Raw genomic sequence first — 72,089 nt, forward strand, 5'->3', positions numbered from 1 at the left:
GGAAATTTATTGCTACCAGGTAACGCCCTTTGCTCTAAAAAATGCAGGAGCCACATACCAGAGACTAGTCAACAACATGTTCCAACATCAAATAGTGCGAACGGTAGAAGTATATGTATATGACATGATCATTAAAAGTACTCAAGCTGTGAACCATCCCAAGGACATAGAAGAAGCATTTGAAATCCTAAACAAATTCAATATGAAGCTTAACCCAAGTGCACATTTAGGGTAAAAATAGGCAAGTTTTTAGGTTTTATGATATCACAATGGGGAATAAAGGCGAACCTTGAGAAGATCAAGGTAATCTTGGATATGCAAGCCCCAACCAGTATCCATAAGGTACAATAGTTAAACATCTAGATCACAGCTTTGGGACGCTTCATCTTATGCTCGGCTAAGAGGTGCATGCCCTTCTATCAAGCCATGAAACGATTGAAGAACTTTCACTAGGACGACAAGTTCCAGCTCGCCTTTGACAAAATAAAGGAGTTCTTATCCTCAGCTCCTGTTAGTTTGAAGGTGCATCATGATTCGGAAGATCGCTAGGTAGCTACAGGGGTTAGTAGATCTATCATAAGATTGAAAGGTCAAAATTATAAACTTTAAGTGGAAAGCTACACCTAGGATATTGGCTGACAAAGTTGAATCCTGCCGAAGACCGTAGTCTCCTACCTCTCATGTTTCTTTTTGCACTCTCTAACCAGTTCTTTAACAACGTTTCAGAGATTGACATTATCTATAACTAGCTGTGTATAACCCGGTTCCTAGGTATAAGGTTCGACCATACTGAGGTTAGCCTCTGACTCAGCTTCATGCAGTTGTTCAGATGCTGGGTGACTTTGCCGCTTAAGTGATGGCGGGGGTGCACCCAACTCTTTGTGACATTGGCTCATTGGTTCACTTGTAGGCGCCAGCTCGCTAATGAGGGGTTTCGAGAAAGCATTTTAGCACAATGATAAATTACGATTGCACTTGGGCTAGGTTAGCGCCACTTGAGGATCGATGGTCGGTGGAGGGGGTATAACGGCTCGTCTAACCACCTCACCATGACTATTGTCTTGACCCTCCATGTTAGGGTGTTCAATCGATTCATTAGTCATAGAGTTGATGATGAGTGAGGTTGAGATTATTAGATATTGAAGGTGTGTTCTATGCTCACCACACCAATTGTTAAACTCTTAGAAATTGAAGACTTCTTAGAATTGTGAATTAGCCCCCTTTGAGCTTAATTTGGGATATATATATTGAAGTAAAGATAGTTGTACTCAGATAAGGATTAAAAGAATCCTACATTATCTGTTAGTTAGAGTTTATTTAGGAGTCTAATTGAAATAACCCGAATTTTTATTTTCAAAGATTTTTTCTTTAAATTTAATAAACTGACAGCGTGGAAAATGTATTTAATTATTTAAATGCAAATTAATAATTTGTACAATGATAAACCGAATCGAAAACCAATTAAAAATCTGCAAATCAAAAGAAAACCAAGATTTGGGCTGAATCGAACCAGAATCAAACTGAATCAGCCCAAACCATCTAGAAACATCTCCTTTCTTTTTTTTTTTATTCTTCCTCAACGCTCATCTCCCTCACCATTTTTACGCTACCAATCCACCACCGACACTACCATCAGCACACTGCCAGCGCCACCTCCTCCTCTTCTTCTCTTCTTCTCTCTTCTCTTCTTTCTTTCCTCTTCTTTGCTCTTCACCGCGTTTGCGTTCTTGGCGAGACAGAGCAGCAGCAGCGTCGCGACACCTTCAGCTCGATCGGACTCCTCCGCGCGCCACATCCAGCCGCTCCACGTCGCAGCGACTCCACTAGCTCCTTGGATCAGATCGCGTGGCACGAACAGACCCTCTCTCCTGCCTTCGATCGAGCAAGCGCGCCACCACCGACACCTTGCAGCCACGTCGCGCCACCACCGACGCTCTGCAGTTGCACCGCTAGCCATTCCTTCGCCAAATCGTGCCACCACTGCAAGTCAGGCCCTCCTGCGTCGATCTCAGGAGGTCCAGTCGCTTTCAACACGCGTAGTTTTGATCTGGCATGCGTAAAATTCCGATCTAACACTCTGAGGCGGAAACTAATAAACTTTGGGGTATAAATTAATTTTAGTAATTTTAGTTAATTTATTGTTCGTAATCTTGATTAATTAATTTAATTTAGCAATTTTTATTAGTTAAATAAATTTAATTTGGCTAGATCTATTGAATAGTTTAATTATTTGATTAATTAATTTAGTGATCTATTGATTAATAAAGATTGCTTGATTAATTAAAATTAAAATTCTGGTAATAAATAAAATTGTTAGGAAATTATGATTTATGGAATTAAAAGAAATATTTATGAATTAATGTTGATATGGAGAATATGGAGGATGGGAATAATTGACTGGATTGATTGCCCGATGGATGGGCTGTGAGAATCTGAAAAATAATTGAATGAGTTAATTGATGGATGGTTAAATTTTTAGAAGAAGTGCTGTCGAAATTTCGGTAGAAAATAAAATTAATTATAGCAATTAAATTACTTATAGAGATTAAATTATTTATAGAAATTAAAAATATAGAATAAGATTATTAGAGTGATAAATAAATAAGGAAACCCAATATATATATATATATATATATATATATATATATATATATATATATATATATATATATATATATATATATAGTTTAAATTAATAAGTGAATTAAATGACTGGTAACCAAAACTAGTAAACGAATATGAAATAGAATCTTCAAATTTAAAATTCTTACATAGACGTTTATTGTTTATTTTAGAGGTTTATAAAATTCCGAAATGCGAGGACAAAGGTTGGAAGCATGTGGCTAGAAAGGCAGTCTCCTTAGAGGACAATAAAGAATTGTGAGTAGTGTTAGATAATTCGCCTCATCCTCCTGCATTCATGAATTCACGGCTAAATGTTATCATGCATTATTGCCATATTGTGATGCACTATTTGTTGCTATTAAATATTGCTTGATTACTTGTGATGTGACATTGTTGTGCCTTGTTTGTGTGGAATTGGGATGAAGTGGGTCACCATGGGTTTGTGAGACCGTTACCGTTATATGGATCCTGATTAACCGGGTAAATGAGAGATCGGCGCCCCCGTGTGCACCTACCGTTACCGTTACCGAAAACCACAGAATGGCTTCTTGTTGTTGGCACCTGATAATCTAGATTTGATTGAAGCCCACAGGGTGGCCTCCTGTTGTGAGCACTTGATGATCTAGATTGGATGGAGACCACCGGGTTGCCTCCTATTGGCATTTTTAAAAAAGAGAGAGAGACTGGAAAAATAATCAGAGGACCGGCAGTGTGAGGCTTATATCGGTCAGCCAGAATAGGGGATTGGCTCCCTGGTGCACATGTGAGTGGATGGGCCATGTGGGAGGACGGCTCATCGGGTTTAGGTGACTCCACTGACTAATTTCCACGTGATATGATTATATGAAGGTGATAATAATTGTGATTGCTATTGTATTGCCATTTGTGTGACCAACTGCATGTTCATAAAATTAATCGGCGACCAGGTAAAAATATTTTTAGCATCTGTGTGATTGCGTGGGGTGAGAGGGTTATCTAACCCTACTCATTGAGTTTGGCGCTCACCCCTGCCTACCTATTTTTTTCAGGTAATAGAAGAAAGAGGAGTCCTATGGAATTGAAACAATAATTATCAAGAGCTGTTAGTGAATGAAATAATGAAGTAAATGTAAAGGTAGAGTTCCGCAATTGTATTCCAACTGGGTTGTAAATGAATAAATAGAGTATAGACATTTATTATTTGGATTGTACTTTGGATATAAATATGAAATAAATTAATGGGCCTGAATCCACAATTGTGAATAGAATGCGAGTTTTTAAGTAATACAGGCTTACTACGGGCTTCGGGGGCCTTAAGCCCACCCAGGTCCTAGTGCCGGTCCGGTCCATGGAAATGGGTCGTGACACTAATGCTCTTTAATATATTTTATATATTATTCTTTTATATATTTTATTATAGTATATTATCACTTAATAATAATTATTTATTTTCTTTTTCATTACTGAATTAATTTGTAATTACTATCAGTTTAATTTAGTAAGATTTATATTTCCCTTGCAATAAATGGATTTTCTCTTGATAATTAAGCATTTTTAATTTCCTTAATATTTTTTCTCTTATATCCTAAATCTGTTTGACTTGAAAGAAAATTGTGTTTATAAAACTAAAAAGAAACTCAACTATATATTTCTGTTTTGAGTCACTTTTTGGGTTTCAAGAATTTGTGTGTATGTACATATATTTCTTTCTCTAATGCACTTGGCAAGTAATACTGTCATTGCAGTCAAAGTGATTACCATTATCAATTCAGATCATCTTTTTTTTTTTTACCTAACAGTAAATATAATTTATTATTATTTTTCATTATAATTGTATATAGATATTGATTTTGGAACTGAGGACAGGGGTTGTAGATTAAGTGATGACTACATTTATAAATTAGAAACTAAATGATTGAGTCTAGAAATTGGATTGAACTTTATTTTGAGACTACTTCATTATATAAAAATAGAATTAACTATATAAGAAGTAACATTACAAGTAGCTCATAGGGAAAAGTGTAATACAAATTAACCAATTGTATTTATTTTAATCTAAACAAAAACGTATCCTTTAATATATTATAGATAAAAAAATTGAAAAAGCACAAAAATGAGTATAGTCAAAGTGTAACGCATGTCATAAAAAACTAGTACTATATATAAATGTGGGAATACGGGGGAAATAATAAGATTTTTAATAGCGCCCTTGATAAAATTTAAAATATTCTAAAATAACCATAGTCATAGCCAATTAAAAAAATTATATTTTTTGGTTAATTGGATATAATTTATAAAAATTATTTTTTAAGTCAATCATGTGTGGTCTGATTGTCTTATTACTTATGCGAAGAGTGAAAGATCTCGTGTTCGAATTCTCTCAACCATAAGTGTTTTACCAATTTGGTGAGTCGAGGAAAGAGTTATTACTTGTTGTGTAAGTGTTATTCCAGCCCATCAGACCTCCTAATGAATCAAAAATATATATATTTTTTTAATAAATGCATATAGATAATTAAGCATTTCAAAATTTTAAATTTTATCTTTACTAAATTTATTTTTCAATAAATATATATGACAATGAAACCTTTGAAATTTTTTTATATATTTTATTTATTAAATATTTAATTCTATTTTGATTATAATTTAAAATATTTTATTTAGGAGATAGATAAAAAAGAAAAAAAATATATTCTTTTTTATTTCTGTTTGTATGATTCGATTAGATATATATTTTTTAAAAAATAAATTTTTAAATAGAATATATAATATTTTATTTAGGAGAAAGATAAAAGAAGAAGAAAAAAAATACTCTCTCCGTCCCATTTTGTTTACTTGTTATTCTTTTTTTAGATGTCTCAAAATATTTGCAAAGTTTCTAAATTTATACATGTAAACAATTATTTTTTATAATAACCCTTATGATCTTTCGTTAAATGAATGACTTTCATTAATATCTTAATGAGTTAAGGGTAAAAAAAAGATAAAATAAATTTTATTGACTAAATTCTTAATATGTGTGTTTTGTCAAACCATGCAAATAAAATGTGATGAGAGAGTATATTATTTTTGTCTTTATGTTTGTAAGATTTTGAATGGATATATTTTTTTAAAAAGTAAATTTTCAAATAGAATTTACATAATTAAATCTGAAATGATAAACAGTTTAAAATTTTTAATTTGAAAAATATATATAATATTTTATTGAAATATTATATATATCTATGTACATTGAAATGTTTTCTTGTTAGGTGGATTTTGAAAGAGTCTTATTTTTAATAATAATTTTTTATTTTCTTTTTGTTACTGAATAATTTGTAACTACTATCATTTTAATATAATAAGAGATTTATATCTCCTTTGCAATAAATAGATGGCATATTAATGATTAAGAATTTTTAATTTTCTTGATATTTTTTTTCTTTTATATCCTAAATCTGTTTAACTTAAAAAAAAATAGTATTTAGGAAATTGAAAAAAAAAATAGAACCATATATTTCTGTTTGGGCACTTTTTGAAATTTAAGAATTTGTGAGTATGTGCATATATTCCTTTCTCTAATGCATTGGATAAATAATACTATTACTATAGCCAAAGTGATTTTTATTATCAATTTATATCATCTTCTCATTTCTTTTTTTTTACCTAACAGTAAAACATAATTTTTTATTATTTTTTATTATAGTTGCATATAGATATTGATTTGGGGTTGATGACAGAGGTTGGAGATTAAGTGATAACTTTATTTTCTTTTTGGGCACCTATTAGGATTTTAAACATCTGCATTTATCAATTAGGGATTAAAGGATTAAGTTTAGGGATTTGGTTGAATATTATTCTAAGACCACTTCATTATATAAAAATAGAATTAAGCACATATATCATTATAAGTAGTTTGTACGACAAAATGCAATACAAATTAACCACTTGTATTTATTTTAATCTAAACAAAACTTATGCTTTAATATTATATAGATAAAAAGAGTATATAACGAGCATAGTCAACATGCGATGCACGTTATACAAAAGATTAGTATATATAAAGTACGAACGGGGAACATTGGGTTCTTAAACGCCTCTACAGACTTGTAATTTTATTGGTTGAGTTGAAGGATAATTTTGTCTTATTCTAATTTAGTCCTATTTATTATATTAATATTATAAATTTAATCCTATTATGATTAGAAATTTAACTTTAATCCTATTCTAATATGATATTAATTTATTATTTTTATTAGATTAATATTATGAATTTAATTTCATTCTAATTAGAAATTTGTCCTCTCATACTACTATATATATGTTTGGTTTTAATTATTTTTTACTATAAAAATTTGATGTGTTTGACTATCAAAAATTTGTTACCTTTAACTATCAAGAATTATTATATCAAGCTTTTGCTAATTTAAAATTATTGAGTTTGCAATCATGTCTTCTTCTTACGGTAAGTATAATCTTAATTTTCTCCATTTACAAATTAATAGAATAATTTTTATTATATATATATATATATATATATATATATATATATATATATTTCAATTGTATATATAATCATGTGAATATGAATATACGTAGAAAATTTTTTTCAATCACTTAACATTGTTATTATATCCTTAGGTTTCCATTAATATAAAATTATATTATATAAAAAATAATGGGAATATATATATATATATATATATATATATATATATAAAAGATATATTATTATTATTATTATTATTATTATTATTATTATTATTATTAAACATTATAAAGTATATATTGGAACCTAACATGATTTCTATTTAAAAATATTCAATTTAAATTTTTAGTTTTAATATATATTTATTTTTATATATTGAATTATAATATTTTATTTAGTAATTTCCATTGTATTAGAAATTCAAATATATATTTTAATAATTTTTCACTAAGATATTTTTCTTATAATAATTAAAGAATTTCTCTTTGTATTTAAATTAGAAATTTTAACTTATTATAATAGTGATATATATAAACGTAGGAATAGGTAAAAAGAAATATTAGGATTAACCAAGATACTCTTATTAAATTTAGAGATGACAAAATATTTTTAAAGATTTTAATTTTATTATTTAAAAAATTAAAGAATAAATAATAAAAATAATTAATTGGTGAAAATAATTGAAAAATGTATTGTTAGCTATATAAGAAATAAACCCTAAAGAAAAAAGATAAGGGAAAAATTAAAAACCCTCATTGCTGCTTCTACAATGAGTCTATTTCTTTAGACTAATATAAATAATTTGTTTAATGAACTTAGACTAATTTTTTTAGATTTTTTTGAGCTTAAAGAAAAAAAGATTTCTTCTAATGCAACAATGGAATGCATAGGCTCTCAAGTCAAAGCATATTACATTCTTAGGCGATAATAAAGATTATATAAAATACATGTAAGCATATAATTTTTATTAATTATTGTAATTGAATTCCTTTCTCTCCCTTTCTTGACTATTATATATAATGATTTTCTACAATTTGTTAATAGGGTTCAATTAATAAAAACTCTGTGTTTTCTCATGCTCCTTTGTTTTTAGAGATATTAATTAATTATTTTACTTTTAATCTCTTAACTAAATTTTTATATTTTTTTAGAAGAAATTAATTTTATCTATTAATTCTGATTTAGAAATTCATTATATAATTAAACATTATATTTTAATACATTTATTTCTCCATACTATATAAAAAGTGGGAATGAGGGGAGCATGATGGAATTTTCAATAATGCCCTTAATGACATTTAAAATGTTCTAAAATAATCTTATTGATGACCAATTAAATTTTATTTTAAATATTATGCTTAATAGATAATTAATGTTAACTACATACCAATTAAATTTTATTTAAAATATTATACTTAATAGATAATTAATGTTAACTACATACCAATTAAATTTTATTTAAAATATTATGCTTAATAGACAATTTACATTAACTATATATTAATAAATATATTTTGTTTTTTACTTATTTTAATATTATATAATAAGGCTATACATGAAAATTAAATATTCTTTTATGTACTATATATGTTTTTAATTTTATTCAATATAGGATTTAAATTAAATGTTAGTGCTAAATACATGTTATATTCTTTTATTTACTATATATGTTTTTAATTTTATTCAATTTAGGATTTAAATTAAATGTTAGAGCTAAATACATATTACATACTTCTGAATTTATTATATATATTATTTTGCTCTCTTTAATTTAATAGATAATAAAATAAATTATAACCTATAATTGCGTACGTGTGGGAATAGAGGAGGGAATTATGAGACTTCCTAAAGTAGCCTTAGTTTAATTTGAAATTTCTAATATATCATTTGAATTAATTTTTTTATGTATTTTAATCGGAGAAACTAAATCTACTTATCCTTTTGAAGATCCTTTTTAGTTGTATTTTTACTGCCTTTTTAATCGAAAAAATAGATTCCATTTATACTTTTGAATATCCTTTTAATTAGATTTTTTATACATTTTAATTCGAAAAATATATATATATGTATATATATATTCTCTATTTGATCTTGTAATATTATTATCTAATGATTTTTGTGATTAATAGTTTTTGATATTCTTGATCATATGTTCTCATGTTATATTACTTTTTAGTACGTATATCAAAAACCTTAATTCAATATCAAAAACCTTAATTCAACTATTGAGAATGAAACTTAAATTCTATTAATTTATTATGTTCTAAGTTTTTCAAAATATAATTAAACACTTTATTATTACACTATATTAGTTAATACAATGAAAATTAAAATAAAATTTTTTTAAATATATTACTCACAAAATATTTGTTATGTTGACTTTTGCACAAAGTTTAAAAAACACATTAATTATAGTATCACATTATACAAAATATCCATACTTTTTCAAAATTGTACTTCTCTCAAACAAAAAAAAAAGGTTATTCTTAGAATTTAAAGCCATTTATAATAAGGGTATAAAGGAAAAGTAAATATCTCTTGAGTTAAGTGGGCAAATATTTTGGGGCATTCAAAAATGAAAACATGGACAAATATTTTGGGACGAAGGGAGTATTTCTCTTTGATTTTTTTGGAGAGGGTGGTGTACCCTTATTTGGATCATTTACATATTATTGTATTTTAAAATTTTTTAAATTTAACAAAAGCAATGAAAATATGAAATTATAGTATTTGACTAATATTAAAAAGGAGAGTTTTTCTTTTTTAGTTAATTAAATCTTTTTTAAAAAAATAGAATATAAATGTTTTGAATTTGCTATCATTTTTATTTTCAACTTTTCTGTATTAAAAATGAAATAAAGAGAAAATTTAAGAGCTCTATTTTTATTCTATATTTTATTCTTTTATTTTGAAATTTATAGAATTTTATTTAATTTTCTATGATTTCATTGGATATGTTTTTTTGAATTTTTTTGAAATAGATATAAAGATAACTAGACCTTTAAAATTTTAATGTTCTTTTAAATATTTTTTATATATGACTTTGTAATTTTTGAATTTAATCTCATTTATATATTCTTTAAACTTGATAGAGTACATTCCATTACCAATATTATTGTTTACAACTTTACACATTGATTCCCATGTGAAGATGAGAACTTTAAACAATTTATTTTTGGATTATGTGCAAAGATATAGTCTAAAATATTACATGCTATAGATAAAATTTTAACTTAACTTCATTCGACGAAAATAATTGATGTGGAGGTCAAAACCATATTTTATATTGTGAATATGCAGAGTAAGTTTGGATTTATTAGATTAATGTTATAGCATCACCAAATTATAGAATATTTTGCAGTATGGTAAATGCAAATTTGTAGTGATTTTATTTAATTAATTAACAATAACATTATATTTTGTTTATTAAACGGAGAAACAGAAACATCATTTTATTTTTAATTAGATATTACAATACAATACATGTTACAAAATTTCATTGTATATATAAAGTGCAACATTCATTAATCATTGTACTTATTTTAATCTAAATAAGAATTACTTTAATATTATATAAATATCAAAATTAAACGAATATATAACGAGTAAAATCAATGTGCAACAGTGCAACTCACGTCATAAAAGAACTAATATGTTCTAAAATAGTAAATGTAACGAATAAGTATAACGAGTATAAATAATGTGCAATGTATAGAAAAAAAATACTAATTTTATTAAATGGGACATGTATTTTGTATATAATTAAATAAATTAAAAAATAAAATATTGATTTCAAAAAATTCGTTTGAGGTGGGAATCAGCATTGCACTATGTGTCATAGATAAATTATAGGTAAATGATCAGAGTAACATGCGGAAAGTGCGGAGGCTGACCTCTAGATATAGCACCACCCATGTCTCCGACCAGACGTAGCTTTGAAAATACTAGGGAGTTAATTATTGGGTCCCACAAGATATCATATGCCAACAGCATGCCCAACCGATTTAGTTTTGGCAAACGCGTCTACAAGCCGACAGCGAATATATTTAAAATTTACATAAAAATGAATATTGATATTTCAAACAACTAGATTTTTTTAATTTATATAATTACATTTACTTATAATTTACAGTTTTTTTAAATAGCCTGATAAGTAAATAAGTGTGTTGTTTTTTTTTTTTTTTTTGAGGAAAATAAGTGTACTGTTAGTACTTCTAATACAAATTATTGAACAACAGATTTTCTCGCATCAATAAATAATCTATATATTCTAAAGTTATCAGAATATATTCTATAAATAAATAATTGATTTTAAATAATAGAATAATTATTTTGCAAAATGGACATACCAAATTAAATTATAATTTACAAGAAAATTTTGAAATGTTTATTTATAATTTTTTATCTTGTATTTTATTTATGATAAATTTTTAAAGTTTAAAAAAGCAAAACTAATGACGTGATGTCACATGGCAAGAAAAAAAAAAATCATCTTGGATTTCTCTGAAAAAGAATCATTTTGGATGAAATCTAGTTAATGGAAGCCACAATTGTATCACTAAAATAAGTCTAACGCACATTGATAAAATTCAAAAAATTGGTTACTATTTTAAAATTGTTATGAAATAAGTGGATGTTTAGAAGTCTGTATTATTAATTATTGCAAATTTTAACTTTCTAATTTCTATAAGACTTTATTAGGGTTTCACTTATGTAATTATATATATATATATATATTGAGGGAAATTATTTATATCTTATATATGGTGAATCTAAAATGTTAGAATGAACAATGCCTTTTAGTAATTGGGCAAAGAAGCAAAAGTGGTAAAAATACAATTAACTGAGAACAATCTGTTGAAACGAGCCAAGAAATTAGCTGCTTGATTCCCCTCACGATAGATATGGCAGAAAGAGACATTGAATCCTGGGACTAATTTCTTAACCTGTATGGCAAACCGAGGCATACTGGCTGAATCTGAGGAAGTGATGAAGTCAATGATAGTTTTTGAGTCACTCTGTACAACAAGGGGAAAGGCGTTTAAGCTTTGACAACAACTGAGACTGAAAAATAAGGACTGTAGCTCAACATCTTCAGAGTCTTTGGCATGAATTGGGAAGCAGTATGCAGCAATGAGGCTATCCAAATGATCTCGAATTATGGCTCCTCCCGCAGAAGAAGAAGAAGAGTAGGAAGCATCTACGTTGAGCTTGTAAAAGCCAGCTTGTGGTTTGACCCAAGATACTAGCATAATTTTCAACTTATTGCTGAAGAATTCAGGAAGGTAATCCTGAAATAAAGGAATGGACTTTGCAAATTTTGATTCAGAGTGAGCAACCCCCCACTTGTAGATCAGTGTGCGAATCTATTCCAGCAAGTGAGGAACATGAAAACCTCCTTCGCCCCAAGTGAGACAGCAGTAGGCTGACCAAATTGAGTAGAGAATTAGTTGGGAAATTATGTTGGATTTAATTTTCTATTGTGGGCTTAATATGTAAAATTAAATATGTACAGCAGTCCAATTGTAAAGTCAATTTTAAATGTGGTCTTGATTGTGAATAATTGACTATTGAGGTATCAACTAATTATAGATATTAAGTGTAGAGACCATTATATAATTCCTATTTCGTTAAAGGACCGAAATAGGAATTGTACTAACCCTACAGGTATATAAAGGTCGTGGTCCCCAGAGGAGTTGAATACGATTCAGTTTTACGTTCCTTTCGTACTGCTTCCGCAAAATCGATTCTTCAATTCTCTGGAAGGCTACAAACCTAATTCTACACATCAAGATCGACGAACAACGATGTCAGGTACACAACCTTTTCTTATTCAATCTATTTTGTTGAATCTAGTGGTTTGCACGATCTAGGTTATTATTGAATCATTTTGAGATTAATTCTTTACAAGTGGTATCAGAGCCTTGTGCATAATTGCTAGATTTTAGATTGATTTTCGTATGTTTTTTTTTTATTTGTTTACCCTACTATTTACGAATTGAGGGTTTTGTTTAATAAAAAAAAAAAAAAAATTTTGTTCTCACTGTTCTTCGGATTCTCCAAGAACAGGTAAGAGGTTTTGAACTAACGCCATTGACGATTAATTGTTCGTTTGGTATTTTGTTGTTTTTTTGGTGGCCGGATCTTGTTTAAAAAAAAAAAAAAAAAAAAAAAAAACAAAACAAAACAGTATAGGTTTGTGAATTTTGATCGAAATTTTGGCTTGAGTATAATGAAATCTCCATTATTGAACAAAGATTTGTTTTGGCCTATTTTTCTGGTTTCTTTGGAGAGAGTCGGCGGCTGTGTTTTTTTTTTCCGTCTCTGATAGTTTTGGTTTTAAGGTTAGGGATGGAAAATTACGGTTAGGTCCCTGGAAAATTTCATATTAGTCCCTTAATTTTCTATAATTTCATATTGGTCCCTTAATTTTCTGTAACTTCAGATTAGGTCCCTAAATTTTCTGTAACTTCAGATTAGGTCCCTAAATTTCCTGTAACTTCAGATTAGGCCCCTAATCTTCTGTTTTTCGTATTAGGCCCTTAAATTTCTGTTTTCTTTCGTTTAGACCCCAAACTTTATTTATTCAAATTTATTTAGTCCAATTTTATAACTTAGTCTCTAATTTAGTGACTTAAAGACTAGATTATAATTTTTTTTTTTTGGACTAAATAATTTTAGATTATTAAATATTTAGACAATCAATTCATTTAATTGCAATTGTTTTGTTTTAATTACAATTAAATGATTTAATTTGTCGACTTGAGATTAAATTTTGGAGTGATTAAGTCCCTATTGTGTTTGATATTTGTTAAAATAAATTGATTTGATCAATAAGTCACCAAAGTGACCTCTATTGCTTGAATTGATTTATTTTAGAATATTAGACAGGTGTATTAGAATTCGTTGCGGATAGTTAATCGGCCCAAAGGAAGGTTGCTATCTGGCTGAGTTTTGAATACATGTTTGGCAATAAGTATGTGATAATTGTTTGATTATTTTCCATGACAATGATATATCGGCCCAAAGGAAGATTTATTATTTGTCAGGACTATGTTATCAATATTTGATTGTTGCATTGAGATACTAATTGCAAGTTAATGTTTTACATCCAAAGATGAGAATATTAATGTTGTGTCTGTATCTTATTTCCATTTTTTGATCTTTACTTATGTGAATTGTTTCATTTGTGGATTGTGAGCTTATACTTGTCTATTTGTTTATTTTCTCTGATGTCAGCTAACATGTCATTTAATCCTGATTGTGTCCCTAAACTTGAGGGATCAAATTTTGAGTCTTGGAAATCAGACATTATGATCTTTCTAGGCTGTATGGATTTGGATCTTGCATTCAGGATGGACGAACCTGCTCCTCTTACTGATACGAGCACTGATGTTCAAAGGGTTCAGTATGAGAAGTGGGAGCGTTCTAATCGTTTAGGTCTGATGATCATGCAGAAAGGAGTCCCAGAACATGTTCGAGACTCTGTCTCAGCTGAAAAGAACAATGCTCAAAACTATCTTGCCGAGCTGGAGAGGGCTTATGTCAAGAATGACAAAGCCGAAGTGGGAACACTTTTAGGAAAATTAACCTCCATGAAGTTTGCTGGCAATGGTGGTGTTCGGGAGCATATTCTTAGCATGTCTCAGATTTCAAAGAGACTGAAGGCGCTGGGTATGGCTTTACCAGATGACCTTTTAGTCCATATGGTTATGAATTCTCTTCCTTCTCAGTATGGACAAATTAGGACTTCCTATAATTGTCAGCCGAATAAATGGACTCTTAATGAGCTCATTTCTCATTGTGTTGATGAGGAGGAAAAGATGAATTCTAACAAAAGAGAGAGTGCTCATTTTGTTTCTTCAGCTGGGAAGGGCAAGAACAAGAAAAGAAAGAGGCCTTTTGCAAAGACTATTGAAAAGGCTATTGAGAAACCTGCTGCTGCTACTGTTGTAGATCCAGTACAAAAGAAGCCTTATGTGCCAAAATGCTTCTTTTGTGGAAAGACGGATCACTTGAGAAAGGACTGTCCTAAATTTGCTATTTGGCTTGCAAAGAAGGGGCTGCCTCAACTACAGAAAGCCAATTGACGGTGAAAGATACGTCTATGTAGGAAATGGCGATCCGGTTGAAGTAGAGGCAATTGGACATTTTAGATTATGTTTAAGTACTGGTTATTTTTTGGATCTTCTAGATACTTTTGTTATTCCCTCTTTTAGAAGGAATTTGATTTCTGTTTCCTTTTTGGACAAATCTGGTTTTCATTGTTCTTTTAGAGACAGTGTATTCACTTTATCTATGAGTTCAAAAGTTTTGGGTACTGGTTGCTTGAATGAATGTGATAATCTATATATGTTAGACATTGATACTAGTTATCATGAATCCCTGCATGTTACTACAAGAGGTACCAAAAGAAAGTTGAATATTGATAACTCAGCTGTACTTTGGCATAGACGTTTGGGTCATGTATCCAAATCAAGAATTGAGCGTCTTGTTTCTGATGGTATCTTAGATACACTTGATTACACAGGTTTGGATTCTTGTATTGAGTGTATTAAAGGAAAACAGACTAAACAAAAGAGACTAGGTGCCATTCGGTCATCCAATGTTTTAGAACTGATTCATACAGATATTTGCGGTCCATTCCATATTGCAACTAGAAATGGCCAAAGATATTTTATATCATTCATTGATGACTATTCTCGTTATGGTTACTTATATCTCATTCATGAAAAATCTGAGTCTTTGGACGTGTTTAAATCTTATAAAGCCGAAGTTGAAAATCAACTAGGAAAGAAGATTAAATCTGTTCGATCTGACCGTGGTGGTGAATATTATGGTAAATATGACGGTTCAGGCGAACAACGTCCAGGACCTTTTGCGCTTTTCCTACAGGAATGTGGAATTGTCCCTCAATATACAATGCCTGGTACTCCCAGCATGAATGGTGTATCTGAGAGACGTAATAGGACTCTTATGGATATGGTAAGGAGTATGATTAGTCATTCTACTTTACCAGAGTCTCTGTGGGGTGAAGCGTTAAAGACAGTAGCTTATCTTCTCAATAGGATTCCATCTAAAGCAGTTGCTAAAACACCTTATGAACTTTGGACTGGACGTAAGCCTAGTCTAAAGCATCTTCATGTTTGGGGATGTCCAGCTGAAGCAAGGCCTTACAAGCCGAATGAAACAAAACTGGACTCCAAAACTATCAGCAGCTACTTTGTTGGATATTCTGAGCGGTCTAGGGGTTACAAGTTTTATAATACTACTTCCAGAACTTTTTTTGAAACGAGAATTGCAACATTTTTTGAGGATGTTGATTTTGGAGGGAGAAATAAAGAAAGAAACATTGTCTTTGAAGAGGAACCAAGTAAGGATGATTCGGTTCTCATTCCTTTTGTTGTTTCTGATAGCGTACAGACTCCAGTTGCTCCTGTCCCTATTCAAGATCCAATTCAAGACAATGCTATTCTTCCTCAAGAACAAATTCAACAACCTCAAGAATTAGAGTCTGTTCAAATGCCTTTGAGGAGATCTACTAGGGAGAGAAGAAGTGCTATTCCAGATGATTATATAGTGTTTCTTCAGGAACATGAGGATACTGTAGACATGATAGATGATGATCTAGTTAGTTTCTATCATGCCATGCAGAGTTCTGACTCTCATAAGTGGATTGAGGCAATGAACGAAGAGTATAAGTCTATGCAAGACAATCAAGTTTGGGATCTTGTTCAATTACCTGAAGGAAAGAAACCCATTGGTTGCAAATGGATATTTAAAACCAAAAGGGATTCTCAAGGTAATGTGGAGAGATATAAAGCACGTCTTGTAGCAAAAGGCTTTACTCAAAAGGAAGGGAATGACTATAAAGAAACCTTCTCTCCAGTTTCTTCGAAGGATTCTTTTAGGACAATCATGGCCTTAGTTGCAAATCTTGATCTTGAGCTTCATCAAATGGATGTTAAGACTGCGTTTCTCAATGGCGACATTGATGAAACAATATATATGGTGCAACCAGAAAGTTTTATAATTGGAGATCCAAAACATCTGGTATGCAAATTAAAGAAATCCATTTATGGACTCAAGCAAGCTTCTCGTCAATGGTACTTTAAATTCAACCAAGTAATTGTCTCGTTTGGCTTTGAGGCAAATACTGTTGAAAATTGTGTGTACCATAAGTTCAGTGGGAGTAGGTTTATCTTTTTGGTCTTATATGTGGATGACATACTTCTTGCTACTAATTGTAAAGTCTTGCTACATGAAACCAAAGTTTTTCTTTCAAAGCATTTTGAGATGAAAGATTTAGGTGAAGCTTCTTTTGTTTTAGGGATTCAGATACATCGAGACCGTTCTCGAGGTATTCTTGGATTATCACAAAAGAGCTATATTGATAAAGTGCTCAAGAGATTTAGTATGCAGAATTCTAGACCATTGGATACCCCTATTGCAAAAGGTGATAAATTTAGTAATCAACAATGTCCAAAGAGTGAACTTGAAATTCAGGAAATGCAAAAGGTTCCTTATGCGTCAGCTGTAGGAAGTCTTATGTATGTTCAAGTTTGTACTCGTCCAGACATTTCTTTTATAGTTGGCATGTTAGGTAGATATCTCAGCAATCCAGGAATGGATCATTGGAAAGCAGCCAAAAGAGTCATGAGATATCTTCAGAGGACTAAGGGACATATGCTCACATATAGGAGATCAGATCAGCTTGAGATCATTGGGTATACTGATTCTGATTTCGCTGGATGCCAAGATAGTAGAAAATCCACATCTGGCTACGTTTTTCTATTGGCTGGCGGTGCTATTTCTTGGAAGAGTGTGAAACAAACTCTAGTGGCAACCTCCACCATGGAAGCTGAATTTGTAGCATCTTATGAGGCATCCAATCAAGCTATTTGGCTGAGAAACCTTGTCACTGGGCTGCGTGTAGTAGGTGGAATAGAAAGACCACTGAAGTTGTATTGTGACAGCAAGTCAGCCGTTTTATTCTCCAACAACAACAGGAGCTCTTCTCGATCAAAACACATTGAGATTAAGTTCTTGGCTGTGAAGGAGAGGGTACAGAGTGGACAGATATCCTTAGAGCATATTGGAACAAACTCTATGATTGCGGATCCGCTTACAAAGGCAGTGATACCGAAAGTTTTCCATGAGCACACCGCTCATATGGGTATCGTTTTGTTTGAGACTGTCTAGTTTTAGTGGGAGTTTGCTCTTTATGCATACATTATGTTTTTGAATGCTCTATTTTATTTTGGATATGTTTTATTATGAAATTTTGTTGAGTACTCATTTTGGTTGATGGTTACACTCTGTATTATTATTATTGTTTTGCTTGATCTCACTTTTGTTGGTGACCAGTTGGAAACAGACATGATGATCACATTACATGTAGTTTTCATGCTACACTTCTATAATGAATCTATGTCATTTAGGGGTATTGGTAATGTAGTTGATGATGAACTTAGTCATGAGATCTATGGCGAATGTTTCTTCAGCTCTTTATCAATATAACTAATGGACGAGATTGTTTTTGGATACCTTGTATGACTGCGTTTGTTGAGCTCATTTTGGTGTATATATTTTATTTAACATATGTTCGCCCAAGTGGGAGATTGTTGGATTTAATTTTCTATTGTGGGCTTAATATGTAAAATTAAATATGTACAGCAGTCCAATTGTAAAGTCAATTTTAAATGTGGTCTTGATTGTGAATAATTGACTATTGAGGTATCAACTAATTATAGATATTAAGTGTAGAGACCATTATATAATTCCTATTTCGTTAAAGGACCGAAATAGGAATTGTACTAACCCTACAGGTATATAAAGGTCGTGGTCCCCAGAGGAGTTGAATACGATTCAGTTTTACGTTCCTTTCGTACTGCTTCCGCAAAATCGATTCTTCAATTCTCTGGAAGGCTGCAAACCTAATTCTATACATCAAGATCGACGAACAACGATGTCAAGTACGCAACCTTTTCTTATTCAATCTATTTTGTTGAATCTAGTGGTTTGCACGATCTAGGTTATTATTGAATTATTTGAGATTAATTCTTACAAATTAAACTCATAATTGTGCTAGCTGATGATTTAGGAGCATAAAGAAGCCACCATGAAACAAGCTCCCGTCGAAGGGAAGAAGCTGCTAACGATTTAGTAAAGAAAGAGTCTCGAAAGAATTTCCAAACCAGCTGAATTTTCGAACAACTAAAGAAAATATGATTAGTTGAACCCTCAGCTGAACAGCAAAAGGGATAGCAAGAAGCAAGCAAGATTCCCATCTTTTGCAAACGAGATGGAAGAGGCACAGCCCCTTGCAAGACTTTCCATGTGAAGATTGAGATTTTAGCAGGAATATATGGATCCCAAATCGAATGGTAAGAGAGAGTGGCCGACTTCCTTTGTCTCACCAAATCATATGCTAATTTTAAACAGAAGCTCTCCCTATTGTTCTTAGCCAACAAGGACCATCTTTCTCGATAGAAATTAAAGCTCTAGCTGTTGAATGAACCAGACAAACACTCTTCCAGGTACAAGAATCAGTAATCTTAAAATGCATTAGACCCTTCCTATGATATTTTTGCTCCCTTGATTAAACCACATATCGCTTAAAGATCTCTTGATCAAATCGCTTAAAAAACGGATAACTTATGGTTTACAATGATCAAAATTAAGGTTGGTGTCTTCAAATTTGTTTACATCCAAAAAGGTAATTTATTTCTATATATTTTTAATTATTTCAATATTATTCGTGATACCAATTATTTAAAATTGGAGTATGATGAAATTGGATATTTTATGTTTTTGTGTTTTTATCTAATGGTTGGCAAATAATTATTATACTGCAATTACGTTGAATAATCACGATATTTAATAGGCCATTGACATGAGTGTGACTATTCATTGTTTAGTCAACTAATTTCATCTGTTTATGGATAAGTTAATAATTTGCTAGTACTGTATATGTAAACTTGAAAGCAAAATCATTAGAAAAAATAGCAATTTATTTCCTTTTTCTCTATACTGTATTTGTTACAACGTCAAACGTTTTAATAAGGTAATAATTGAATAATGTGATTTTTATGAAGTTTGATCTTATATAAACAATTTGCCAATGTTAAGTAATAATTTTTTTTTAGAATGAAAAACTACATATATTAAGAAGATAAATCCTTCAATACAAGACGGGAAATAGAGGTAGGAACCTCTTCAATCCAAACAACCAAATCTATGGAAGAAAAAGCTAAGCGAGATAGAGCATGAGCAACTTCATATCTTGCTCTACGGGTGTGCGTACATTTCCATGAATTAGCATTAGAAAGCACAAGCTTTAAGAAGAGACACGAGTTCCATACTCAATATCTGGGAGACTGTCTTACTGAACGTGGTTGAACCATGCTTAAAGCGTCTGATTCCAGAATAAAAGAAGTAAAACCAAGCTCAAAGGCTATTTGAGCCTCAAAACACCTGCTTCCACTTTTGCTTGTTCTGCGCTCAACAGAAACAGCAAATGCTTATAACCAGTAGCCAAAACAGAACCTTGAGAGTCTCTGATCACAAAACCAAGCCCACAGCCCTGTGCAGTTGCCACAGAAGCATCCACATTAACTTTAGAGAAGTTCCCTGGAGGCGAGCTCCACAGAGTCACTGCAGGAACATCATTGGTACAGGAATAACCAAAATTAGCCGCCTGAAAATCAAAAAGGCACTGTAAACCTTGCTGCAACACTTCCTCAATACTCAGCGTCTTTCCTTGAAAATGCAAAAGGTTTCAAGAACGCCAAAGCGACCAAGCAATCATAGCAAATAGTTGGACCTGCTCATGGTAGAAATTGAGCAACAAGACTTGAAACCACTCAAGAAAAGATAAATGCAGATGTTCCTCTACACGAATTCTTAACAGGCAAAGCATCTAGACTAGCCGCGCCTTGGGACAATCTTTTAAAACATAAGTGATATCCTCAAGACCCTCCCCACAACCCAAGTAGACAGGATCTAAACTGAGTTCATTACCGGAAGCTGGTTTTTGTAGGCACGAAACAAAAAATGCTTAGCCTTTGCTGGAATATCCTGTTTCCAAATTGTACCCCATACTGCTTAACTTGATCCTGAGGAAGAAGATCCACGTCTGTTCGACTGCCTGTCCAAAAATGCTAGGTGGTATCCACTTCTCACCGAGTACCGGCCATCTTTCATCTCATTCCAAATAATAGTATTAGTCAGACGATACAAAGTCAAAGGAATTGATAAAAGTCTCCGCTTCACATGGAATTAAAATGGATCGTACTATATCTGCATTCCATGTTAAAGACGCAAAATCAATAAGGTTATATACTGTGGCAGGATGGTGCAAATCTGATACAGGAGATGCAATATGAGAAGATCCTTCGGGTAGCCATTTATCATGCCAAATGCAAATGGTTGTACCGTTGCCCAAAACGCCATCGGCATCCCCTTTCCAGAATCCATTTGGCATTAAACAAGCTGGACCATGTGAAACTAGGCTGAAAACCCTCCCTTGCTTCCAAAAAACTAGAATTTGGAAAATATCTAGCTTTTAAAATTCTTGCCAACATTGAATTTGGAAACTTAATTAATCTCCAGCCTTGCTTTTCCAATAAAGCTAAGTTGAAAATATGAACATCTCGGAAACCAATACCTCCTCTAGCTTTAGAATAACAAAGCTTGTCCCATGAATTCCAGTGAATCTTCCTCTCATCCTCTTTTGGCCCCACCAAAACTTAGCGATAAGCGACTCAATCTTCCGGCAAATCTCCAATGGGAAGAGAAAAAAACTCATCATATAGTTCGGAATGGCCTGAGCTACTGCTTTAATAAGAATTTCTTTGCTTGCTCTTAATAAGGTCTTCTTTTTCCACCCCTTCAACTTTTGATTCTACCCTATTAGAAATGAATTGGAAAATATGTTTTTTATTCCTACCAACCACCGTTGGCAAGCAAAGATATTTGGAATATTGGGCCACGTCCTTCACTCCCAAATAAGTCCTGCACATGTCCCGAATATCTTGGCCTACACTGGGACTGAAGGAGATCTCTGACTTATTGTCACGCTCGACTCTAATCACTAGAGGAATTGTCCGCTTTGGATTCGCATGGTTTTTTCTTGTAGGTGAAATGGAAAACTTCCCAGGAGGTCACCCATCCTAAGATTTCTGTTAAGCGACCACGCTTAACCCTGAAGTTCTTCCAACTTTCTAGCCATTCCACCAAAAGGCGTCTCTAATGATTAGTTTCCCCCTTTTCGATATACGATTTGATTCATTCCTGTGTCCCACATTCCCCTACCCATAGCTAGCCTGCCATCGTAGAAGCTCGCCAAGACCTTAACTCTACCCGCCCTCTAAGGATCGCTTTGCCGGGTCGGGATTTCACAGACCACCACGCTTCCGCTGCGCCCAGTCCCGAGAGACCATACAATGGATGCCACATTCGGTGCTGGAGGCACCTTTTAACTAACATATAAATCATATTATCAAGTTATGAATTAGAAGTGATTTAGTATTCACATGTTTAGCAAGTAATAACAATAATTTTATTTTTTGAAAAGATTTGGGAGAATCCTACAGAAAAACTGAAAGAGTTTCTCCTAAAAAATTGAACTCGCCAAACATGTGAATACAAAACACTCCCAAAGTCAAACTCCAAATCCCCATCACACTCCAATAACCAACACAACACAACAACACTTCTATAACTTCATTACCATGTAATCTCATTAGCATCATAATAATCATCAACTAAATGCATTCATTTTTATATATATATATCAAATTCTAATAATCCAACCATTAAATAAGTCCCAAGCTTAACTCCAAATATATATACAACAAAATAATTTAGCATCATGCTTAAGTTATATTACTCGAATAACATAATCTCCAAATAGATAATAATTATACATGCCATAATTTTTAATTACATAAAACTAAATCTACTACTACCAAAATAGTCTCTTCTGCTCTGATGCTACTCTTCTGGTCTTTGAGCAACAACCACAGTCTTCAACCTGCGCGTGATAAAAATCAACGCGCTGAGTATAAAACTCAGTGGTGCTCATAAACACATACTTACCAACTTTGCGTTGGCAACATACTTAAAACATAAATTTATAGAAAAGTTCACAATCATAAAATCATTTGAACATTCAACATGCATATACTTTCATAGCAAAAGAAATATCAAATTAAACTTACAATTTGATAACGTAAATAACTTAATCCTTTCATATCATATGTTCATTACTTTGACAATTTATCTTACCAATAAGCATGCTATTTATTTTAAAACCATGTATCAAATTATCATGCTTTAAAGATTCATTTGATGATATTATCATTTATTCCTAAACTAAGATTAATTAAAATAATATAATCTCATTAATTTAATTTTCTTAAAAATATTTTCTAAAGGGGCTCGCATATACTTAGAAGAAAATGAAGCAGATAAGATTTTATAAACTTATTTATAATGGCCTTATATGCCAACATAATCATAGGGCTTCAAGAGCCTATCATAACATATGGAGCGCGTCCGCTCTAACATAAGGCACCCACGTACCTAGCATATGATCATAGCTTCATATCATAATGGCATCGAATGCCGAGCATACTCATCTTACATAATAAATTAAATCACGCATCAAATTCACACCAAGTATATTAGAGCCCAAAAACATATCTTTATTCTTTTTAATTTGTAATATTTTTCATAAAATTTATTTTCTTTAATCTTCTTGAAATCATATTATATGCTCAGTTTAAAACTCAAGTAATTCAATAAAGTTTCATGCTTAAGCATAATATCTTATCATAAAGAACACTTTACAAACCTATATCTTATATTCATCAAATAATCTTAAAACATACAAATAATCAAGAGAACCTCATCACACATGACTCATACATACTTTTATCCAAATAAACCTATGATTCAAGTCATAGGAAATTTCCTCATTTCTTAAGGTATAGCATAACATTTCATCCAAACTTCTCACACATATATTATTTACCATCAAACAAAAGATGACTTTTCCTATGTTATGGCATAAGTAGGAAAAAGCCTCATATTTGATTACTTAGGCAATTCAACTCTCTAATCATTCTAACATCATGCATTTAATCTTAGTAGCTCATTCATAACATCATTTCACCTCATTAGCCCTTAACATGTCAAATCCCCAAATTTTAGCTTACTAAAGTCATGGAAAAATTATGAAAGACAAAAGATACAAAGTAGAAATTTCTACCACATGCTAAATACTCATCAAGCATCATTTTAAGAGCATAAACAAGCAAAGAAAACCAGAAAAACTTCAAGACCCTTTTTCCTTAGTAGGTTTAGCCTCTTTTGGAAGAAGAAGAAGAGGAAAATGTTTTCCTCTTTAATCAAACATGTAGTCATGCTTAGAAATCACCCAAGAGCATATTTATTCAATGAAAACTCAATAATTCAAACATTTCATACAAAATTCTCAATTTTCACATAATAGCATAAATTCTCAAAATTCAAAAGTGGAAAGAGGCAAAGTGTATCTCTAAAACAAGCTTAGATTAAAGCCCTCTAAGCTTTAAACCTTAGCTTTCCCCTTATCTTTGGTGGAGGATTCTCCAACCTCTACATAAATAGAAAATCAAAAATCAAAATCAAGAACATAAATAAAAAGAAGAATCAGAGCATGAATGGCCATGGAAATGCTAAAATAGAAATAAAAAACCCAAAACTAAGAAAGAAAATCATTAAATCACCTACTTGACTAAGTAGAGAAATCTCTAAATTTCCTGGGAAATAATCACCAAATATCACTATCCAATCTTAATTCTCCAAAATTAATCACTTATTTAAGGTTTAATGGAGTGAAAATAGTGTGTTTAGTAAGTAGGAAACGAAGAAAAATGGAGAGAAGGAGAGGAAGAAGTGGACATTCAAAGAGAGGAAGAAGAAGGAGAAGAAATAAAAATGTTGCTTAAGTGATAAGAGTTGACTTTTATAAGCCAAAAACTGATACTTGGAGGGTTAAGATTAAGTCAATGGTACTCTAATATAATGGCTAGAAATATTCTCTAATTAAATTCCTTCAAAATATTATTTATCTCTACAAAATTATTTAATTTACTCCATAAAAATAATTTCTCAAATTTCCTTAATTAATAAAACACCATAATTCACTATTCACTAATTATCTAAATTCTCCAAATAAATTCATTACTTACTTTCTACCCATAAAAAATATGTATGCATGCTCCAAAAATAATAAATAAAATATAAAATATAAATAGTAATTTTTTTCGGGCTGAAATAATACCGATTTCCGGATCTGTGGTACTATTCACAGATCAGTAAACTATTATTTCAAACACAAAAAAAATAGGGCATTATACTTATCAAAATTAATTTTTTGTCTAGACGCTCTTTCATAATATGCTAAAATTTTGACCACTACATCTGTCTCCCGAACATTAGTCCGTTTGAAAATAAGACTATGAGTGGCAAAAAAAAAGGTGAGAAACAGGAGGGGCTCCCCTACACACTTTGACACCATGAAGTTGCTTCTCCCTTTCAACTTTACAAAGTAGACATGAAAACACCTCATCTCACAATAAGAAAAGATAAGGGGAAAGAGGGTCCCCCTGTCTAAGCCTCGCTGAGGGTAAAACATCTCCTTAGGTTCCCTATTAATTAGAAAAGAGTAAGAGACCAAGAAGACACATTTCATAATAAGATCTACCCATTTTCGTTAAGCCCTAGTTCTGAAAGAACATTTCTAAGAAAATGTCATTCAACACGATCATAGGCTTTACTCATATCCAACTTAAGAGCCAAAAAACCCCTACCATTTCTTTTATTTTTCAAGAAGTGAAAAGTTTCAAAAGCAATAAAGGCATTATCTGTAATAAGCCTACTGGGAACAAAAGCGGATTGGGTATCACTGATAATGAAAGGAAGGAGTTTTTTAAACCTATTAGCCAAGACTTTTGTAACTAATTTAAATACCACATTGCAAAGACTAATAGGCCTAAATTCCTTGGTGAATTTAGGGTGTTTTATTTTTGGAATTATAAAGCTATAAAAGTATGATTTATTGAAGCAGGAGAAACATTATCATTAAGAATAGAGAGCACTTTGTCCTCCACATCGCTACCAACTATATGCCAAAAGAATTGATAAAAGATAGGGGACATACCATCCGGACTAAGAGATTTGGAAGGATGTATTTGCTTGCGTGCAGTATGAACATCTTCTCTAGAGAAAGGAGAGAGAAGCGAGGAATTCATCTCATCAGTAATCTTCCTCTCTACTGTTGCCAAAACGTCAGAATAGTCATGTGGTTCAGAAGTGGAAAAAAGATTCACAAAATAAATATTCATTATTGAAGCTATATCAATCTCCTCTTTATACAATCTCCCTCCCTCATCCTTAATGGAAATAATGGATTTCTTTGTATGGCGAAAGTTAGCCTTGGAGTGGAAAAGGTTGTATTTTTATCTCCCTCTTTCAACCACTGAATCCTAGACCTTTGTGCCCACATAATTTCCTCCCGTGCCAGTAGCTCCTTAATTTTATTTTATATATCCCTCTGCTTTTGAACACATTCTGCAATCTAAGGAGCCGATTGGAGACCTGCCAAATCTTTTCTCAACAAATTTAATGATTTTTTCACATGCCCAAAAGTAATAGCCTCCAAGCGCTTAAGCCTTTTCCCACACTCCATTAATTTGCTTTCAAGAGAAACTCTAAATGGAATACCTAACTCTTCCTAAGCGGCACTCACAACCTCTTGGCATGATCTCTCTCACAACCACATTTGCTCAAAGCGGAATGGCTTCCTTCTTTTTTATTCTGAGTCTTATCAACCCAATACAACAAAATCGGACAGTGGTCAGATCCTTGCTGGACCAAATGCTGTACTCAGTATTTTGGGAATAATAAAACCAGTCTAGCATCCTACAAATAGGTCCAATCTTTGCATAATATTACCATCCCCACTTTGATTATTGCTCCAAGTAAACTTGAAACCATGGAACCAAACTCAGTTAAAGCACAGTTATCCAAAACATTTCGAAAATCCTCCATTTTTTGTCTATCCTTTGCACGTTCTCCATCCTTCTCATATTGATATAAAATCTCATTAAAATCACCACCAACAAGCCAGGAGAGCTGACTATTCTGGGCTAAAGCTCGCAATAATTCCCAAGAGTGGTGCTTCAACTGGTCTTCTGGCCAACCATAGAAACCAGTAAACATCCAAGTACCTGCAATCTCAACATCAATGTGATGAGCAGAAAAAGACAGCAAGTTTATGTCCATATCATTTGACCATATAAAGGATAAAACCCCCCTCTCTCGTTCACAAACGCACAATCCACATCTATACCATCAACAAAGCCACATTTATTTTGAACCACAACCATCTCCCTAGCAAAAAGTTTCCTTTCCATGAGGAAAACAAAACTGGGACCTTGAAGCTTCAACAGCTTTCTTAATGAATGAATTGCATGAGGGTTCTCAAGTCCTCTGTAATTCCAAACTAAACAACTCATTTCTTCCAACGAGACTGCTTGACAGTCTCCGCTGATCCCATATTAGAAGCAACTTCTGAAACAGCCAAACCCACCTTACACTTCTTGGACGGGACAACAACATCTACATTATCATTCGCAATTTTTTTTTGCTAATCAAACTAACAGAATTCTCAAGCCCAGCAATATTACTGGTATGAGCAAATCACTTCTAGGTTGAAACAGACATAGTAGGAGGGGAAACTTCAGGTGGGATTATGACAAAGTCAGGCGCTGAGGTGAGTGTACATGGTTCAATTGGTTCAGGGGAAGGGTAACCCAAGGTCTCAGGGGAAGGGTAACCCAAGGTCACAGGCGGTGCAGGTTGGTTTAGTTTAATGGGTTTGGCAATTAGTGCAGGTTGGCTTATTAATATGGGTTGAGTAGAGATGGCAGGTTGATTCTGTGATATGGTTTGAGAGGTGGTGCAGGTTGGTTCGATAAAATGGGTTGGGAGTGTAAAGCAGGTTAGCTTGCACTATCAGGATGGGGTTCCATTGCAGATTTGTGTGACAGTGAAGGAAAGATATCAGGAGGCGAAATCAACGGGTTATGTGGAGAGACAATTGGAACGAGTTTGGGTAAAGGACTGTTTATGGTCATATTTTGGTTATCATCAAGGACCTGAACATGGGGAAGGATAGGACGCAGTAAAGAATCAGAAGAAGAGTAGGATTGGTACCTGGTATAGCCATCACCATATTCTGCAATTGAGTTGAAATAATCTGGGTTTGATCTTCAGAAGACTGCAACTCAGTACGCCTGACAGCACGTGTTAAGTCCTCATTATCATTTTCCATAGCACTGTCTGGCATGTTTGAGTATGAGGGCGAGAATCAGACTGAAAACTAAGCTTCTTAGCTCAAGATATTGTATGTGTCCCATTCTCCATCAAACTTGATCGACTAATCCTATGCAAAGGTGAAGCTTTCAGCCAATCTCCATAATTAAGTAGTTTGACATCTTCAGCAAGCTCATAATTTTTATAAGCATGGCCACACAATCCAAATAGAAAACAGAAGGTAGGCAAACCCTCATATTTAAAAGGTACCCAGATAGAATTACGCAACCCAATTCGAATCATAATTCCATGCAAAAGAGGTTTCAACAAATCAATCTGTGCCCAAAATCTGATAAACTTGCCCTAATTAAAACTACATGTTGCTTCCCATTCAAGAAATTTTTCAAACTTTCCTCTGATCATCCTTGCCTAAATTTCTGTCATACAATGCATTGGGAGATCATATGCTTGAATCCATAAAGGAGTTTTAGAAAAATCTAACTGTGATGGTTGTTCATCACCTTTAATCTCCACCAAAACCAGTAAATTCCTATCAAAGTGCTATGGAGCATTGGACAAAACATTCTTATTATCTTGCTAGTGAGCAAATTGGAACAAGAAGATGTCCTTACTCCATTCTCAGACTATGTCTAGTTTTCCAGACACGAACCATCGTGTCCATAAACGCGAATTTGTTGAAAGTTCTAATCGACCATAATTTCCCTGCTAGACATAAAGAGGCTTTGCTATCACTATTGGCAACTTCATCAATCCCAACTTCCAAATCTCAGACTCTTCAAAGGTTTTATGATCAATCCTAACGCCATCCAATATTGAACTGCCACCGTGTGAATCCATTCCACTTTCCAAAGGCCACAGAAGAATTCTAAAGAGAAAACCACAGGAGAAAAGCAAAAAAAAAAAAAAAAAACTGATAAGATAAAAATAGGAAAGAACAAAAAATGTAAACTTGAAGCAAGAAGAACAAAACGTCAACTTTAAGCAAGAAACAACTATTAGAAATCCACAAACGAGATAGATTCAGTCAATAAAAACTAACGAGAGAAAAACCTGACAAAAATGAAAACCTAGAAGAACAGAAAAAGACACAAGACACTCGAAAAAACTAACGAAAAAACAAAACACTAGGCACAAAATAGACAGATCAGGAAAACCCTAAAATCAACCCTTAAATGGAAACTAGATGTTTAGAGAAGACGACAATGAAACAAAAAAAAGAAAAGAAGAAAAAGACCAATGAGGACAATCAACTCAGGGAAGGGACAAATGACATTAGAATTTGTAACCCTAGCCGTCAAGGTGACAACAACTCTAACTCAAGAGAGAACCCTATGACACATATTAGATACCTAACCAATTTAATTAAATAATAATTTTGCAGATTAGAAAATACAGTAAAATTAAGTAAAGAATACTATAGGCCTTTGTCTAGGTGTGAATTTTGTTAATTTTGCCCAATTGTTCTGCTTATGAATCTATAGTGATCTTTTGCGTTCGATTGTTTGGTTTGGTAAAATACCCTAATTTATTTGGTTGATAGAATGTTTTAAGAGTGCCAATTTAAATTTATATTTGACTTTAATTATTATTTGGGTGCAATACCCTAATTTATTTGGTTGACAGGATGTTTCTAGAGTGACCATTTAATATATATTTGACTTTAATTATTATTTGGGTATGATAGCTTAAAGGCGTATCAGAAAATATAATTGGCTAAAGATATCAATTATTATTTTGAGCATTTAGCCTAAAGCTATATTAGATTATTATTGGCTATTGTTACAATTAATATCTGAGTATGTTAGTTGGTGGCTATATCAAAAAATGCAATAGGCTATTATTTTTAATTATTATTTAGGTATGCTAGGGAAAAGGTAATTGATGTTTGACTTAAATCTAAATCTATAGCCCTTGATAATATGGGCACGAATTATTGATTATGGAAATTAGATGCTACGTCTTTGAACACACAATCGAGGATAGAAAATAAAAAATCTAATTAAAGTAGTTTCAATGCAATATTTTCTCCAATTGGATATTTAATAATTAAATATTTGCTTGTTCTTTGGAATGGTTTGAGAGGAAGATACTATGACCAAAACACAACATGGATAGATGCATTTATCATTTCAAGAGAGTAAAATTGTAAGTTATTATAATTTTTATAATATTAGAACTATTATTTTATTATTGTTGTATATTTGCATACATAATATCCATATGAATTGTTTTATTATTGTTATCTATTGACGTATATTATCCATGTGGTTCAAACATTGAGAATTAATTGATTTATTTTAAATATAATAGAAATATTGTTGTTATTATAATTGGAATTTATATTAGCTCTTGATCTAGAATTGTCCATGATATTTATACCTTGAATATTCTTGGCAATATCAAGAAGAATATTAATTTCAAGATTGAAATTTTTCATATCCTTTATGTCATTAAGTAAAATAAAGAGATCTTAATAAAGAATATGAAACCGCCCAACTGGATTTTGCTCCATTCCCTAAAGTGAATAGAATAACATATATATGGGAGTAGTAAGATCCACCTAACTAGATCTTATGCATTCCCCGAAATGAATGCAATAACATATAATATTGGGCGTGTGTAGATGTACAATGAAAAAGATATATTTATTGTTAGGAATATTAATAAGGTTACAATTGAAGCAATGATCTTGACAATTATGGTGGCCGCATAATTAAGAATAAATTTTACTACCATAAGTGGTATAAACAATGTGGCATGTACAACTATTGTTTACATACTTGTTGTACACCAAAACGTTAAAAGACAAAGTTGGTTTTGGTAGCAAAAAATGTTTAAAAACTCCGAAAAAGCAATTATTACTAACTAGAAGAATGGATTTATGCATAATGCATCATTCCAAAGATATTCATCATAATGGATGTCATATAGAGATAATGATCGAAATAAATATGATTGTAAATTGGAAGTTTACAAATCTAAGTACTTATATTATTTGGCATGATTAGTTGGACCATCTCAATCAATGATGCAAAAAAAGAAAATTTGATCCTTATGTGGATGTTTATTGAAGAAGCAGAAGTTTCTTCAAATTTATTGAATTATTCATGCTTAGTTTATTCTCAAAATAAATTAATTATTTAGCAATCACTAAGAGTTCAAATTGAACTATTTTATTTTCTGGAATATATAAAGGGAAATTATTGATCAATTTATTTGGAAATATTATAGATGCATCCAAAATATAGTTACATGATTATTAATTTGCAACCTGGAGTTTGTAAATATTATTAACTTGCAACTTGAAGTTTGCAAGATTATTTACACAATAATTTGATTAAGCACACAATTTATAGATTATGCTATTAAACTAATTTAGTTTGAGAATGATGGTGAATTTACACATCAGGCCTTTAATGATTATGGCATGTGTTTGATTGAAGTAGTTATAATGCAACGAGTTGTTGCTTTTATTTATGTTCAAAATGATTTGTAAGAATCATTTGTTAAATGATTATAATTAATTGCAAGGCAACTAATATGAGAACTAAGCTCTCTATTTTTGTAGAGCAGCATGCTATTATATATAGTAGCACTTACTCGCATTAGGCCAATAAGTTGTTATAATTTTGCCCCCTTTATAATTGATTTTGGATCAGGAACCAAATATTACCCATCCATAAATTTTTGAAATGTGCACCGTATGTTCTAATTGCTCCACCACAATGCACTAAGATGAATTCTTAAAAGAGGGTGGAAAATAAGTTGGGTATGGATTTACATCTATCTATCTAGAACTTTCAAAATAATGAAGTTATTTATAACCAAATTTGCTAATTGTTATGAATCCCAACATCAAGGGAGAAAATAAGCAGCTAGAAGAATAATTGATAAAAAAAGTATTACCGTTATTATATCTTAATCCTCATACAAGGCAGTGTGAATTTAAAAGTTTAAAAGATAATTCATTTTGTAAAATATTGCAAATTAATAGCTAGATATATTTACTAATGCAAAAAGGAGATAATTAAATCTCACATACTAGCTGCAACTTGCTCCTATTAGAATTAAAGTCCCTAAAGGACAAATTGCTATGCTAATGAGTTTAAAGCACGCCTGAAGTATGTAGACTAATCGGTTTCAAGGATAAAAATCCTAAAAAAGGAAAGGAGCAAATATTTAAGATGGTCAAGCTCTAGAAGAGCAAATTGTGAAAGAATTTCCTTGACATGACTAAGTTTTCCAAAGAAACTCAGATACTTAAAATCAATAAAAATTATGAGATCTCTATAAATTATATCATGTCAGGAGTGTTATGGAACCGATATAAAAGAAATATCGATAATATTTTTATGATGTAGTGCTGAATTTTTTTGAAAGATTATAAGGATCTTGAGAACTGTCTATTGAGAATATAGACAGAATTGACTGGCCAAAATAGAATGATGCATGTGGCATTTAATTTACTTGGAAAGTAAATTTTGAAATTTTAATATGGGCACCAAGAGATGTCAAGCCAGTAGAATATAAATATGTATTTGTGCGAAATTGAAATGGAGTCATGAGATATAAAGCAAACTTGTTGCACAAAATTTTTTTCGTAAAGCACTAACATTGATTATGAGGATAAATACTCTCATGTGGTGGATGCAATTATTAATTTGATATTTGATTAGTCTGGTAATTTATAAAAATTCAAAATGTGTCTAATGAATTAATGGCTGCCTATTTATATGTTAACTTGATGTAGATAACTATATGAAAATCTCTGAAGGATTCTAGTTGCTTGAAGCATAAAATTAAATTCTTGAGAAATTTATTCAATTTATATTAGGTCTATATGGATTAGTGGATAATGATATCCATAAAATATTGAAAAATACTTGAAGCAAATCAAGACTCTAAGAAATATATTCAAGATTTCTATATGGATTAAAGAAATCTCAATGCATATGGTATAATCGTATAATATTTATGGCTGAGAAAATATTATATTATTATATTTTTTATTAGAAGTCATATGCTTATTAGATTATTTTAATAATTTGAGTGGCCCATGTGATTAAAGAGCTGATTCTAATTAAGGTGGCTCAAGATGATGGTTATTGGGCTTAATGGATAAGGACTAGTTAGGGTTTTAATACCCTTCCTCTAGCTTATAAAAGAAAAAGGAATCAACAAGGTTAAGAAAAGAAAATAGAGAGTGTGACGGTTGTCTCAAACACATATGGTGATAGCTTGTTTGAGAGAGCGTGAAAAGAAACTCCCGTAGCTGTTGATAATTCTTTGACCATTGAGAGAAAACTTACGGACAAAAGGCCAGAGTGAAAAAACACAGATCTAATATTACGGTGAGAATCGAATTGCCGCAACGAGGTAATCAATTGCTCTGGATCAAGGTACGCTTCCGCTTATTGTATATTCCTATCAAACAAATTCTATGAACAGTAGATCTAGGCTATATTAAAGATTTTTTAACATGTGGTATCAGAGCTAGTACCTGTTCTAGATTTATTTGATAGTGTTTTGTTTGGCTTAACTAATGAAAATTAATTTCGTATTGTGAAGTTGATTTATCTGGTATTGTTAACGCGTTTCTTTATGCCCCCACCTAACCCAATGAGGATACGAGGATGTGGAATGAAGGGTCACGGCTATCCAGAAGTCTTTTAACCCAAGGATTTAAATTAGACTAATTTAAAGGTGTCTGAGTTACATAAGAGTTGCGTCACGCAGCTATTAGGTGCGTGATGGCACTATCGGTTGCGTCACGTAAGTCTAATCTAGATGACGTCACCGTGAATGCCGACATAACTGTTTTTCATTCTGTTTGAGTACGTGGCAACGGTCCAGAAAGTGAGCTGCGTCACGCAGCTATCGGGTTCGTCACGCAGCTGTCAGCTGCGTGACGTAGCTATCCCTTGTTGCCCTACCTTTATAAATACATCGTTTTATCTCTTATTCGGGACAAGGGTTTTTAGGGCGTAAAAACATACACTTGCGGCTAGGTTTTTCTCCTGAAACTCTTCTAAGTTCCCTTAAAGAAAAACAGCCATTAGACATCAGTTAGGTTAAAAACGAAAATCATAAAAAGAAGAAAAAGAAAGAGAGAAAAGAGTGAGCGTTAAATCCTTGTGGACAGAGCTTCTGGAACCCATTAACCTTCATTCTTTAAGGCGTTCATGTTGTTTACAATCCTCAGTCTGAGGGTTAGGTAATTCCCTTAAACGTTTCCTTATATTTTTAGTTATTTATTCATTGTTATTTATTTTATTATTGCTTTAGTAGTTTAATCTTAGTTAAACGGTATTCTGTCCACTCTTGGTTGTTTTTAGATTTTATTAGAGCATGTTTAAATAAAAGAAAGACGTAAATAAGTTGTTTGAAAAGTAAACACGGACCAGAGCAGTTACGTCACGCAGCCAGTAGATCCGTCACGGACCTGGCTGTTGCGTGACGGAACTGTTCATGTCCAAAATATTATTTTTTTTACCCAGATTAGTTGCGTCACGCAGCTATCGGATCCGTAACGGATTTGGAGGTTGCATGACGGAACTGTTCATATTCATGATTTCATTTTTTATGTTTAATATTCTATTTTAATTGCGGATTTAAATTATACGTTTGATGGGTCTGGAGTTTTAAGAACAGTTAGGTCACGCGACTACTAGATTCGTCACGCAACTGTTCTTCCAAGGACAGCTGCGTGACACAGCTGTTCTAGGGTTCCAGAAATGAATTTTTATTCCTTCTTTTTTTTAAAAAAATAATACTTTCTGTACAAAAAAAATAAAATTTAATTCTTTTAATAAATCCGAAGACAACCAATTGTGGGCAGATTGCGATTTAATTAAGTTTTAGAATACTAAAATGTAACTATGCATGATTTTGGTTTTTTGGTTTTCGGGTTAAAATTTTTAATCGGGTAGAATGTACTTTTAGGTTCGGTTTGTGGCCCGCCTTTAACCATAAGGCAAGAGCGGGTCTTTTATTTATTTGTTTTAATTGCTTTTGTGTGGATGATTTAAATGATTATGGATGCAATGATTGAATTTAATTGAATTTGAATGGGACGATTAATTGATTTTCCACATAAGAACTCGGTTTGATTCATTCGGATTGGGTTTAATTAAATAAATAATTTGGCTTTTCTAACTAAAATAAATTAGAAATCATAGGTTAAAAGAGGCCGGTTTTTCCGGGTGTCGGCTTCCAATGGGCCGACGTACCCAATTCCCTTACCCAGAATCGCCTTGGTGCGCCTGACCAGTTTTTAAATAATTTGGCCTTAAATAGATTGGGTTTAAATGGAGTCATTTTTATAAAATTGGAAACGGTCCCATTGCTGAAATAATGGGTGGCGACTTAAAATGTTTTATAAGACCGATTTATCGGCATCGCATCCAAAAAGGTTTTATCACCACTTGCTCAAAATAAAAATCACCATTTCCAATCACAAGCTAAAAAGCGAACATTTTTTCGGATCGCTCGGGGCCGGTGTGAAAACAGATTGGGGACTCTGCTGGGGAGGCATCCACTAATCCCCGGTTTTTTTTAAAATAACTAGATGGTTGCAATTAGGAATTAACTCTAAACCTATGTTTTCTAAAATTGTAAATAAATTGGTTAGAAAGCCGTCGGAAAATTCTTTAATCGTCCGTATTTATTTATTTGCTTTCTTTTATTCTTCTAGGATTCTTGCATCCATATTGCATTTCTCTCTTCTCACCACTTTCTACCCACATTATCCCTTGGTATCATTGTTAACTTTGAAGGTGGATCCAGCCTAAACCTTGCATTTTAGGCACATCCACCCGAGAATTAGCAATTTTACCAACCGCAAGCCTAGTACCTTAAACGGTGCGTCAAAAGGAGTAGGCCTATGTAAAAGCCTGAATCCTGTTTGCGGGATCCGGACTTTGTAAGCCTAATGGACTAAAGCCCATGCATGTAGTCAAAAGCCTTAGTCACTTCCCCTAAGAAACACCTGATTCTGTTTGCTGTTGTTCTGCCGCATTCATTTCCGAGAGTTTATGTCGTTAATCTCAAAACCCCCTGCTGGTTGTCGAGATTAGACCAAATCCTAGGAAACAGAAGTCAGAATTTATACCAACGGAACTCGTGTGTGGGAGAGATAAGGTTGGAAGGCATGCATTTCCCAACTCTCGTTCCCTTGTATGTTATAAATTGCTCATCTGCTGTGAAATTCATGCATCACGTAATACTTTTCATTTCAGCCATGCATTTATAAGGGCTAATTTTTAGTATGGACATTTGACCTGGATTTTGAGACTGGACCTCAAATTCATTTTGAATAACATAATGCAATCGTTTATAGTGAATTAATACCCCAAAGAAAAGGGAGTTATAAGGGGGTTGCGATTCCTTTGTATTTTCACATTTCTCGCATTATCTGAAAGTAAGCGTGAGATTACAGAATTTGTAATTAATCAAAATAAGATCCTGCTTGGGACCATCTATTCCAAGGCAAAAAGTAAGGATACAAAAATAAAAAATAAAAAATAACAAAAAGTATCCCGCTTGGAAATTCTTTCATTCCAAGGTAAAATTAGGGACTTGAGAGAAAATAGTCAATTGTAAAATCCAAAAGGAACGGTCGACGACAGATAATGCCACAAATGTTTGAGTACGAAATAAATTATTGCTATGTTATTCATACCGAGTTTTGGGTCCAGTCGTTGAAACCGAGATCTTATTTCCATACCGGTTATTAGCACATTAGATCTGCATTCCTCATCCTATGTGCTTCTATTCTTCATGCATACATGCAGAACCTACTTTAACTCAGGTCCTTTTATCTATCAGTCAGAATTGATCCATCCCGGGAAATCACTTCGAGAGCTTGGCACTGACGCCCTGGTCAACGTTTGGTCAGAATGTCCCCAATCCCCGAGCCTACTCCGGTTAGTCTTGTGGTTCGTTCAAGTTCGTCGGATTCGGTTTCTGATTCAGATCTGGTTGAGATGGCTGACGGTAATGTGAATGATACTGGCTTTTCCTTGGCCCAGCTAAGGGCTATTACTGAGATAATAGCCGCTGCTCTTGCCCAAGAGAGGGCACAGAATCAGGTTCCTCCTACTTCAAGTAATCAACCTATAGTTGAGGAAAGGGAGATTCCAGAACCCACCTCGGGTAACCAAGCCTTTGCTGGTAATGCCGTTCCAGTTGAGAATGATCTAGTTAAGCAGTTAGCGGAGCTGAAAGATAAGGTAGAGAAAATGTCTATTGCAAAAGAGAAGGACCCAGTCACCAATTTCCACGTGGCTGAATATGTCCTGAAGCCTATGAACTCTACTTCATCCAAGACCTTCAAACACACCTTATTTGAAGGAGACAATGACCCGCGGTCCCACTTGTCTGAGTTCATCTGGGTTGCCCAAATGAACCGGTATGACGAGGAGGATGTGTTACGAGCATTTCCTCAAACACTGCACAAGAGCTACCGAAGATGGTATGATAGTTTGGAGATGGAAGTGCAAAGAGATTGGGTCAAGCTTCAGACTGCTTTTCTCAAGCACTTCAAAACAGATGACAGTGATGAATTTGGCTTGCGTGATTTGGAGAGCTTGAAGCAAGAGAAGGATGAAAGCTTCTCTGATTATTACAGGAGATGGAGGACAAAGCTGTTCATGGTCCAGACAAGGCCAAAGGACCAAGAGCTGATTAGGATTTTCAGTCGAAGTCTACTGCCTTACTTCAAGGAGAGGATGCTGGCCCAACCTCTCACTGATTTTTCTCTAGTGCAAAGGGCTGGGTTGAATATTGAAGAGCTGTACAAGGAAGAAAAGAAGAAAAGCCGAGGATTTGGTAACTACCAGTTCTCCTACAATGATCAAAGTAGAAATGCTGGAAATACTGCTACAAACCAGTCGGGGAATAGCAACACGGTTGGAGCTGTTAACGAGAAAGTGAGAAGGGAGTTCACCGATTTGGGCAGACCTTTAAGCACAGTCATGAGATCCTGCATCAAGAATGGTGTGTTGTCCAAATTACTGGTTAATCCAAATAAGCCTATACGGGGTAGGTTTTTGGATCGGGATTGAGAGTATCACCAGTGTAAAGGCCATTCTACTGATGACTGCTTCAAGCTTAGGCACGACATACATAATTTAATAGACAGTGGGAAGATTAGCAAACCTTCTGAACGCAATAAGCCAAGCACAAAGAATAATCCCTTACCACAATACCAGTATAATTATCCACCTCATAAGCCTTCAGCAGGTGGATCAGTTAATGCAATCGGAAGTGGTTTGCCGAAAGAATTGGTATTGGCAGAGGCCGAATGGGAGGAGAAGATGTGTGCCATGTTGAATATCTGGGATGATTGCAGTAGTGAGGATAAGGTAGAAAGGAAGTCGGTGAAAGTTGAAATCGAGAAGAGCATCACAGTCCAGGTGGGAGAGGTACCAGATAATGAAGATGAGCAGATTCAGCTTGCAGTTCAAAAAAGTTTGGCTGATCAAGCAGACCAATGGTACTATAGTAGTGATGAGGATGTAAATGAAGTTGGCATCCAAAGCTTGACCCGAAGCGGTCGTGTGTATAACCCGGACAACAACTCCCAGGCTAAAGGAAAAGGAGTTGTCATTGATGGGACAGGGAAGAAAACATCAGATGAGGGTGAAGAACAGCCCAAGGAGAAGAAGAAGGAAGATGAAGTGGGGAAAGCACAAAAGAAGGCTACTGAAGTGGGGGAAAGTAGTCAAAACAGAGTACCAAGCGGCGTAATAGCAACTTCAGTACTGAGTTAGCTATAGAGGACTAAGGCTGACATCTCACTATGGGATTTATTGATAGCTTTGAAAGAACATAGAGAAGCTTTGTTAGAAGCCATGACATTTGTCAGAGTTCCTGCGAGAATCCAGAGCGTGGATATGATTAATGTGCTGCAACGCAGGATTGGTGAGATAACCTTCTTTGATTCCGATCTCCCTCCTGAAGGTAGGAATCACTTTAAGCCTCTGTACATTCAGGTTGCTGTTAATGGACGAGAAACCCACAATGTGATGGTTGATAACGGGTCGGCATTGTGCGTATGCCCATTGAAAATGTTGTCCAAATTTAAGATTGAAGAGTCGGAACTTGAGCCATCTAACATGATTGTTAAAACCTATGATAACACCATGCGTAGCGCTAGGGGAACCTTCAGGGCAAAGATTTCAACAGGAACTATAGAAAGTTGGTGGACATTGTAGTCTTGGACATCTTGGCCAATTATGCTCTATTGTTGGGAAGGCCATGGCTTCATCCTTTGGGTGCAGTTCCTTCCACGTTGCACAGAAAAGTCAAGGTACCCTGGGGCACTGATGTGGTAACTATTAATGCGCAAGAAGATCTGAATGTGGCGGCTGTGGAAGGTTTAGAGGCGGCTGTGCCTCTATCTGGTTTTCAGGTGGCTGTGATTGATGATGCTGTAATCACTGAAAATAAAAGTGCAGTTAATAGAATGAGCCCTTTTTCCCGTAAAATGATGAAGAAGATGCAATGGAAATATGGTAAGGGGCTAGGCCGAGATTTACAAGGAAGATTTGAACCTGTGCCATCATCACATGGTCAGCAAGATCGATGCGGACTGGGGTACTCGGAGAATAGAAAGAAAGAGAAGTATGAAGTCCAGTCTCCGATAAAAGAACCGGGACTGAACAGGATCTTCTTTACCCCAGAGGCTTCCGGGGAATTTCAAAGTAGAGGAAAGACATATCCCGGTTTGGAGATCTTCATGACAGATTTTGAGGAACAGCTCATTACGTCTCCAGAGCCTTCCTTTGAGCAGCTGGTAGAGGGCACACAATTCATGATTGGCATGGTTCAATCGGACAGTGGTACAGAATGGTAACAGAAGATACCTGAATTTGAAGACTTTCTCTGGATTGGGAACGAAGCTTCAAGGATGGTGCAAGAGCAGAAGTCCAAGGCAAGGATCCTCCAGTCAATACTAGCAGTGGAAGATGCAGAGGAAGCTGAGAGGAAGGTGATGAAGATGTCAGAGCGCGAGGAGAAGAAAGAGAAAGCTGCCCCAGAAACAGAGGATGCTCCGGATGCTGATGAAGTGGTTCAAGCCATCAAAGATAGTTGTAATGAATGTATTGAACAGGCTATTAATCCTGTCTTTTGTTTTTCTGATTATTGTTTTGAGAACGATTTGGATGGATTCCCTTTATTATTTCAATCAATGGAAGTGAATTTTGACTACTTGTTTTCTTATTTTCTTGATTGTCACGTTCATGGCATTGATTATACCACATGCATATTTGACATAAATGCATTGCATCATTTTGCATTTAACCTAAGCACCACCGAAAATCCCAAAATAATCGAAATCGGATCAGACTTTAAGCTTGAACTTAGACAGGATCTCTAAGAATGTATCAAGAGGAATTCAGAGGTCTTCACTTGGAGCTATGCCGATATGCCAGGGATCGACAGGTCAATTGCAGAACATTTCATCCCTACTGATCCGAACATCAAGCCAGTAAAGCAAAAAAGGAGACGGGTCAGACCCGAGTGGCAAGACAAGATCAAGGCTGAGGTTCAGAAGCAGCTAGATGCGGGTTTCCTAGAGGTAGTACATTACCTTGAGTGGTTAGCAAACATAGTCCCTATGCTTAAAAAGGATGGGAGACTAAGGGTCTGTGTTGATTACAGGGATCTAAACAAAGCCTCACCCAAAGATGACTTCCCACTTCCACATATAGATGTTTTGATCGACAGTGCTACTAGAATGGGATGTTATTCCATTATGGACGGATTCTCTGGGTACAATCAAATCCTGATGGCTTTAGTTGACAAGCATAAGACTACCTTCACTACTGATTTCGGGACCTTCTGCTATAGGGTGATGCCGTTCGGATTGAAGAATGCTGGGACAACATATCAAAGAATGGCTACAACCTTGTTTCATGATATGATCCATAAAGGTTTGGAGGTATATGTGGATGTGTTTTCGCCCCTCTCCCCATTCATACATTTTTTGAGAGAGTTGAGATCCCTTAAAACCCCGGAAAAGGATCTCGGAAAATTATTTTTATTTGTTTTTATTGAAAGTGGTGTTAAAACTTTTTGGGATCGCGGTGCCGATAAATCGGTCTTATAAATTATTTTAGTTGCCACCCATTATTTCGGCAATGGGACCTTTTCCAATTTTAATTTATAAAATGACTCCATTTAACCCATTTTTTATTTAAGGCTAATTATTTGAAGAACTGGTCAGGCATACCAAGTACGATTCTAGGTAAGGGAATTGGGTACGTCGTCCCATTGGAAGCCGACGCCCGAAAAATCGGCCTCTTTTAACCTACGATTTCTAATTGATTTTATTTTAGAAAAGTCAAATTATTTAATTAAACCCAACCCGAATAAACCGAACCAAGTTCCTAGGTGGAAAATTAATTAATCGTCCCAATTAGGTTCATTCATTGCATTCATAATAAATTAATCATCACATTCACCATCCATCCACAATATAGCAAATATTATTAAAAGACCCGCTCTTGCCTTATGGTTAAAGGCAGGCCACAAACCAGATTTAATAATATAATTAAACAATAAACAATAAATGATAAATCCTAAAATCTTATAATCATAGTAAATTAATTGATTTGACTTGATTAGAACACAATTTGCCCATTATTGATCATTTTCCGAGTTAAAATTAAGCGTTTGTTTAATGACATGAAATTAAAATAAGATAAGAGAAGCATTCTGGAACTCTAAGGCAGTTGCATCACGCAGCTGTTCTACGAAGAACAGTCACGTGACGGAACTCTTTGTTATTATCCTGGAGCTTTAAGACAGTTGCGTCATGAAACTGTTCTACGAAGAACAGTCGCGTGACGGAACTCTTAGTTGCGTGGCACGACTGTGCGTGGGCTTATTAAAATGCCCGGTTTTATTAACTACTTATTGAAAACGTAACATTAAACAACAACTATAAAAACGAAATAAAGATTGTGTGCACGAACAGTTGCGTCACGCGAGTGGTCCAGTCCAGGTTAAAGCCTTTTGGACATGAACAATTGCGTCACGCAGGTAGTAGCTGCGTGACGCAGCCGCTCTGGTCCATAACTACCATTCAAACTACTCTTTTTACGTGTTCTTTTTGTTAACAATAGTTCAACACAACTCAGAAATGCTCAGAAATGGGCAAAATGACGTTTAACCAATAACAAACTAACTAAATACTATGAAAATGAGATTTTTTAACAAATAAAAGACTAAAAATGAAAAGAGAAGGTTTAAGTGATTACCTAACCCTCAGATTCGAGGATTGCATGCGTTTTGATTGATTCAGGGACACTGCCTCACGATCCCAGAGGAGTTTGTTATCAAGTTTTGCACAATAAACGTTTCTTTTTCCTTTTCTCTCTTTTTCTCTTCTTATGTTTCTTTTTTGTGTTTTTTAATTTTAAATCTATGTATCTAATGGCTTGATCTTCCTCAAGGTTACTCACTTGAGTTCTTGGGGAAGAAACCCTAGCCGTAAATCAAAAACCTTTGCTTAAAACGTTGAAGTCCAGAGAAAATGAGAGAAAAGTCCCGTTTTTAAGACAAAATGTTGTATTTATATGGGTAGGGCAACAGAACAAAGCTGCGTCACGCAGGTAAAAGCTGCGTGACGCAGCTTACTTTTTGTACAGTTGCCGTGTATCCATACAAACAGTGCAAGCCATTGCATGGGTGCGCGCCAGAGGTGTCAGCCTGGTTAGAGTTGTGTGATGCAACTGTGAGTGCCGTCACGCAGGTGATAGCTGCGTAACGCAACCCTAACGTGGGTCAGACTCCTTTGGGCCAGTTTGATTCAATTTTTGGTTAAAACACTTCTGGTTGATCGTGATTCCTTATCCCTTATCCTCATATCATCACCGGGTTAGGCGGGGGCATAAAATTATGCGTCAACAGTTTGCCCCCCCACTTTATCATTAATTGTATAAACAATTAATGTTAAAGTGGTCCATTGACGCGCCTTCCATCTGGCAATCATCCTCAAAGCTCGGTTTGATCGGCTTGGAAAGATGTTGAGTTAATCATCTGACCACCTACTCAGCTCAGTTTGATCGGCTTTGTCGGCTTCCGTCAAATATGTGAATAATTCCAAAGCTCGGTTTGATTGGCTTTAAAGACACCTCCGAGGCTCAGTTTGATCGGCCTGAAGGATTTGAATTGATCCTCTGGTCACCCCCTTTAGCTCAGTTTGATCGGCTTTGTCGGCTTCCGTCGAATATGTGAATAACTCCAAAGCTCGGTTTGATTGGCTTTGAAGACACCTCCGAGGCTCAGTTTGATCGGCCTGAAGGATTTGAATTGATCCTCTGGTCACCCCCTTTAGCTCAGTTTGATCGGCTTTGTCGGCTTCCATCGAATATGTGAATAACTCCAAAGCTCGGTTTGATTGGCTTTGAAGACACCTCTGAGGCTCAGTTTGATCGGCCTGAAGGATTTGAATTGATCCTCTGGTCACCTCCTTAGCTCAGTTTGATCGGCTTTGTCGGCTTCCGTTGAATATGTGAATAACTCCAAAGCTCGGTTTGATTGGCTTTGAAGACACCTCCGAGGCTCAGTTTGATCGGCCTAAAGGATTTGAATTGATCCTCTGGTCACCTCCTTAGCTGAGTTTGATCGGCTTTGTCGGCTTCCGTCGAATATGTGAATAACTCTAAAGCTCGGTTTGATTGGCTTTGAAGACACCTCCGAGGCTCAGTTTGATCGGCCTGAAGGATTTGAATTGATCCTCTGGTCACCTCCTTAGCTCAGTTTGATCGGCTTTGTCGGCTCCAGTCGGATCAGTAGAGACATCCTCGAGGCTCGGTTTGATCGGCCTGAAAGACGTTGGTTTTATCCTGGTCAACTTCGCAATTCACCATCGTTGACTGGGGAAGAGAGTTCAAACAGCTTCGCAATACATCATCACTGTTTGGAGGTTGAAATTGTTCTGATTAGCTTCGCAATGCACCATCGCTAATCGGTAGGACCTATCGGCTTCGAAAAACCATCACCGGTTGGCCTGAAAAATTGTTCACAAGAAAAAGAGCAAGATCTGTGTACAAACAGACCTTGCCTTCTGTTAGAAAATATTGGAACATCATATGTCCCCATACATTAATCCTGAAGTAAAAGATTTGCATCAGGGCAAAGGATTATACTTTTGCCCCCAGTCCGGAATTCCGATCTAGGACAAAAAATATTCACTTTTTAGGCATACCTTTTAATATCTATTATCAAAATTTTGGTTTAATAATTTTGCAAAAATTTTTAGCAAAAATTTTAAAAATTTTAGCAAAAATTCTGACATAACAGATTTAACAAAAATTTGTTGTCTGCATTTTTAAGTATACCCCTTATGATACAGTGGTTGAAAGAAAACTTACCTGAGGGTGTAATATGGGCAATTTGGTGTTTCTGCCCCCTGTGCGGTGAGTAGACAAAATTGATGAAGTGTACGAGCCGCATACCGACGTCAAATTGCTGAAGTGGGCCATAATGGGCTTTTAGATGGGCCGTACGGGCCTATTGGGCTCGAAAGAAAATGATGGGCCCGTTGCTTTGGGCTTAGAGAAATGGGCTTGGGCCCAACTGCTTACTATAGGTAACTTTCTTCTTAACCAATTCGTTCTCACTTATCACAAACCCTAAGCAATTGAGAATTCTCTGAACTTTCAACTGAAAACGATGTCTCAAACCTCTGAAATCCCTGCTTCCGCCTACACTCCAGAGATGGAAACTCTCGGGGCGCTACCGGATATCCCGACATTCGATGGCGAGCTGGTGCTGGTGAGCCGGAACTCGCTGACCTCAGGGACACGACCGCTGCAGCTCCTCCCATTGCCGGGTATTGAGTTCCCGGTGAGATACGAGACTAGCCGGATACGCGGCTTTCAGGCTGAGGTAAGTAAAATTTTCTTCAATTTTCTTGCTTTGATCCATAATTTTGTTGATGTAGTTGAATTTGTAGTCTATGCATGCGTCAACAGTCGCGTCACGCAGGAAGGAGTTGCGTGGCGCAACTGTTCCTGCGTGAACGGTTGCGTGACGCAGCTGTTCTTGCGTGAACGGTTGCGTGACGCAGCTGTTCTTGTGTGAACAGTTGCGTGACGCAACTGTTCGAGGCGCCAGAAAACCCTAGCTTGCCCTGAACTTAGGATTTATGCCTTTCACTGTGTTAGAAGCTTGATTTGTTGATGATTACTTGCTGGTATCTTTAGACGACTTAATTTTGTCCCGAAAATTGCATGAAAATAACACAATCACAATAAGATTAGGCGTAATTTGAAACTCTGCGTACCTGCGACAGTTGCGTCACGCAACTGTTCTTTAGAAGAACAATTCCGTGACGCGACTGTTCGTCAACGAGGCAAAGCCTTGAGCAGTTGCGTGACGCAACTGTTGAGATGCGTGGCGCAGCTGTAAAGGTGCTTGGCGCATCTGTTCTTAGGATGCCAAGCTTTGAACAGTTGCGTGACGCAGCTGTGGAGTTGCGTGGTGCTGGCTCTGAGGTACGCGACGCAGCTGTACTTCAGGGTGCGCAACTTGGGCAAAGTTGCGTGACGCAACCATATAGACGCGTGACGCGGCTGTGTAGTTGCGTGACGTAGCTATGGTTCAACCCGAGACTTGAATTTTTAATTTTTCCTGCCATAGAATAAAAATGAATAATTGTTAGTACAATATTTATTTAAATTGAATATTTTTTTCTTACACAGGTTGATCTGGGCAAGGCCCGCTCGGGTGGATCATCCACTGATGCGTCTGCATTTTGGGACTTGCTGGACCTGCCCATGCGAGCTCGGGTTGTAGCTGCAGGCTTTGGTGATTATGCTGCGGGGCTCCACCGCACACAGCCCCGTTTTCCACCTGCTATGAGATACGCATTGATGGAGCGGTGGAACGACTGCACTCATACATTTGTTTTCGGGTTCGGCGAGATGACCCTTATGCCGGTGGATTATGCTGCCATTACCGACCTCCGCTTTACCGGTCCGATTCCCCCACTGGATGCTCAGTACCAGACGGCTAATTTAGGAGCTCAGCTAGTCCGCTCTCTGCTCGGTGTGACCACACAGACTAGGTACATTGCGCAGGGATGCGTGTCGTACGAGGTAGTCTATCGGTTCTGGGCTGAGAGGATCAGGACCAGGCTGGCGGCTTGGAGGGAGTTGCCAGTGGAGGCCCGACCTACTGCACCTGCATATACTCGGGAGGAGAGAGACCAGGCTGCTCGGTCCTTTCTGTTTTACATCATATCGTCCCAGCTGCTATGCACCTCCCAGAATAAGGGAGATCCGGCGGTGCTAGTATGCCTGAGGGACTTGAGTCAGGTCGGGTCCTTCGACTGGGCCACTCTAGCTTTGGCTCATCTCTATCACGGTCTGGATGTCTGGACCCGTGGTAGCGGTGAGTCAAGCTGGCTGTTTATCCGGCCTCTGGAGGTAACAGTCTTTCACTCTTTATCTTCTTCTTTGTCATTTTCAACTGTTCAACTGTACACTGACATCACTGTAATCTTTACTGCAGGTATGGGCTTATGAGTACCGTATCTACCCAGGCGGTCCAAGCGGTGACACTCCTGCTGAGTCTAGGCGGATCCCTCGTTATCTGGCCCATTGTCACCATACTTATGCCAGTGGCGAGGACCCCGAGTACTGGAGGAGCTTCCTTAACGATAGGGAGCTGTTTGATGTAAGTACAAAAATCTCTAAACACTTAGTTTAGCTTTCTTCCTTCTTTTATACTACATAACCACTGATTCTTTTATTCTTTTGTAGCTGTTTCTGACTCCGTGGGACTGTGATGCCTGGAGGACCTATCCGGGCCGCGAGGTGGCAGAGTTGCATACCCGATCGAGGTTCCTGATGCAGGGGTATTGGGTTGATCGGTATTTTCTCGGGGAGAGAGTTTATGACACTCCAGTGGCCCCAGCGTAGCGGCGGGTGCCTCATGCTCCTCCTCGTCACATGTGCCTTTTGGAGGGCTTGACCCGGGAGGATCTGGAGGTGGAGTATAGGGGCTTCTCAGCTAACAATTTTCTGTCCGCTGGCGACTTCCCCGTCTACTTTTCCTCTCGGATGCAGACTCGGCTTCCCGAGATCCTCGAGTACACCCAGGTAACTTTCTATCTTCAGTCTCATTTATCTTCATCATTTTTTTACTGTATATTCAACTGATTAAATTTCTTTCTCTGTGACTTGTCGCAGGAGCGGAAGACACACAAGACGGCGGCCCATTATAGAGCGGAGGCTGCAGCTGAGGCAAGGGCAGCGGTTGCTCCGGCCAGACCGGCAGGGGTAGTATTGGGCGACGTCCCGTTCCCACCTGGCATGGAGGTGGTGCTGGATCCTGGTCTAGGCCTGGGATCGGGCATCATCATTCTTGCTGATCTCAGGCGGGCTCCTCCGTTACCGTAGCTGGATCCTGAGCAGGCCACACACGTAAATACTAAACTGAATTTACAAAGTTAAGAGTATTTTACCTGAATGAGTCCTTATTGAATGTCTTCCAATGCTTGCAGGTGCCTGCTCAGAGATACCTGGAGATTTGCCAGAGATTCGGCTTTGCTCGATTTTACATCGCTCAGCTCTACTCCGAGCGCCACGAGAGGGTATGCATGATCTTCATGTGTTTTTGCATTCTTCTTCATTCTTTGCTTACCTTTTCTTAAATATCTCTGTTTTTACAGGACCTGGAGATCAGGAGGCTGAGGAGGCATCAGTCTCGCCAGTCTAGTGCTGTGAGCCGACTCCAGGCGGAGGTGGAACGGCTCCGGATGAGATTAGAGGTAGAGGGTATTCCCCTAGACTCCTCTGACGAGGACGATGACGGCTCTTCCGATGACGCACCACCATCTCCACCCCCTCAGGCGGCTGCTGGTTCGAGCCGTAGGCGACGGTAGCCCTGCCCCCGTGTCTCAGCCATTTTGGAACATTTTGAACATTTAGTAGTTTTTTTTTTTTTTTAGGATGGTTGTACAGTTATACTATTTTTATGATATCATTTATATTTTTACAATATTTTGCTTTTATTACACTGTCATATGTGTTTATGTTTTACAACTGTGAGACCTTATTCCTGCAAAAACAAAACACAAATACAAAAACACAAAATAGCGGTGTCCCATTTATTTATAAAAGTGGTCCATCTTGTTAGCGGTCAATGAACTGATTTATTGTAAATGAATAAACGAAATAAAATAAAATAAATAAAGAATAAAGTAATGAACCTAAAATGAAATACGACAAAAAAATCAATTTCTAAACAGAAGTGGATCGTGGTACTTACCTGATAGGGCGGTTAATGTGGTCATAAAAACTCAACCTCCTTATTGTACAAACCGTCCTTCTTATTAATGCGGGTTTAAATGCTCACCAACTGGAGTAACCCATACATAAATGCCTTTCCAACCACCATTGACAATAAATATCAGGTCGAGTAATGATGGTGCTTCATTACCTATATCCTTTACATTTCTATAAATAGAGATTTCCCTTTACGTCTCCTTCGCTGCCAGTATTCAAAGCAAATCCATTTCTTAAATAATCCTTTTCCATGGCCTTCAGAAACCAAGTTTCATCTTTCGTCCAATCCATCCCGGACGACCTATGGCGAATTCCTCCTATGAACCAACTCATTTGGCTGAAATATTTCAAAGACTTAAAACCCGACCATGGCTTCTTGTCTTGGCTCGTCACACATTTCAATCCTAACACCATGGTTTTCCGGTTTGAAGACTCTAAAGTAACTCCGACCTACGAGGAGATGTGTGCCGTGATGGATCATCATCCCGAACAAGATGAAACTCTGGCTTTACCCCCAGGTCCTAGGTATGATCTAGCTGAGATTGTGGCCCTGTGTCCGGTTTACCTCCCTGATGGTATAAACACGGATCAAGGCCTCCCCTTGGAACCTTTCCTGAGTAGGGTTTTGTCCATTGATCTATATCTCTCTTGGATTCGAGCTTGCTGCTTCTTGCTGTTGAATGTGTATGCCATGAAGAATCGCCAGCCCGGAATTGGAGATTTCCGACTTCTGACCGTTGTTCGTGACATGCAAATGTACCATCATACTGTCTTCATGATGATCATGGGAGAAACGATGTGTTGGGTTAGGGATATCGCCCTTCACGTCACCAACTTCAATGTTCATCATCGCGGTTGTCCACTGCTATTGCAAGCCTGGGCTCTGGACAAGTTAAGCCTGATTCTTCCGGTCCCAGCTCGCTTAATTCCAACCTATGGACCTGCCAACTTTCAATCTCGATCTCAGAGACGCTTCGATTTTGGGGATAACCCTGCAATTCGATGGACTTATCCTTGATGGAGGATCAGACTGGTGTGAATACTCAAATTTTGAGGCTCAAAAAGTTAGTTTTCCCGGACTGCAAACAGTCCGGCCGGACCAGAGTTCATTTTGGAAATTTACCGGAAGTATGCCAATATGGTACTTAAAACGTCCGGGACGTCGCGAGGATCGCGGAACTGGTCCCGGAATATTTTTTGGAGGTTCGGAACTCCCGAAGAAGCCTCCAGAACGTAAAACTAGAAAGTTCGCCGGCCGCGGTGGCGGCGGCCGCCCTCCGCCGCTGACAGCGGCTGCTGCCGCCCTTCGCGGCGGCAGCAGCCCCCCTCACTGGCGACGGCGGCGGCGGCCGCCCTCCTCGACGGGAGCTGCCGCCGGCCACGGCGGCAGCGGCCGCCCTCTTCGGCGGCAGCTGCCGCCCTCCAGCCCGGGTTTTGCCTATAAAAACAGCCCCGGGTCTTCATTTCAACTCACTCAGTCTGTGTTGACGGACGCTCATTCTCCCCTACGCTCCTTGCGATTCTTTACTGCTTTTCTGCATTTTAATTTAGCTTTATTGCTTTCTTGCTTTGTTAATTGGTCACTAAAGTTGAATTAATTAATATTTCCTTAACGAGGAGCTTAACCTGGAGCTAAGAAGCGGCCGTCGATTAAATCAGGTACATAAACGAAACTCTGTCTATTTAATTTTAGCACTTCATGCATGCTTCTCTTCTACTCCTAATTCTACAACTGCATAAATGCATTCACGTCATCGTTAGGCAAATAAACTGCCTCAATTAAATAATTTTAGGCTAAATGCCCGGTTAATTAATAATCGTGGTATTAAAGCCTAAATCCGACAATATCGGCTAAAGGTATCTAGTCAATTAATGACTATGGTATGATCGCCTTTATTTCGAACAGTCTGGCCAAAGTCCAATTAATCAATAATTGTGGCTAAAAGGCCTTAATAAAACACGTTTTTCTTTGACAATAAATTGCCTACATTGCAATTCAATTGATCTCTTTTGGCAAACAAATTGCCTATAAGTAGATCAGCCATTTTTAGCGACGAATCGCTTAAATCAAAGTCTTTGGCAAAATGCCTGGAATTAATCAATCTTTTGGCTAAAAGCCTTAAAATCAATCAATTTTGGCGACAATCGCCCAATCAACACCTTTTGGCAAACAAACTGCCTAAATCAACTCATTTTGGCAAGAAGCCTTCAAATAATCAATTTTGGCAACAATCGCCTAAATCACATAAATTTTTGGCAAACAGATTGCCTAAATCATTCCTTTTGGCTAAAAGCCTTAAATAAACATTTTTTGCAACAAATGCCTAAATCAAATCAATCAATTTTTGGCAAAATGCCTAAACAAAATGCACAAAGCATACACACACTCATGCATTAAGCATACCCATTCAAAGCCCTTTTAAAAAGGCCTATCGAACTACGTTGACTTTGATCTTCCATTCAAACGGAAGTACGTAGGCACGTTTGGGATTTAACCCCGAGCGGCAAGTCGAAATCACCTAAACATTTCAATTGGTCCAATTACATCATCACCTTGCAAAGCATTTCATTCATTTGGTTAGTTAATCAGCATGACATAGTCTCGGGATCCACCTCGGGTTCGTGGACCATGCCTTAAACATTGGGATAATTAGCCTAGACTTAGGTTAATTAAAATTGGAGTCACTTAGGGTTTTTTCCTAGTTTACCCTAAAATAATTAAATAAGGTGGCGACTCATACACGTGCATTTCTGCCCTTAGTCACATGCATTTTTATGTATGTTTCCAGGGGTGGGGTTCATAGTTTGGCGACTCCGTTGGGGAGGTTATGCAATCTTTTCGCATAAAGCGGACTACGATCGTTGTGTAAACTAACCTACCCTTCTTTAGGGTATTATTTTACTATGCTTTGTTTTGCAGGGTACCCCAACAAAAAAAAAAAATTTAAGTATTCTTTCTTTAAGAATGCTTAACAAGGAGAATTTGGACCTAATCGAACTTTACGTTAAATCATTTAAATTTGTTTATTTATTTGCACGAATTGAGAATCTTTTTCTCCATTGCATAAAAAATGAATTTCAAATGAATTTCTTCTCTCTCTGTTCAAACTTCTGAGTCTGGATAGCAAGTAGCGCTGATCGGCATGTCTCTTTGATTATGTCAACGGACAGCCAAAGTGTCCTCCCTGTTACCGCAAACCGTCCCTAATCCTTTTGGGGATGGCCCATGAGTATGCGTACCGTTGGACCCATGCGAAACTCCTTGTTTCACATGTGGTTAGGTATATCCATGCTCAAGGTTCAATGGTCCCTTAATAAGCCAATCCTCTATTTGTGTCATAGCCTATAGAACCTATCCTTTAGGGCTGTATGCACCCAATGATGCTGAATCATTCCATTAAAATGAATTATGTTGTGATGTTGTGCGCATTCACGCATTCATCCCACACTTCAAAAAAAAAAGGGTCTGGAGGATGATAAAAAAGAGAATCTTAAAAAAAAAAAACATTCCATTTCAAAGCTGGAAAATCACATTTTTGTCCCTGAGACCTGAAAAATTACATTTTGGTCCCTGAGACTTGGAAAATTACATTTTGGTCCTTAGGCCCAAAAATTCACATTTTGGCCCCTAAGGCCCAAAAAAAAAATTTTTTTTTGAGAACTTAAGGTCTTTCGAAAAGTCGAGGTGTCCAGCCCTAAGCACTCTACCTTACATATCACATCCTATTGCGTCCTATCCTAGGTGTCCTAGCATACCAACATTACCCTACCACACAGGGTCAAGTCATTCTTCCCTATACCAACACTACCCTACATTGTTTGGTCATACCACCCCACATCACAAGGGTCAAGTCCAAATACCTTACCCATACACTACCCTACCTTGTGAATACTCAAATTTTGAGGCTCAAAAAGCCTATTGGTTGACTTTGCTACAGTAAATTTGACTGTGCTACAATGAATTTGCTACAGCAAATTTAATTGTGCTACAGTGCATTTGCTACAGTAAATTTGACTTTTCTACAGTAACTTTGACTCACAAGGCTCAAAGAGCCAATTTTTCCGGACTGCAAACAGCCCGGCCGGACCAGAGGCCATTTCGGAAGTTCACCGAAAATATATCAATATGGTACTTGAAACGTCCGGAATTTTACGAGGATCGCGGGTGGCGGGCGGATGGAAGGGAGCTGATCTCTGAAAATCATCAAGCCGCGACCCAATAGGCTGCATCAGAAAAAGTCTGCAGAACTCAGCATAATCTCCCTCCAAGATGAGCTCTCCATATGGAATACCCTCAATATGAGCATCAGTGAGAATCATCTGTTTGCCCGCTCGCATGTCCCCGGGAGGAGGATAAGGAATGGAACGACAGCCTCTTATTTGAAGGTCTACTCTCTCGCCTAAGTAATATCATCTCAAGATTGGATGCGACAGAATCACCCTCCGCCGAAGCAAGTCATCTGATCGCTGGAAATGAGAATCAACTTGAATCCAGCTCTGTAGATGGGTGGCCATCGCCCCCATTTCAACCTACAAAAGAAGCAAATGTGTTAATAAATCTTTTTATTTAACATATTCAAGAGTTGCTAAATACATGCCTGTGCCGGGCTGCACGTATCGAAGAAGATTCTTAGATCTTTTAGCGAGTGCCTATGCCGACTCGTATGAAGATTTGTTCGGTACCATCTCCAAGCCAAAGGTACTAGCCCTAATCCGAGATCGGCCTGAATCTGCTCCGGGCGAGTATAAGGAAAGTATTCAAATGCCCAAATCTGCAACAAAGAAGAAACGAGAGTCAGAAGAGGGCAAATGAAACAGAAAATATACAGAATGTGCTTGCATTACCTCCCAGAAGTAGTAGGTCCCGCTAAGTTTGCAGTGGCTCCGACTCAGATCACACATATCATCATACATACGGCTCAGGATAGCGCCGGCCCAGTCGTACTCCGTAAGATGGGCTAGATTTTCTAAACTCTTCAAGATAGAAGGATTGAACCTTTCTTTCCTGTTGGACCAGAAGGTCGACGCAAACATCAGCAACAAAGTGAACCTGGCCACTTGAGAAGCCGTCAGCTCTCCCCGCCTGTGTCTAGCATAAATACCGGGGGCCTGGAGGTATAGCCAGCGCCTAGAAACGCTCAAAGCTGGAGTAGCGGAGCCTGGCCCGACAATCCGAGGCAGGTCTATACCAATCAACTCCACCATCCGATCAGGGGAAACTTCTGTCCTCCAGTCGTCGTATAACTCGATCGGCCGAATACCAAAAGGGATTCCGGTAATCACAGAAAAATCCACGGGAGTCATTGTCATCTCGCCCCAGGAAAAATGAAAAGTGTTGGTGGTGTCCCACCATCTTTCAGCCAAAGCACCCAGCAACTCCTTGTGACTGTTTCGGCAAGCATCAAAATGTCTCAAGTAACCCAGTCGGGACGGATTGATGATCGCTCCAACCGGGTGGTTCGGATCCAATGTCTCGATCGGGATTTCGGACATAGAAATCTCAGCCACATCCAATCTAATGTAAGGATCCTAAAAAAGGTAAAACAATATGAGATTTGGTCCTTGGTTCCTTACTAAGGATAATATCTTAGCATGCATGCTCATGAAACAGTAAGCGCAGAAAAGCTCACAATTTCACAATTCGGCCTAAGGACCGAAAATCACACTCGGGCCACAGAGGCCCAAAGCTCACAATTTCACAATTCGGCCTAAGGACCGAAAATCACACTCGGGCCACAGAGGCCCAAAATTCACAATTTCACCATGCGGCCTAAGGACCGAAAATCACACTCGGGCCACAGAGGCCTAAAGCTCACAATTTCACAATTCGGCCTAAGGACCGAAAATCACACTCGGGCCACAGAGGCCCAAAATTCACAATTTCACAATTCGGCCTAAGGACCGAAAATCACACTCGGGCCACAGAGGCCCAAAGCTCACAATTTCACAATTCGGCCTAAGGACCGAAAATCACACTCGGGCCACGGAGGCCCAAAGTTCACAATTTCACAAATTTGGCCCAAAGCCCGAAAAGCCACAATCCCTATTTTCTTTTAGGCCCCTAAGGCCCGAAAAAATAATAATCAGAGTAAAAGAAGGCGTACCTGGGCGAAGATGCCTGTTACGGAGGCGTGACTGTTAGCGTCCGCCGTAAGGTTGACTTCGTCAAGCGAGATCCCAAGAGACCCCAGGTACTCCTCGCCGCTCAGATCAGAGGAAGCCATGAAAGAAGAGAAACCTTAAAACCTAGGAAGTTGAGAGAATTTGAGAGATTTCCTTAACTTAGAAAGTCTTGAATGAATGAGAATGAGCTTTCTTTTTAGGCTATTTATAAGCAAATAGCCAAGAGGCGGGTCTTCTGGACGCGTCCAATTCTCGCCTACAAAATTTGCGTTTCATACAACCACCGACTCCCATAAATCATTTTTATGGTCGACGGTGGGGGGCAACTGTGAATACTCAAATTTTGAGGCTCAAAAAGCCTATTGGTTGACTTTGCTACAGTAAATTTGACTGTGCTACAATGAATTTGCTACAGCAAATTTAATTGTGCTACAGTGCATTTGCTACAGTAATTTTGACTTTTCTACAGTAAATTTGACTCACAAGGCTCAAAGAGCCAATTTTTCCGGACTGCAAACAGCCCGGCCGGACCAGAGGCCATTTCGGAAGTTCACCGAAAATATATCAATATGGTACTTGAAACGTCCGGAATTTTACGAGGATCGCGGAACAGGTCCCGGAATATTTTTCGGAGGTCCGAAACTCCCAAAACAGCTCCCGAAGCGACACACGGTGGCCGCACCGGCCACGGCGGCGCCAGCCCCCACCAAGCGCGGGCGACAGCCCTCGCCCAGCGCGGGCGGGGCCTGGCGCCCAGCGCGGGCGAGAACCCTCGCCCAGCGTGGGCGGGGACCCTCGCCCAGCGCGGGCGAGGCCCCTCACACCGCGCGCGGGCGAGGCCCCTCACGCCGCGCGCGAGCGAGACCCCTCGCCCCGCGCGGGCGAAACCTCTCGCCTCGCGCGGGCGAGGCCTCCCGCGCCGCGTGCGGGCGAGGACTCTCGCCCCGCGCGGGCGAGACCTCCCGCACCGCGCGAGGGCGAGGCCTCTCGCCCCGCGCGGGCGAGGCCTCCCGCGCCGCGCGAGGGCGAGGCCTCTCGCCCCGCGCGGGCGAGGCCTCTCGCCCCGCGCGAGCGAGGCCTGTCGCCCCGCGCACAGGGCCTGGCCCCCCCCTCGCGCCCTGGGCGAGGCCTGCCGCCAGCACACGCGGGGCCTCTCGCCCTGCGCGGGCGGGGCCTGTCGCCCCACCGACAGGGCGGTAGCTACCGCCGAGCCTGGGCGGCAGCTACCGCCCAGATTTTCTGGCGGTGGCTACCGCCATGCACGGCGGTAGCCACCGCCCGGGACCCGAAAATGGCCTATAAATAGGCCATTTTCAGGCTGTTTTTGACACCTCTTGTCTGTATTGACGGACGAAACCCTCTCTCTCTCACGCTCCTTGCGTCTTCTTTACCGCTTTTTTGCATTTTAATTTAATTTTTATTGCACTTTTATTGTGATATTTGGTCACTAAAATTAAACAAAAATTAAAAATTAATTAATATACCTAAACGAGGAGCTTAATCTGGAATTAAGAAGTGGCCGACGATTAAATCAGGTACGTAAATAAAATTCCGCCTATTTAATTTTAGCACTTCATGCATGCTTCTCTTCTACTCTCAATCATTCTATAACTGCATAAAAAGCATGCACGTCAACTAAAATTCCGCTTAATCAAAAAATAAAACTTTTTACGGCCAAAAGTCGTAAAATCGAACCATTTTGGCGAAACGCCTTAAAATCAACACTTTCGACTTAAAGTCATAAAATCAATCATTTTAGCGACAAATCGCTTAAAATCGACATTTTTGGCAAAATGCCTCAAAATCAATCATTTTCGGGTTAAAGTCATAAAATCAACCATTTTAGCGACAAATCGCTTAAAATCGACATTTTTGGCAAAATGCCTTAAAATCAATCATTTTCGGTTTAAAACCGTAAAATCAACCATTTTAGCGACAAATCACTTAAAATCGACATTTTTGGCAAAATGCCTTAAAATCAATCATTTTCGGTTTAAAACCGTAAAATCAACCATTTTAGCGACAAATCGCTTAAAATCGACATTTTTGGCAAAATGCCTTAAAATCAATCATTTTCGGTTTAAAACCGTAAAATCAACCATTTTAGCGACAAATCGCTTAAAATCGACATTTTTGGCAAAATGCCTTAAAATCAATCATTTTCGGTTTAAAACCGTAAAATCAACCATTTTAGCGACAAATCGCTTAAAATCGACATTTTTGGCAAAATGCCTTAAAATCAATCTTTTAAGCGACAAATCGTTTAAATGAACCATTTTGGCACAAATGCCTAAATCAATCAATTTTCGGCAAAATGCCTAAACAACGTGCACAAAGCATACACACTTATGCACAAAGCATACACACTCATGCATAAAGCATACACACAAAATGCACAAAGCATACACACCCATGCATTAAGCATACCATTCAAAGCCCTCTAAAAGAGGCCTATCGAACTACGTTGACTTTGATCTTCCATTCAAACGGAAGTACGTAGGCACGTTCGGGATTTCACCCCGGGCGGCAAGTCAAAATCACACAAACATTTCATTAATCCATCATTCACCTTGCAAAGCATTCATCCATCGGTTAGTTCATCAGCATGACATAGTCTCGGGATCCACCTCGGGTTCGCAGACTGTGCCTTAAACATTGGGATAATTAATCTAGTAACTAGGTTAATTAAAAATGGAGTCACTTAGGGTTTTTTCCTAGTTTACCCTAAAATAATTAAACAAGGTGGCGACTCACACACATCACGTGTATTTCTTCTCATTCATCATATGCATCACATGCCTATGTGCTTTTGGGGAAGGGGTTCACATACCTCACACTATCTCACATACCCTATGAAAACACCTTATATAGGATAGTCTAATCGTTTTGACTATGTCCTTTCACAGGTACCCCTCCAAAGACCACCTGTACCCGAAACACCAACTGAGCTCTCACCCACAAGTCCAACAACCTCGACTGCACCAATGGCATCACTGTCTGACATCCAAAATCTCATGGAACAACTCGAAGCCAGAATAGAGACTAGAATGAATGAGGCATTAGCTGCCCAGAGAACTGCCCTAATAGCTGAACTAGGTAGTGGTAATGGAAATGGAGCTTCAGCTGGGGGAAATGATCCTGCTGCCTCCAATCAGGGACCCGGTGCTGCATCGACGTCCTCAAACCCTGCCATGGATGACATGCCCTCTGGAACTGCTTCTGAGCTGGAAGCTCAGAAAATGAGAGAGAAGCTGGAATTGTTGGAAAAGTCTATTACTGCCCTCAAGACACACAAGGAAGTGGTGGACATGGACTCCTTGTCCTTGTTCCCCGAAGCAAGATTACCTACAAAATTCAAGATGCCTAACATGGACAAGTTTGACGGAACCACTTGTCCCAAAACGCACCTGAAAATGTATGTGGGTGCCCTCAACCCGTTTGGCCTGAACAGCGAGCTCCTTGCTCAGTTGTTTCAGCAATCTTTGACCGGTGTTGCATTAAGATGGTTTGTAAGCTTGGATTGTTCCAAAATGAAGAATTGGGAGGACATATGCAATGCTTTCAACACGCAGTACCATTATAATATCGAAGTGGAAGTTACCCGGAGGGAGCTGGAAACCACTAAACAAAAGAACAATGAGCCCTTCTCCTCGTTCCTTTCGAGGTGGAGAGCCAAAGCTGCTCAAATGATCAACCGACCCTCTGAACAGGAACAAGTTGACATAATAATCAAGAATTTACTGCCTGTCTACCAGTCACAGCTTCAAACACAGTACTTGCCTACGTTCCAATCGCTCATTGCAACTGCAACTAAGGTGGAAGACTTAATCCAGTTGGGTCAACTCAAAGAAGACTCATACAAGAAGCAGAATCATGCTGGGTCCAGTGAGACAAATGAAATAGCCAGTATAATCCCCACGAATCCTTTATGTGTTGGGAATTTGGGAAACAATCAGCCAAGGAGGCAATATACTGATCTCTGCATGCCAATCCTTTTGGTGTTCCGAGAAGCAGTGAAAGCAAATTTACTGAAGCCCTTAGAAGCAAGGCCATTACCAAACCCCCTGCCCCGGAATTTCAAAGCCAATGAATACTGTGAGTACCATCAAGGACATGGGCATAAGACCGAATCATGCTGGACTTTGAAAAATCGTCTACAAGACCTGGTTGACAATGGGTCCATCATCCCCAAGAGCAAGCTGAACATCAACCAATCCCTTGCCTAACCATAGGATTAATGTAAAAAAAAAATTGCTGAACAAGAATCGTTCGATCCTTTCGAACTTTTCTTAGAAATGAATGAAGTTTGTGTCTGAGAAGGTTGAGATCAAACCTCCAAAAGAACAAAGGAATTGTTCAAGATCAACAACAACCTGTCTGATCGATTTTAGCATCGAGAAGAACAAAGTTACTCCAGTCAATCCAATCCTAGTCCATCACAGTCCACCTAGAGTCTATCTTTTAGGGTCTAGTTTTTTCTTTTCATTTTCATTTCCATTCAAGTTTTCATTCAATTCAAATTTATAAATCTAAGTGTCTTTTGTACACAAATTTTGTCTTATCAATAAAAAGGGATCAGTTTACGTTCCAATCATGTTTATACTCTTTCCCTATCCTTTCCTGTGAAAGCAAAAAAAAAAAAAAAAAAAAAAAAAAAAAAAAAAAAAAAAAAATTAAAAAAAAAATGATGATAAAAAAAGATAATAAAAATTGGCAAAGAAAAATGCATTCATTTGCTCTGCATCAATCAAAGTTGGGGGCATCCTAAGAAGCACCATCAAAGGGGAAGTTTTGAAGGGTAATCATGGAAAGGATCCAGCAAAGGGTACGCAAGACTTCAAACAGCACCGAGGTAAAGCTGATTGAAGGGGTTAGGGCCAGAATGGTTTCTCCGAAAACCCAGGAATGGAAGATGCTCCGACAGAGAGGTGTCTGAATTTTGAGCTTAAAAGCGACAGAATAAAGAAGTTATGTTTGGAATTGGGTTGGGTCTGCACAAAGTCGCAATGCTATCCATACACTACTCAAGTCATCTCAGAATCAAGTTGCCTCGAAATTCTTTATGGAGAGGCTGCTTCTAAGCAAGCAAAAGGAAAAACGGGACAAAAGGAACCCCTGGTCAAAAGGAAGCAAACAAAGCAAAAGAAAAAAATGGGTCAAAAGGAACTTCTGCACAAAAGAAAGAAATCAAGGACAAAGCTACAGGAAATCAAGTTGTCAAAAACGGGTCAACAGCAAGCTCTCCGTTAAATTCAAGCCCATCAAGGGTAGATGACAAATCATTTCAGCCATAAGGACAAAGACCAAGCGGCTGCTCACATTTTGAAAAAGCAAGTTAAAAGAAGCAGTCATTTCCACAAATTGGATGACGACAAACACCTTGAAAATCAAGCGCCAGGCATGGCACAAGTACAAGTGTCCTTATAAACAAGGATCATTTCTCAAGACAAGGAAAATGAAGAGTCTCCTCAAAATTCCTTATGGAGAGGAGAACCATTGAGGAAATAAGTTTCAAATTTAGAGGAAGATAAAGTTCAAGAAAAGGGATCAAATTAACCTCAAGAATTCAAACATGGCGAAGCCACAAACTCAAAGCATAAAAGCTTCTTGAACACTCAAGCCACTCAAGTTACCACCACAATGTGGGTATTCAAAACTCTTTATGATGAATACAAGTCATATTTCAATCAATCAGTGGTAAAACCACTACAACAACAAAGTCAGATTCGCCTAGGGTCATCACTATCATACGAGCTCGAGTCAATAAGTTGATTCAACATCATCAAAGTCGGGAATGAATCCCGTAAAGACATCAAGTCGGGAAGGATTCCCGCAAAGACATCAAGCCGGGTAGGAATCCCGCGAAGAAATCAAGTCAGAAATGAATTCTGCATCAACATCAAGTCGGGAAGGAATCCCGCAAAGACATCCAGTCGGGAAGGAATCCCGCAAAGACATCAAGCCGGGAAGAAATCCCGCGAAGAAATCAAGTCAGAAATGAATTCTGTATTAATATCAAGTCAGGAAGGAATCCCGAAGAAATCAAATCGGAAATGAATTCCACAATCAGCATTAAGTCGGAATTGAATTTTGCCCCAACAGCAAGTCAGAAATAAATTCCGCACCAAGACGGAAAGGAATTCCGCACTAACATCAAGTCGGAGATGAATTCCGCACCAGCCGAGCACGAAGTTCGCATCCCGGAAGGAACTACGAAAGACTTGATTCTCCCCATCCCCCGAAGAGTTCTTGGAGATACGTAGGCAACCGCAAAGGCACGGTCACAAACATAAGTTTGCATCATAAAAAGCATTTTCTCTTTGCCAATATAAAAAAAATAAAAAAAAAAGAGAAGAAAAGAAAAATAAAAGCTAGAGTTGAAAACCCGAAAGGACGGCTTCAGGCAAGAATTGAGCTCGCTAGGCTGAAAACCCGAAAGGGCGGTCTAGGCAAAAGTTAGGGCAAAGAGCCTGCTAGGGTCGAAAACCCGAAAGGGCGGCTACTAGGCAAAAGTTAAGGCAAAAAAAAAAAAAAAAAAAAAAAAAACAAAACAAACAAAAAGTGCTTTCATGAATTCTTTTAGAGAGTCCATTTTTTTAGGATAAACAGCAAAGTATGTCCTTAAAAAAAAAAAAAAAAAAAAACAAAATCCCTTTCAAAGGTCTCCTTGGGAGTATATAAATCATTTTTTCCAGGAATTACTGAGTTCCTTCGAGTCAAAATTCACTACAAGAAAAATTTGAGTCTCTAAATCGAGTCTCCAATGAGTCTCTAAAATCAAGTCTCCATCACCAGTGGTCATTCCACAACGAGTCACAAAAATCGAGTCATTCTCAAAAGTTCGTTTTGAAAGCGTCACTCTTTGAGTCATTCCTCGAAAAAAAGAGAGAGAGGAAAATGTCAATTCAATCCCCGGGGTTTCCAAAACAACCCTAAAAAATGTCAAACACAATCGTTGAGAGGTAATTCTTTAATACCTCGTCTCCACTCGGACCATCGTTTCTTCGATCCTTTCAGACGAGCGATGTCATCCACATTGTCCGTTTCCTCGAGTCATATAAGTAGCTTTGTTCTCTTTGACTCCTCAATCGATTGGACAAGTACAACACCAACGTTTTGAAGTATTCTAGGGTCAGCACCATTCTGGGGGCAAGAAGTGATAAGAACCTTCACCATTCTCCTATCACAGAAGTAATCACGGAATTTTTAGTCTTTCATTAAGAAGAAATTCTATTTCAGCTAATAAGGGCATCAATTCTCTCAAGCAGGGGGCAAAATCCTCCAAGTCGGATTCAGGGGCAAGTGTTAAAAAAAAAAAAAAAAAAACATACACAACCCAGGGTGAAACCCAACCATCGTCAATCTCTTTTACACAAACCCAGGGTAGAACCCGGCTAATGGTTAACCTTTTTTTTACATAAAACCTAAGGTGAAACCCTAACCAATAACCAACCTTTTTTCACCCAAAACCAAGCCATTTGATCATTTCGACTTTAGGTGGACCCTTGGTTCTCAAAGAAAAAAAAACAAAAATAAAACAAATCTCTTTTCAAGCCCTCATTAAGAGGCAAAACATCTTTTCAAGCCCTCATTAAGAGGCAAAACATCTTTTCAAGTCCTCTAAGAGGCAAAAACTCTTTTCAAGCCCTCATTAAGAGGCAAAACATCTTTTCAAGTCCTCTAAGAGGCAAAATCTCTTTTCAAACCCTCATTAAGAGGCAAAACATCTTTCCAAGTCCTCTAAGAGGCAAAATCTCTTTTCAAGCCCTCATTAAGGGGAAAACATCTTTTTCAAGTCCTCTAAAAGGCAAAATTTCTTTTTAAGTCCTCAAAGAGGCAAAAACATCTTTAAGTTGCAAACATAAATCCATGCATTTGATCATTTCATTTCAAAGAAAAAACCAACGGCAGGGTTTTCTCCTCTGCCCATCCTCAAAATTTGCTCCTTCAGACAGCCACTAGCTCTCATAAATCATTTTTATGATAGCCAGTAGGGGGCAACTGTGAATACTCAAATTTTGAGGCTCAAAAAGTTAGTTCTCCCGGACTGCAAACAGTCCGGCCGGACCGGAGGTCATTTTGGAAATTTACCGGAAGTATGCCAATATGGTACTTAAAACGTCCGGCACGTCGCGAGGATCGCGGAACTGGTCCCAGAATTTTTTTTGGAGGTCTGAAACTCCCGAAAAAGCCTCCGGAAAGTAAAACTAGAAAGTTCGCCGGCCGCGGCGGCGGCGGCCGCCGGCGACAACTGCTGCGGCCGCACTCCACGGCGGCAGCAGCCGCCCTCACTGGCGGCAGCGGCCGCCCTCCAGCCCGGGTTTTGCCTATAAAAACAGCCCCGGGTCTTCATTTTAACTCACTCAGTCTGTGTTGACGGACGCTCCTTCTCCCCTACGCTCCTTGCTATTCTTTGCTGCTTTTCTGCATTTTAATTTAGCTTTATTGCTTTCTTGCTTTGTTAATTGGTCACTAAAGTTGAATTAATTAATATTCCCTTAACGAGGAGCTTAACCTGGAGCTAATAAGCGGCCGTCGATTAAATCAGGTACATAAACGAAACTCTGCCTATTTAATTTTAGCACTTCATGCATCCTTCTCTTCTACTCCTAATTCTACAACTGCATAGTCATCGTTAGGCAAATAAACTGCATCAATTAAATAATTTTAGGCTAAATGCCCGGTTAATTAATAATCGTGGTATTTGTGAACACTCAAATTTTGAGGCTCAAAAGCCTGTTTTCTTCCGGACTGCGAACAGTCCGGCCGGACCGGAGGCCTTTCGGAAAGTTCATCGGAAATATGCCAATATGGTACTTGAAACGTCCGGAAAATTACGAGGATCTCGGAATATTTTTTGGAGGTCCGGAACTCCCGGAAAAGCCCCCGGAATAAACCTGCCTGCCCCGGTGGCTCAGCCACCGGAGCCAGCCACCGAGCCGGCGGCCCATCCCGGCGGCTCAGCCGCCGGGAAGGCCGCCGACCCGGCGGCCCAGCCGCCGAAAGACCGGCGCTTGGCTGCGGGAAGGCCGCCGAGTCGGCGGCCCAGCCGCCGGGCAGGCCGCCGACGAACCGGCGGCCCGGCCGCCGGGCGGGCCGACGAACCGGCGGCCCGGCCGCCGGGCGGGCCGACGAACCGGCGGCCCGGCCGCCGGGCGGGCCGCCGAGACCCGGCGGCCCGACCGCTGAGACCCGGCGGCCCGGCCGCCGGGAGGGCCGCCGATCCGGCGGCCCAGCCGGCGGCCCGGCCGCCGAGACCCGGCGGCCCGGCCGCCGGGAGGGCCGCCGATCCGGCGGCTCAGCCGGCGGCCCGGCCGCCGAGACTTGGCGGCCCGGCCGCCGGGCGGGCCGCCGAGCCAGCGGTCCATCCGGCGACCCAGCCACCGGAAACAGTCCGTTTTGCGCCTATAAATACAGGCCTCGGGCCTCCTTTTTTCCTCACTCAGTCTGTGTTGACGGACGCTCCTTCTCCCTACGCTCTTTGCGATTCTTTACTGCTTTCTTGCATTTTTTAATTTTAATTTCATTTTATTGTTGTGATATTTGGTCACTTAAAATTAAATTAAAATTAATTCCCTTAACGAGGAGCTTAACCTGGAGTTAAGAAGCGGTCGACGATTAAATCAGGTACGTAAACAAAACTCTGCCTATTTAATTTTAGCACTTCATGCATGCTTCTCTTCTACTCCTTTTAATTCTACAACTGCATAAATGCATTCATGTCATCATATAGGCAAGTAAATTGCCTCAATTAAAGTATGATTAAGCTAAATGCCCGGTTAATTAATAATCGTGGTATTAAAGCCTAAATCCGACAATATTGGCTTAAAATATCTAGTCTATTAATGGCTATGGTATGATTGCCTTTATTTCGAACAATTTTCGGCTTAAGTCCAGTTCATCAATAATTGTGACTAAGTAGCCTAAATTATTCACGTTCTTTTGGCATTAAATTGCCTACATTGCAGTTTGATTAATTACTTTTGGTAAACAAATTGCCAATAAGTAAGATCAGTTATTTTTTAGCAATAAAACGCTTAAATCAAAGTTTTGGCAAAATGCCTTAAAACTAAATCAATCTTTTTGGCTTTAAAGCTTTAAATCATTCAATTTTGGCGACAGTCGCCTAAATAAATCATCAATCAATTTTGGCAACATCTTGCCTAAATCGGCACTTTTTGCTAAAAGCTTTCAAATCAACACATTTTGGCTAAAAGCCTTTAAAATCAATTTTTTCGGCAATTAAATTGCCTAAATCACAAAATGTTTTGGCTAAAAGCCTTAATTCATTTTTTTTGGCAAACAAATAAGTCCAATCAACATTTTTCTGGCACACAAATAAGTCCAATCAAAACTTTTTGGCAAAATGCCTAAAACAATCAATTCTTTGGCACAATGCCTGAACAAAATGCACAAAGCATACACACACTCATGCATAAAGCATCCCCATTCAAAGCCCTCTAAAAGAGGCCTATCGAACTACGTTGACTTTGATCTTCCATTCAAACGGAAGTACGTAGGCACGTTCGGGATTTCACCCCGAGTGGCAAGTCGAATTCATTCAAACATTTCATTTGGTCCAATTACTTCATTTTCCTTGCAAAGCAAACATTCATTCATTTTGGTTAGTTTAGCAGCATGACATAGTCTCGGGATCCATCTCGGGTTCGAAGACCATGCCTTAGACATTGGGCTAATTAATCTAGTAACTAGGTTAATTAAAATTGGAGTCACTTAGGGTTTTTCCTAGTTTACCCTAAAACAATTAAATGAGGTGGCGACTCATTCATTCACGTGCATTTCTTCCTTTAGTCACATGCATTCACATGCCTATGGCATTTTGGGGAGGGGTTCACAGTATTAAAGCCTAAATCCGACAATATCGGCTAAAGGTATCTAGTCAATTAATGACTATGGTATGATCGCTTTTATTTCGAACAGTCTGGCCAAAGTCCAATTAATCAATAATTGTGGCTAAAAAGCCTTAATAAAACACGTTTTTCTTTGGCAATAAATTGCCTACATTGCAATTCAATTGATCTCTTTTGGCAAAAAAATTGCCTATAAGTAGATCAACCATTTTTAGCGACGAATCGCTTAAATCAAAGTCTTTGGCAAAATGCCTGGAATTAATCAATCTTTTGGCTAAAAGCCTTAAAATCAATCAATTTTGGCGACAATCGCCCAATCAACACCTTTTGGCAAACAAACTGCCTAAATCAACTCATTTTGGCAAGAAGCCTTCAAATAATCAATTTTGGCGACAATCGCCTAAATCACATAAATATTTGGCAAACAGATTGCCTAAATCATTCCTTTTGGCTAAAAAGCCTTAAATCAACATTTTTTGCAACAAATGCCTAAATCAAATCAATCAATTTTTGGCAAAATGCCTAAACAAAATGCACAAGGCATACACACACTCATGCATTAAGCATACCCATTCAAAGCCCTTTTAAAAAGGCCTATCGAACTACGTTGACTTTGATCTTCCATTCAAACGGAAGTATGTAGGCACGTTTGGGATTTAACCCCGAGCGGCAAGTCGAAATCACCTAAACATTTCAATTGGTCCAATTACATCATCACCTTGCAAAGCATTTCATTCATTTGGTTAGTTAATCAGCATGACATAGTCTCGGGATCCACCTCGGGTTCGTGGACCATGCCTTAAACATTGGGATAATTAGCCTAGACTTAGGTTAATTAAAATTAGAGTCACTTAGGGTTTTTTCTAGTTTACCCTAAAATAATTAAATAAGGTGGCGACTCATACACGTGCATTTCTGCCCTTAGTCACATGCATTTTTATGTTTGTTTCCAGGGGTGGGGTTCACAACTGGTCACAACCGGAAGTATGAACCTCAATTATGTGTTGTATGCCAGTCTAGACCATTCCATGGCCTATTTCCCAGATAGGATCAGCCGTCAGTATGGGATGATACAGCGTGTTCCCAGAATCCATAACTTTGAAAGTGGTCTGATAACACCGCATCTGTTGACCAATTTGGCTGACCGTTGGCAAAATCGAGACACCATGTACTTAGATGAAGGAACGATGCAGGACACCGTGACACCCGCATATGCCAACTGGTTCTTTACCCCATGATGATGTCATGCTCTGTGAAGATTGGCCTCTGCTGATAGGCCCCACTAGAATAAACTGTTGTTTGTTGCTTTTTTATCTCTTCTATGCTCAGGCCATGAGCTTTTATTTAATGTATCTGCTTTCCTTTTAATTAATGATCCCGATGACTCTGTCTTTATTAATTTCGGCTCTCTGCACACATGAATCAACAAAAGACAACAAATATTTTCTTTCGAAATCGTTTGCTGTGTTAGTTATTTGGGCCTCCTGCCCTCGGGTTAATAAATGAAAGCTCATAAAAGGAAATGACTTATTCTGTAAAGATAAAAGCTTACACTTGGGAACAACAAAGAATGGGGTGACTACCTGCACTGATCAAACAAAAACAGTATATGTAACTCCTTTATGTATGCATGAACCTATATGAGTACTAGGAATTTTTGTACATGGTCTTTCTTTATCGATCCGTCCAAGGAAATTACCGAGAAAATAGCATTTGTCCTTCTAATCGTCGTCTAAGAGAATCCAATACCCGGGCAGGACCAATAGTAAAAAATCTTTAGAACAAATGAGTAAATGCTGACCGTATAGGTGGAGAGGAAGATCTTGTAATCAACGATCATGCTCCAGAAACAAAAGGGAGGAAGAATTTGAGAACTGAGCTCTTTATTGCTCTTACTTCTTTCAACATCATATAGAAATAAAGAGAAACTACTTTAATACAACGATCGTTCATTTTAACTACTCATTCGCCCATTCCCCTCCTAGTCAGGTTGATGGCATTGAGCACCCGGTTGCAAGTATGTCACGAATGCATGGCATAAATTTCGCATTTAAACTAAGCACCACGCGTTAATCTCAAAATTTATTATTTATTTATTATATATATATATATATATATATATATATATATATATATATATATATATATATATATATATATATTTTTATCATTACTCTAACTTTTGCCTAGGCCGCCCTTTGCGGGTTTTCAACCTAGCGAGCTCATTTTTTGCCTAGGTCGCCCTTTCGGATTTTCAACCTAGCCCTTTTTTTTTGCTCTTCTTTTTTTTTTAATCGAAATCATCATTTCAGATATAGAACTTTTTCATCTGGTTCTGACTAACGATCCGATTAGAAAGTTTTCCTTCCGAAGTGGCCAGTTCAGCGGCACCCTTGTCCAACAGTTTCTGAATTCTGAACGGTTCATGCCAGTCGGGTCTGAATTTCTTTCCAAGATGACGTCTGCTTGAAAATGAGAACCATTGTCTGTAACTATGTGATGAGAAGCACCATAGCGACAGAAAATGTTCCGCTTGACAAATCTAGTCATCTGTCTGGCAGTCAGCGAATAAAACGGACTTTTTTGGAAGATTGACTTTCTTTTTTTTTTTTTTTTTTTCGACTATCACATTATCATTTTTCTTATTTTATCATCATTTTTCTTTTCTTCCCCCTTTTTTTTGTCTGTAATGGCATGGCATCCCCTTTTGGCAGCACTGTTGATCAGAACATTTATATGTGGAAGAGGAAAGCCATCTTTATGCGAGGCTGTAGTCGACACAGACTGTTAGTCTCCCCCTTTCTTGAGCATATGGACTATGTTCGCTGACCACTCAGGGTAATGCATTACTTTCCCAGCAACCTGCATCTAGCTCTTTATGAACCACAACCTTCATCTTGTTTTGCCACTTCTAGTTTATCCCGTCTCCTTTTCCGCTTTACCGGCTTGATATTTGGATTGGTGGGGGCAACATGCCCTGTAATTGGCCTATTGACCCTCGGTATATCAGGATAATTTGAGACATTCTTGGAAATCGTTTTTGAGCTCAAGCTTAAAGTCTGATCCGATTTTGATTATTTTTGAGATTTTGGGCGGTGCTTAGGTTAAATGCAAAATGATGCAATGCATTTATGCCAAATATGCATGTGGTATGATCAATGCCATGAACATAACAATCAGGAGAAATAAGAGAATAAGTAAACAAAATTCATTCCCATTAGTTGAAATAGTAATTGAAATCCATTCATATTGTTCTTAAAGCAACCATTCAGAAAAATAAGAAGGAAAAAAGCTTGTTCAATTCACACGTCATAGCTGACTTTTTAATGGTTTCCGGGCATCGGCTCACTGCACTCCAAAGACTTAGTGATCATCCCACTATCTATCAAATCTTGTATGTCATGCTGGAGCCTGAAACAACTATCAGTAGAATGACCTTTACACTGATGATATTCACAGCTCTGATCAACAAATCTACCTCGAATAGGCCTAGCTAGATTAATTGGCAACTTTGACAATACGCCATTCTCGATGCAGGACCTCATGACTGTGCTTAGAGATCTGCCCAGATTAGTGAATTCCCTTCTCGCTTTCTTGTCAACAGCCCCAACTGTATTACTATTCCCTGACTGGTTTGTAGTTGCATGACCAATATTTCTGTTACAATCTCCGTGGGAAGACCAGTAATTACCGAACCCTCGACTTTTCTTCTTTTCTTCATTGTACGGTTCTTCCAAATTCAATTTAACCCTTTGTATTCCTAAATCCGGACTGTCATATCTTTTCCTATAGTTCTTGTACGATGTCGGAGGAGATGCTCGCAACACATCCTCTTAGCCATATTGGTTTATTTGAGCAACGTGGATGAACTCCGATAAATGGGACCTCGGGTCATCATCCCCTGTGAATAAGGTATGCCTCGAAGAAGTAGAACTTGTGGGCTTCAGGACATATTCGTTTACATGTAAATTGACGACTGGATCTTTGTCTTTCAAAACAGATATACTCTCCACCTTGTCTTTCAGTTCTGCTATTTGCTTAATTAGCTCCCTCTCAGTTGGACTAGCATTGTCAGCTGATGCTTGATGACTAGAGACTCTCTTCCCTCCATTATAGGCTGATTACTTGAAGTAGGCGGCACTTGATTCCGTGCCCTCTCTTGAGCAAAAGCAGCGACTATTATCTCAGTAAGGGTCTTTAACTGGGCCGGAGAAAAGCCAGTCTCAGTCACAATGTTGTCAGCCATCTCTGCTAAACCTGAATAAAAAATTGAATCCGAAGAACTTGAATGAATCACAGGAGTAATCGGAGCAGGCTCGGGGATTGGGAACACTCAAACCAAACATTGACCAAGGTGTCGGTGCCAAGCTCTTGAGGTGATTTCTCGGGAAGGATCAATTCTGACTGAAAATGCCTGAGTTAAAGTAGGTCCTGCATGTATGCATGAGAAAATGAAAGCACATAGGATGAGAAATGCATTTCTAATGTGCTAAGACCGGCATGGAAATAAGATCTCGATTTCGACGACTGGACCAAAAATTCGGTATGAATAATATGACAATAACTTATTTTGTATTTGAATATTTCGGGCATTATCTGTCGTCGACCGTTCCTTTTGGATTTTACGGTCGTCTATTTTCTCTCAAGTTCCTAACTTTTGCCTTGGAATGAAAGAATTTCCAAGCGGAACACTTTTTTTTTTATCTTCTCTCTTTTTTGTATCCTTACTTCTTGCCTTGGAACATATGGCCCCAAGCAGGATTTCATTTTATTTTATTACCAATTTTGTAATTTCTCACTTATTTTCAGATAATGCGAGAAATGTAAAAATACAAAGGAATCGCAACCCCCTTATATCTCCCTTTTCTTTTGGGTATAAATTCCCTATAAGTGATTGCATAATATTATTCAAAACGAATTTGGGGTCCAGTCTCAAGACCAAGGTCAAATGTCCATACCGAACATTAGCTCTTATTAATGCATGGCTGAAAAAAGAAAATGTTACATGATGCGTGAATGTCACAACATATGTATAGTTTATATCAAACAGGGGAACGGGAGTTGGGAAATGCGTGCCTTCCAACCTTATTTCTCCCACACACGAATTCCATTGGTATAAATTCCGACATCTGTTTCCTAAGAATTGGTCTAATCTCGACAACCAACAGGGGGTTTTAAGATTGACGATATCAACTCTCGGAAATGAATGCGGCATAACAACAGAAAATAGAACCGGGTATTTCCTTAAGGGAAGTAACTACGACTTTTGTCTATATGCATTGGCTTTAGTCTTATTAGGCTTTACAAAGTCTAGGTTCCACAAACAGGATTCGGGCTTTGTTGGGCCTACTCCTTTTGACGCACCTTTAAGGTACTAGGCTTGCGGTTGGTAGTAATGTTAATTCTCGGATGGATGCACCTAAAACGCAAGGTTTAGGCTAGATCCACCATCAAACTTAACACCAGTACCGAAGGGTGATACGGGTAGAATGTGGTGAGAAGAGAGAAATGCGTATAAATGTAAAAATCCTAAAAAGAAAAGGAAAGCAAACAAACACATACGGACGATTAATAATTTTTCATCGGCTTTTCTAACCAATTTTATTTAGAAAAGTAGGCTTTTTTAGAGTCAATTCCTAATTGCAACCACTTAATTTATTTATTAAAAACAACCGGGGATTAGTGGGTGCAAAGTCCCCAGTGAAGTCGCAAAACTGTTTTCGCCCCTCTCCCCATTCATACATTTTTTGAGAGAGTTGAGATCCCTTAAAACCCTGGAAAAGGATCTCGGAAAACTATTTTTATTTATTTTTATTGAAAGTGGTGTTAAAACCTTTTGGGATCGCGGTGCCGATAAATCGGTCTTATAAATTATTTTAGTCGCCACCCATTATTTCGGCAATGGGATCGTTTCCAATTTTAATTTATAAAATGACTCCATTTAACCCATTTTTTATTTAAGGCTAATTATTTGAAGAACTGGTCAGGCGTACCAAGTGCGATTCTAGGTAAGGGAATTGGGTACGTCGGCCCATTGGAAGCCGTCGCCCGGAAAACCGGCCTCTTTTAACCTACGATTTCTAATTGATTTTATTTTAGAAAAGCCAAATTATTTAATTAAACCCAACCCGAATAAACCGAACCGAGTTCCTAGGTGGAAAATTAATTAATCGTCCCAATTAGGTTCATTCATTGCATTCATAATAAATTAATCATCACATTCACCATCCATCCACAATATAGCAAATATTGTTAAAAGACCCGCTCTTGCCTTATGGTTAAAGGCAGGCCACAAACCAGATTTAATAATATAATTAAACAATAAACAAT

General features: G+C 37.5%; 1 long non-coding RNA gene and 1 pseudogene across 1 annotated transcript; both read right to left on the reverse strand.

Annotated features, from left to right (window-relative positions):
- Positions 1 to 20,259: 20,259 nt before the first annotated feature.
- On the reverse strand, positions 20,260 to 21,967 carry LOC149497652 (uncharacterized; annotated as a pseudogene).
- An 862-nt stretch (positions 21,968 to 22,829) lies between these two features.
- LOC149497653 (uncharacterized) lies at positions 22,830 to 29,839 on the reverse strand. Its single transcript, XR_016319873.1, has 2 exons — positions 26,283 to 29,839; positions 22,830 to 23,108 (listed from the first exon to the last, which is right to left on the reverse strand). It is a non-coding gene; the product is annotated as an uncharacterized LOC149497653 (long non-coding RNA).
- Between the last annotated feature and the right edge of the window lie 42,250 nt (positions 29,840 to 72,089).

The sequence above is a fragment of the Jatropha curcas genome, chromosome 3, assembly GCF_041381405.1.
Source record: "Jatropha curcas cultivar XTBG-Jc1 chromosome 3, XTBG_Jcur_1.0, whole genome shotgun sequence".
In the NCBI taxonomy this organism is placed as follows: Eukaryota; Viridiplantae; Streptophyta; class Magnoliopsida; order Malpighiales; family Euphorbiaceae; genus Jatropha; species Jatropha curcas.